The 71,411-nt window shown below is 44.9% G+C and overlaps 2 protein-coding genes and 1 non-coding gene across 53 annotated transcripts in view; all 3 read right to left on the reverse strand.

Moving 5' to 3' along the window:
• Nucleotides 1–2,068: 2,068 nt before the first annotated feature.
• DZIP1L (DAZ interacting zinc finger protein 1 like) lies at nucleotides 2,069–57,586 on the reverse strand. Of its 50 annotated transcripts, none has more exons than XR_014823993.1 (19): nucleotides 57,045–57,586; nucleotides 53,387–53,439; nucleotides 51,538–51,689; nucleotides 42,441–43,024; nucleotides 38,996–39,080; nucleotides 35,534–35,655; nucleotides 34,699–34,860; nucleotides 31,095–31,211; nucleotides 23,547–23,609; nucleotides 22,082–22,408; nucleotides 19,915–19,945; nucleotides 18,732–18,830; nucleotides 14,534–14,667; nucleotides 12,841–13,033; nucleotides 9,350–9,548; nucleotides 8,706–8,896; nucleotides 6,817–6,956; nucleotides 2,905–4,652; nucleotides 2,069–2,261 (listed from the first exon to the last, which is right to left on the reverse strand). XR_014823993.1 is itself a non-coding variant. In XM_084989832.1 (18 exons), the coding sequence occupies exons 4-18, from the start codon at nucleotides 42,939–42,941 to the stop codon at nucleotides 4,494–4,496; spliced, it is 2,472 nt and encodes an 823-aa protein (XP_084845958.1). In that variant the 5' UTR covers nucleotides 42,942–43,024; nucleotides 51,538–51,689; nucleotides 53,387–53,439; nucleotides 57,045–57,586; the 3' UTR covers nucleotides 2,069–4,493. The 50 variants fall into 50 exon arrangements, 15 of the variants coding, with proteins under 15 accessions (XP_084845958.1, XP_084845955.1, XP_020925150.2 ...); XR_014824000.1 differs by lacking the exon at nucleotides 53,387–53,439 and adding an exon at nucleotides 53,489–53,568 and having other exon boundaries at nucleotides 4,439–4,652; nucleotides 22,082–22,357; XR_014823999.1 differs by lacking the exon at nucleotides 53,387–53,439 and adding an exon at nucleotides 53,489–53,568 and having other exon boundaries at nucleotides 22,082–22,357.
• Nucleotides 36,837–36,943, reverse strand: LOC146397471 (U6 spliceosomal RNA). The gene has a single exon (XR_014825396.1). It is a non-coding gene; the product is annotated as a U6 spliceosomal RNA (small nuclear RNA).
• A 4,587-nt stretch (nucleotides 57,587–62,173) lies between the features above and the next one.
• A4GNT (alpha-1,4-N-acetylglucosaminyltransferase) overlaps nucleotides 62,174–71,411 on the reverse strand; it is an 11,327-nt gene continuing 2,089 nt past the window's right edge. For both annotated transcript variants that reach the window (XM_013982052.3, XM_003358568.5), the window contains exons 2-3: nucleotides 69,909–70,343; nucleotides 62,174–67,290 (exon numbers count right to left, since the gene is read on the reverse strand). In XM_013982052.3, coding sequence (XP_013837506.1) covers nucleotides 66,676–67,290; nucleotides 69,909–70,316 — 1,023 coding nt within the window. In that variant the 5' untranslated portion in view covers nucleotides 70,317–70,343 and the 3' untranslated portion in view covers nucleotides 62,174–66,675. The remainder of the gene's footprint in view (nucleotides 67,291–69,908; nucleotides 70,344–71,411) is intronic.

A 71,411-nucleotide genomic window follows, 5' to 3' on the forward strand; every position in this document is an offset into this window, starting at 1 on the left:
ACCCCCTGGTGGCAAGGGAAAGTGAAAATGAGCATCCCAAACATTCGACTCAAGTGGCTTATGTTTTCTGGGCAGCATTTACTTAAAAATCCTGGTGAGGAGGCAGGGATCCAGGGCCAGCCCACCAGGTCGGATCCAGTCATATCACTTACTGGACACAGGGCTCAAAGCAGGTCTCTTAACTGCTTTGGGTCTTGGCTTCTAGTCCTAAAATGACTGTAATAGTGGCACCACCTCAAAGAGTTGCTGTGAGGTTCAATTGTGACTATTCCTAAGAAACTTGGACCAGTGCCTGGCATATAGTGCTGGCTTTCATTATGATGTTGGTCTGGCAACCTCACTTCTAAGTACTTATCCTAAGGAAATCTTAATTAAGTGCACAAAGATGTATATACACATTTGTTTATCATTCCTTGATTTATCAAAGTCCCAAAGTGGAAATGTCTGGTTAAATAAATTTTTGTAATCTTTACCTTGTGATACTATGTGGCCATTAAATATAATTATGTTGATATATGTGCGTTGATGTAAGGACATTTATAATCTATTTTCCAGAAGGAAAATCAAGTTAGAGAAGAATAAATACAGTTGAACTCTAGGAAGGAGACATATGTATTTTTTTAATCAGGGCGGGCGTATCCAGTAGTTGACCCTGGATTTGGGGGTTATTCAAACTTTTCTTTTTTATTATCTGTGTTTTCTAATTTTTCTACATCAATCTTATTGTTTGGATAATTAAAATAATTTAATACATTACATATCGTGATGGTTAGTTTTATGTGTCAACTTGACTGGGCTAAGGGCTGTCCATCAGGTAAAACATTATGTCTGGGTACATCTCTCAGGGTGCTTCCAGAAGAGATTGGAATTTGAATCAGTGGACTGGGGAGTTCCCGTCATGGCGCAGTGGTTAACGAATCCGACTAGGAACCATGAGGTTGCGGGTTCGGTCCCTGCCCTTGCTCAGTGGGTTAACGATCCAGCGTTGCCGTGAGCTGTGGTGTAGGTTGCAGACGCGGCTCGGATCCCGCGTTGCTGTGGCTCTGGCGTAGGCCGGTGGCTACAGCTCCGATTCGACCCCTAGCCTGGGAACCTCCATATGCCGCAGGAACGGCCCAAAGAAATAGCAAAAAGACAAAAAAAAAAAAAAAAAAAGAAAATGAATCAGTGGACTGAGTTGAGAAAATCCACTCTTATCAGCATTGCTGGGCATCATCCAATCCATGGAGGCCTGGATAGAAAAAAATAGATCTACTATATGATCCAGCAATCCCACTCCGAGGCATCTATCCAGAGAAACCTATAATATAAAAAGATACATGCACCCCAATGTTCATTGCAGCACTATTCACAATCGCCAAGACATGGAAGCAACCTAAATGTTCATCAACAGAGGAGCGGATAAAGAAGATGTGGTGTATATATATATATATATATATATATATATATATATATATATATATATATATATGTATGTATGTATGTATATGTATATTCAGCCATAAAAAGAAGGAAATAATGCCATTTGCAGCAACGTGGATGGCCTAGAAATTATCACGCCAGGCGCAGTTTGTCAGACAGTGAAAGACAAACATCATATGCTATCGCTTATACGTGGAATTTTAAGAACGGATGCAAAAGAACTTATTCGCAGAACAGAAGACTCATAGATGTTGAAAATCGTATGGTTACCAAAGGGGACAGTTGTGGGAGAGGGAGGGGTGGGCTAGGGTTTTGGGGTACAATGTTCTAAAATTCGGTTGTGGAGTTCCTGGTGTGATTCAGTGGGTTAAGAACCCAACTAGTATCCATGAGGATACAGGTTCAATCCCTGGCCTCACTCAGCTCAGGAGCAAGGTGCATTAATAAGCTGTAACTGCTGGGTTAAGGATCTGGCATTGCTGTGAGTTGCAGCATAGGACACATATGCAGGCTAGGATTTGGTGTTGCTGTGGCTGTGGTGTAGGCCAGCAGCTGCAGCTCTGAATCAGCCCCAGCCTGCGAACTTCCATATGCCACAGGTACAGCCGTAAAAAAGACCAAAAAAATTAATAAAACTTGGTTGTGATGATGGTTGTACAATTATAATAAAATTTATTAATTTTTTTTAAAAAAGAACACAGAGGAAGGAGGAAGGATGATTTAACTCTCTCTTCTTGAGCTGGGATGTCCATCTTCACCTGCCCTTGGACACGAGAGCTCCCGGGTCCTGGGCCTTGAATCTCCAAGGCTGACACTACTGGCTTTCCTTGTGCTCCAGCCTGAGGACAGCAGATCATGAGACTTCTCAGTCTTCTTAACCGCATGAGCTAATCCCTCTAATAACTTTCCTCTTCTTTGTATCTATATCTACATCTGTATCTATAGCTATACCCCATTGCTTCTGTTTCTCTGGAAAACCCTGATACACCTGTGTTCAAAGTTCTGCTAAGTCTTGCCTCCCACCCAAATTTAATGTATTTGAACGTGGGGAGGGGTAAACAGCATAGAAATTCAAAACTAATACGTTAGTCTCCAGAGTAAATAGAAAAACTCATTTGAAAACGTAGAATTTCATAAGGACATCCAGGAAGAGAGTCATTCTTCACAGGTGATTATCACCAGCATGTGTGACCACGGGCAAAATACACGGGGGCTCACATCTATTCATTTGAGTCCCCTGAAAGCAGAGCCCGAGGCAAGGACTCGGGTACAGGTTCATTTATTTCAGAGATGCCCCCAGGAAGAAGTGAGAGAGTGAGAAAAATAAAATTGAAGGGAGAAAGGCCAATGAAGGGTGACATTGGTAAGGCATAATTGCTGAAGGCGACTGGGATCCACTCCCATTGAGGACTTTGAGAAGCTGAGGAATAAACCTCTCAGTGGTCCCACCAAAGCGCCAGGAATCCTGGAGCAATTACTCACCAACTCCCATTCCATCCCAGGTGAAGGCTGCCCTGGTAAAGTCTCCAACATGTCCAGGTTGTACCTGCAAGTAGCCTGGGCAGCCTCCCACATCAGAGACAACCCAGAGGCCAAAAAGCAGAGATCCCGGCATGCATGGTGTTGTGGGGGCTGGCCTCAGTGGTACCCTCGGAGCTACGGGACACCAGGATGTGCAGGGAGAAACGAGCATGCGGCAAGAGACCCCATGAGCATCTTTTTATACCTCCCTTGCCCAAAGCCTGTGAGGAGGACAGCATGACTTTGTTGGCAGAATCCTGAGAGAGGAACGAACCCCCACCACCACTCCTCTTCCCCGCCTCACACCACCACGCTGGCATACACATTCTCAGCTGCTCCAAGGTGTGAGATCCACAAAGAGAACTGAGCTCCCGCCCAGCCTCCATGAGCACCTTCATAAGCTGTTCTCCGGCTCCCTGAACAGCCTGGTATCATGATAGCCCCAAGCCACCTCCGGGCCCAGATCCCCCCTGCCCTCCGCAATGCTTTTCCTCCTCTCTTCCTCTCATTCCTCCTGCTAGAACTTCAGGGCTTAGTCCAGATATTAGAGCCACCCAAAGGTCAAAAGAAGCCTGGAGGGAGACCTGGGGAGGGGAAGAGACCTGAGGTCGTGGGGAGAGATAGATGAAGCAAGACAAGCCATGAGTGGAGTTGAGGATGGTTAGAGCTGCGTGTTGGGGATGTGGGCTCATCACGCTCTTCCCTCTGCATGTGAGGCCCAGAGGTGCATGGTTGCATTTCCCTTTAGGGAAGAAAATGGCTATTCAACCAGGTCTCACTCTCCTGGGCCATCCCAGCCAATGGCCGAGCAGGGTGGGGGCAGGAGGTCCTGGCCACTCCTGCTGCAGGGCAGGCCAATTAAAAATTTAAGTTGTAGTCCTTTGGGGCTTTGAGGCCCCAGCCAAGTTGCCCCCCCTTCCCTCCCACCCAGGAGCAGGTTCTGCTGGACCTCAGTTCTGGGAAGCCCTCCAGGGTCACCCCAGGCTGCACTGGGAGGCTCCATCTGTGTTCCCATAACTTCCTAATCTCTGTCACTAGACTATGATTACTTTCTGTGCCGCCCCCCCCCTCCACCGCCGCCGCTGCCTGCACCCCATCTCAGCAGTGAGAAGCCAGAGGACCTCAGCCAATGGCTTTGGATCAATCACTGACTCAGGCTATGTCCCTAAAAGAACCCCATAAAAGACCCATCTCTACAGTGCTTCTGCATTTACAAAACACTCCAGAGTAGAGATGGCGTATCTCCTTCCGGTCTGGAGTGAACTTGCAGGTGGAGGAAGGATGCTGCTCCAAGGTCTTGTTACAACCCATTCTCAGCCCTGGATCTGGAGGCACTGCCAGGCACCCCTGGCACTCGGGCAGGGCCCCTCACAGAGGGGCATGAAAAATCATATCTGTCTTTTGCCCTGCTTCTCTCCTGGGAAGGAGACCTCTTGGTCACCTGTGAAGACAAGAAGCCCAGCAGCCCCATCTGTTGGGTGGGGCCAGAGCTCACCCCACCAGGCTGGGCAACAAGGCTGGTCCTCTGGCTCCCAGGCTCCGAGATTTGATCACCAGGCAGACACCCTGGGTTGACTGGGGGTCCAAGAGCTGGCGCCAAACTTCTCTGGGAGCTTTGGGTGCAAGAGCTTGGGTCTGTCTTTCGGACTCAGGTCCTGGAGGAGATCGTCCAAGGATGAGATTTCCAAGTCACTCTCATCTTCAGAAAGCTGCAGGAAGGTAAGGGGGAGAAGAAAATGCATCTGACAAGGGAGGATGGACATGCAGGATGGACATGGGGACAAAATGCTGACTGGAAAGAAGGCAGGAGGGGGACATTACCCTCCTGCCTTCTCGTTTCCCTGTCTTTGAGAATCTGCTTCAGAGACTTGGAGTCAGAGCAATTTCAAACACCCCTGAAATTCCACTGGCCACACCAAGGCAAACTCCTTGGAAAGATCTAGAACAGATCAGGTTGTTCCTGTTGTAATGTAAACTCTGTCTTCCTCCAGTGATGGATCTGGACGCCCAGAGCTGAGCGCACCAGGAACTAAAGCACCCACCCCACCTGCCACAGACTGCCTGTCTAGGGCCTGGGAAGCACTCTGACGATGGCAGTGTGAGGGGAACTCCGAGTACCAGGAATCCTGCACCCCGGAAAGAGTCTGGAATGGAGCTGCCCCCAAACCACGGTCACCCCTGCAGAACTCTCCGTGCCTGGACCATCCTCCTGGAACGTGAGGCCAACCAACCAGAAACCACCAGGGCCTGGGGTGACGAGCAATGCCTCAACCTGCTTAGGGCTGTTGTCACTTCACAATACAGGCAAAGGGGTGAATACTTCTCAAAAAAAAGTAATTGGACCCATTACTTACAAACACACATGAAAGACCTAATAAACCAAACACAGAACAGACTAAAAGGTGTGAGTTGGGGGGGTGGGGGTATGTAGGGAGAATCAAAAAGTGACTGCCCACTATTTTTGAATTTTAGGGCAGGCAACAGCATAGGTCATCTCAGGATGCACCTTTTTGTTTGAGAAAGGAGTGTAAAGTAACAAGAGCTTGAAATGTTTCTGCCTAAGAAAGTAACAGGAGGAAGTTCCCCGTTGCGGCTCAGGCGAAAAGAAACCAATTAGTATCCGTGAAAACGCAGGTTCGATCCCTGGCCTTGCTCAGTGGGTTAAGGATCTGGTGTTGCCACGAGCTGTGGTGTAGGTTGGACTCCTAGCCTGGGAGCTTCCATATGCTGAGGGTGCAGCCCTAAAAAGCAAAAAAAAAAAAAATGAAAAAGGAAGTTGGAGTTCCCGTCGTGGCGCAGTGGCTAACGAATCTGACTAGGAACCATGAGGTTTCAGGTTCAATCCCTGACCTTGCTCAGTGGGTTAAGGATCTGGCGTTGCCGTGAGCTGTGGTGTAGGTGGCAGATGCAGCTTGGATCCCCTCTTGCTGTGGCTCTGGTGTAGGCCGGTGGCTACAGTTCCTATTAGACCCCTAGCCTGGGAACCTCCATATGCCGCGGGAGTGGCCCTAGAAAAGGCAAAGACAAAAAGAAAGAAAGAGAGAGAGAGAGAAAGAGAGAGAGAGAGAGAAAGAGAGAGAGAGAGAGAAAGAAAGAAAGAAAGAAAGAAAGAAAGAAAGAAAGAAAGAAAGAAAGAAAGAAAAGGAAAGAAGAAAAAAAGGAAAAAGGAAAAAAGAAAGTAACAAGAATATGGAAGTTGTTCCCTGACTTGGAGTAGGGGGCACAGCGGTGAGGAGGGCGACCTAATGGTTCAGCGTCTTCAAGGCTGAGCTCTAAATCTGATGGCAGCTGGAGCCTAAGAGAGGCAAGGCCATCAAGACATTCTCAGTGATGAGGAATGACCTTGAATATTTTGTCTAAATACCCGCATTGTGTGTTGTGGCCTACTCTGATGTGCCGTGGGGTGCCACTCCAACACCCCACCCTTGGGGCAGTCTGCTCTGCACACATCCTAGTGCTGGGCTCCTCGGGAGTGAAGGAAGGGGGAGGGGTCCACTGTGGGATGATCTGGAACCAGAAAAGAGTAGCCACTGCAAGAAGCCAGACAGACTGGGTCCGGGTTCCATCAGAGGCAGGAAGTAGCAGCTTGCATGGACAGGAGAAACAATCCACTGAGCAGTTGTTCCTCTAATGAAGCACCAGGCTTCTAAATGTTAACAAGGACACAAAAACAAGCACTGGAAAGTGTCCATCCCTCTACCCGTGCAGGGGTAGAGGAGAAACATCGAGGTCACCTGCAATGTAACAATAGGCCCCAGGCTGACACTGGCTAGACCATCTCTCAGTCCCCTGCCCCCTCCACCCAGGTCTTCCCCCAACCCAAGCTGGCCCTCTAGGGAATTGCAGGGTGGGCTCCAAGGTCCTCCACCCTACCTGAGGCTTCCTTCCTGACACAGCAGTCTGCTGTGGCCCAGCCTTGGGCGTTAAGAACAGGCTGACCCCTCCAGCGGGCTTCTTGGCCGGAGCATCCAGCTGCTTCTCAAGGTTTTTGACTATCGACTGCACCAGTGTTCCTGGAAGGCAATCAGAGGGAAAAGCCCAGAATATAAATGCATCATCTTCACCGGTCACATCTAAGCTCCAAGGTGGATACAGGGAGTGTGGAGAAGCATCAGGAGGAAGAAGGAGGGGAAACCACAAAAAAAGAGGGGCAGGGAAAGAGAAGGCCCAGGCTAATGTATGCCAGGACTAGAGGCTTTGAACATCCTAGAAGTGTGCTGTGCACCTGAGGACATGGCTGCAAACAGAGGCTTAGGAAGCTGCCTTGCCCTCTCAACACAAGGCTGGGGAGAAACACCTGCTTATTTGGTACATGAACTGCAAGACTGACGTGTGGCTCAGCAGGTTAAGAACTCAACACAGTGTCTTTGAGGATGTGGGTTCAATCCCTGACCTTGCTCAGTGGGGTAAGGATCTGGCATTGTCACAAGCTGCAGCAGGGTCACAGATGCAGCTCAGATCTGGCACTGCAGTGGCTGTGGTGTAGGCCGGCAGCTGCTGCTCTGATTTGACCCCTAGTCTGGGAACTTCCATATGCCACAGATGCAACCCTCAAAAAAATTTAATTAATTAATTAATTAATAAGCACAGGAGGGCTGCAGGCCAGATGTGCTTTCTGTGAACTCTGTGCTGGAAGGGGCCTGAGTGGTGACCACATTATCAGTGGACTACAGTGACCTGGTAAACCAAGGTGGATGTCCAGGCCTCAGGACTGGCCAGGGAGAGGCAGGGAGCTAGCCACGGCCTTCCAGCCTTCAGAGATCTGAGGGCCTAAAGCAGAGGTCCAGAGCCACAACAGCCCTTGACTCCTGCATTCACATTTGCTAAGGGCCTACTATGCTAAGGCACTAAGTTCCTCCCCCTCATCAGTCATCTTGTCCAAATACTCCAGACACCTCATTTTACAACAAAGGGACGAAAACCCCTCACCCAACCACATGCCGAGAGCAAGCGACAGAGCCTGAAGGGTGTCCGCAGACTCCTGATCCTGGTTCCTAGATGCACCCTATCATCCCACCTGGCAGGTCGTCAGTACGTCTCTGGAGATCTGGTTCTGGTGGATTGGATGAACAAGCAGGCCCAGAACAAGATGAAGTACTGCAACATCCATGGACACCCTGGACTTGGCAGATGGCACAGACCTGGGCTTGCAGCCCAGAGCTTCCACTTAGTGATTGGGGAAAGACAAAGTCCCACATTCCTTAACCTCTGCCTAGAAATGTGACTGAAGCCAGAAGCTGTGAGTTGCATTTCTAGCCAGAGAAAACTCTCGTTTAAGAGTTTTATAAGGAGTTCCCACTGTGGCTCACAGGGTTAAGAAACCAACTGCAGCAGCTCAGGTCACTACAGAGGCACGGGTTCAATCCCTGGTCAGGTGCAGTTGGTTAAAAGATTCGGCATGGCTGCAGTTGTGGTGTAGGTCACAGCTATGGCTCACATTCAATCCCTGACCCAGAAGCTTTCATATGCCAGAGGTGCAGGCATAAAAATGAAAGAGAGAAAAAGAGAGAAAGAGAGAAAAAGAGAGAAAGAGAGAAAAAGAAAGGAAGAAAAAAGAGAGAGAGAAAGAAAGAAAGAAAGAAAGAAAGAAAGAAAGAAAGAAAGAAAGAAAAGAAAGAAAGAAAGAAAGAAAGAAAGAAAGAAAGAAAGAAAGAAAGAAAGAAAGAAAGAAAGAAAGAAAGAAAGAAAGAAAGAAAGAGAGAAAGAGAGAGGGAGGGCGGGAGGAAGGAAGGAAGGGAGAAAGAAAGGAAAACCCTCCTCACCTGATTCGGAAGACAGACCACCTGAGCCCTTGCCAGAGAGCTGGGCACTGCCCTTGGAGGTCTCAGTGTCACACCAGTCCCAGTCATCCTCCAGCCAGGGCCCTGTCCTCAAAGGAGCTTGTGTGGGCTGGAGAGATGCACGAGACACGGCATCCTTCTCTGGGTCCTCTTCAGAACTGAATGGGGGCGTGCTGCTGAAGAGCAGAAGATGTGAGGGGTGCGCAGGCCAGGAAACGGTAAAAGCCACATGCTCCACCACTTGCAATCTTGTTTGGTTTGCCCAGAGCCAGCCCTGCTCCTAGCCAGTAGTCATCAGCCCCGAATGCCAGCCAGGAGTCATCTGGAGAGCAGCAGCCACACCAGCCCATCATTGGAAGATGAAGACCTAGTCCCTCCAGCCTGGTGACAGGGGCTTGGGGACGAGTGAGAAAGGGGAGGGCAGGTTTGTCCTGACTGGGAGCAAAGGACCTCAGTCTCTTCTTGGGAGCCTGGGGTGGACACCAGTTGAGGCCCCTTCTGTTCACATCTGTCTCTGCACCTCATCTGTCTGATGAAGCCTGCTGAGGGGGTGGCAGGTGGGACAGGGCTGCCTGAGGGGGGGCCCACACCACAGACCCCATGAGAGAGCAAAGCCCAAGGCTCACCTCAGCCCAGGCCCTGGGCAAGCAGGGGTGCCCGAGGGTCTGGGGGCTCTGGAGCGTGGAGCAGGGGTGGGCCTTGGGTTACCACCTCTCTGAAGAGTTGTCATTGGGGGCTCTGCTGGCTTGGATGGCAATGCCACATGCTGGATCCTGGCCTTTGGGTGGGCCTCTTTGATGACCAGAGGGTTCCGTGGATTTTTGACTAGAAACACAGATAAGAATAAGTTTGAGAGCACAGCCATCTGGGCCCTCAAGCTCAGAAAGAGGCTCCAACATGCTGGAAATGGACACGTCATTCTGTGCTGGAACATAATAACCACATCAGGTTTAATAACTTCCCTCACCCCAGGTATCCTGCTGCAGGTCAGACCCTTGGTTTCATCAAAGACCAGAAGAGCAGCTAGTGTTCCAGGATCATGCCATCATTCCAGGAGACCAACAGGAAGCAGCTGGTCTGAACAGGGGCACAGCATGTCTGCAGCTCACCCCTGACCCAGTCCTAGAAGGTGACCTAGCTAAGGACCCCCCCACACACACATCTACCGCACCCACTCCGATGCTGCGGGATTACAGGCAGCCTTGCAGGAAGGCCCTGCTGCCACCAGAGGTCGCTGCAGGACAACCTAGGCCATCAAGTTCCAGAGCCCCTCCTCCAGGATCTTGGCCAAGGCTGGAGTGCTTCAGGCAGGCAGTTAGACACAGCCTCTCCCTTTTCCCAATCATAGCAGAGGGAGAGGGGTGATGAAGGATTGGCAATCTTTTTATGGAAAGAGAAGAGAGGAAAAAAGTGTATCACAGGGAGTAAGGACTGTTTCATGAAACTCTTACACATGTGGAGTGAGTTACAATGTAAAATCCATCTCTTTCTGTAATTCAAAGTCAAAAACACGTTGAAATGCACTGCTCTCAGAGACTGCATTTACACAGAAGTGGGCCTTCTAGGAAAGAGTAAACTGTAGGGCGGGTGAATTTGCTGAGGGAAACATAACAATAGGAGCAGTTGCTGTGCACAGACCCAGCAAAGCACTTTACAAAGGACATCCATTTAGCCCTGGAGATTCAGACACTGGCTCAAGACCCACAATTCCAAGGGAAGATGCAACCCAGGTGATCAATGAGCCCAAATTTAGGGCTCTTGCCACTGCCTTTCCCACAGCTTTTCCCCCAAACAAAAGAGGCACAGTGTCAGCAGAGATGGCAGGTAAGCACTCATACAGCACTCACGGGGCCTAGAGAGCTTGTGCGTGCAGAGCTGGAGAGAGACCCAACAAATGCTGAGAGAATAATGCTCATCTCTCAGGTCAGTGACAGGCCCTGGAGAAGGCAGAACCCAAGGCCAGGGAAGGGGAGACAGATGGTGAGGGACCATCTGTCTTCTCTGGGAAACCAGGACTCAGAGGGGGCTTCCATGCACCTTCCCTTGGGTGCGGAGGAGGGCGTCCCCTCTCCTCTCCTCTGAGCTCCCCCAGCCTCTGCTGGGCCCTGTCACATCACCTAGTCCTGGCTGGTTTCCAGCTGAGGGTGCAGACCCCGACACAGATCGACCTCAGTCAACACCGTACTGAATTAAATGGATAAAGAATGAACGATGGAGTTCCCGTCGTGGCGCAGTGGTTAACGAATCTGACTAGGAACCATGAGGTTGCGGTTGGATCCCTGCCCTTGCTCAGTGGATTAACGATCAGGTGTTGCCATGAGCTGTGGTGTGGGTCGCAGACGCGGCTTGGATCCCACGTTGCTGTGGCTCTGGCGTAGGCTGGCAGCTCAGCTCCAATTCGACCCCTAGCCTGGGAACCTCCATATGCCACAGAAGTGGCCCAAGAAATGGCAAAAAGACCAAAAAAAAAAAAAAGAATGAACGAGCATGTGAGGCAGGGAGCTGCATGAAAGGCAGGGTGGCAACCAGGACAAATGCCTTTTTGTCTGAGATTTCTGTACAAGACTAAAAACTATCCATTCCTTAGAGGTGTTTAAGGCCAGAAGTTTAAGCCAAATACAACAGTTACCCAGATCATTGACATAATTTTTACCATGGTCTCATACCAACTGGCCTGCTCTCTACTTAACATTTGTATATAAAATGGCATCACTGTTAAATACTTTACCCACTTTATACTTATCCCAGTAACAATTTCCATGAAATCTCAGGATTGCTATGTTAGTAATATTTTGCCAATATACATGAATAAAAATAAAAATTTAATCTTAAAATTATATGATTCATGTACCAACTAAAATCGTCCCTCATACCCCCAGAGAAGTGAGGCCCACACTTGGAAAACTTCCCATGTATAAAATTCTCAGGTCGGGTCTGCTGAACATGACAAGATAACACAAGTGACTTCCCTTTGGCCACATACATCCATGATGAAAAAGAGCTGAGGCATCACCCTGCACAAGGATCTAGGAATACTCTAGGGTTGGGGGGGCTCCTTAGCTTCCAAACACAATTCCCTTGGCTCCCTCGGAAGGTCCTCCATATATATTTTTTTTTCATATATATTTTAATCCTATACAAGAACCACAGGGCAGAGTTTCCTGGTGGCTCAGTGGGTTAATGATCCAGTGTTCAGTGCAGCGGCTCGGGTCTGCTGTGGCATGGTCTCGATCCCTGGCCTGCGAACTTCTTTCTGCATGCTGAGGGTGTAGCCAAAAAAAAAAAAAAAAAAAAAAAAGGAGTTCCCATTGTGGCTTAGTGGTAATGAACCCAACTAGCATCCATGAGGATGCTGGTTTGATCCCTGGCCTCATTGAGTGGGTTAAGGATCCAGCGTTGCCATGAGCTGTGGCGTAGGTTGCAGATGCAGCTCAGCTCAGATCTGGCATTGCTGTGGCTGTGGTATAGGCTGGCATGTACAGCTCTAACTCAACACCTTACCTAGGAATTTCCACATGTCTCAGCTGCAGCCCTAAAAAAAAAAGACCACAAGGCTTTTCTTTGTCACAATCCCTTGGGACAAAGCAGCTGCTGGACCTGGCCCAGGGAACAAGTCTGACCTCTGAGGATTTGTCCACCAGCAGAACTGACCCAGCCTCTTGCCCTCCCACTGCTCCAGAGCAAAATGTTCATTTGACTGATCCTTGCCTCAGCCTGCAGCCAGTGCACTGCTCTATGTCTCGTTCATAGAGCCAGAAACAGGATGGGCTGCTCTCTATTGGAGCAAAGTTTAAGTTGTGGTCCAAGCAAGAAAAGCAGTGCAGAACTAAGCTGCTGAGGGAAGCAGTGTATCTGGGCAGGGACAGTTTGGGAATGAGCACAACTCTGGTTCTCCTCCCCTTCCCCAAGGAGGAATACTCTAGGGTTGGGGGGCCCTGGTGCCCACCCACCCCATCCCCAGACTGTTTCCCTAGCAGAGGACTTTTGGACTCAGCCACCTGTGAGGACCCTATCATCCTACTCTTTTAAGCACTGCCCCAGTGAGGGCAGGGATTATGCCCTTCTAGTGTAGAAATGAGCCTGTCCCACCTGGGTCACAGCCCTCCCACCAGCTCACCTGAAGCTTTGCCATCTGGCTGGGACACTGCAGACCCACTCCTCTGTCTCTCCTTCACTTTCCTGGTGACTACCTTGATGAACTTCTTCCTTAGACTCAGAAATTCAGGAAACTTCCGTGCCTTCTGCTCTCGCCCGGTTCGTACCAGAGGCTCCAGGTGTCCGAAGGTCTGAGCAGAGATTCCTTTTGCATCCTGGAAAACACAGATGTTCCCTCTGGAGACAGGCTCCCTCTCTCCCTCCCTAAGCCTCTCAAACCTGCCACTGGCCTGGGAGTCACTGTGATCAGCACAGGTGCTCCTGTGACACAGGATGAGCTGAGCATCAGAGCAAGGCGAGCAGGTTGCTGAAAGTGTGGTGGTCTAGGGCTTAGGAGCCCTAGCAAAGCACTCACAGCAGGATGGTGCAAAGGGGCAATCTACAATTCCATCGACGTCACATGCACAGGCTTAGAAATGGCATGACTTCCCACCACCCAACTGAATCCTGCTGTGGGAGACCACAGCTTACTTCTTTTTGTACCCCAGGCACTGGCTAAGGATGTTTGAAAACACCAGAGGCAAAAAAAAAAAAAAAGACAGGCACCTTTCTAAGACCCACTGGAAGTTGCCTGGGCCTTTGATATCCACTCAGAGCCTATGAGGAATCATTCTAGATTAGACAGCAACTTTTGGAGTTCCCATCATGGCTCAGCAGTTAAAGAATCTGACTAGCATCCATGAGGATGCAAGGCAGGTTTGTTCTCTGGCCTCACTCAGTGAGTTAAGGATCCTGCATTGCTGTGGCTGTGGCAAAGGCCAGCAGGTATAGCTCTAATTTAACCCCTAGCCTGGGAACCTCCACATGCCGAGGGTGTGGCCCTAAAAAGCCAAAAAAAAGAAAGAAAGAAAGAATTTTTTTTTGGCCACACCCATGGTATACGGAAGTTCCCAGGCCAGGATAGACTCCTAGCAAGAGCTGTGGCCTATGCCACAGCTGCAGAAATGCCAGATCCTTAAACCGATGCACCACAGTGGGAACTCCTAGAAAGTAATTTTTTAGTCAAGTTTGAACATAGGACAAAAGTTAGATTGTGCAATAGTTGAAAATAATCAACGATTAGTGAGCATCCTTGTAAATTAAACCTAGGTGTCTGCTTTTTATTTTATTCTACACACATAGTATTCTCAATGATGTGATGCTTGGCTACTTTGATAACCAGATGTGTTTTTTTAATAATAGATTTAATTGATGCTTTTAATGATAATATGTATATTCTGGTGGAACATGAGCAGGAGGGAACAGTGGTGTTCAAATACTAATTTGTACCAGAGCTTAGAGAACGCACTCCACCCACAGCCACCTGCTAAGGGGGCATGGCCAGTGGTGCCACCGATGATGAACATTTCACCCAAGAGATCTCCCAAAAGCCAGATTGAGCCAATTAAACTCCCACTGTCAGAAATGGAGACACAAAAGAAAGTAGCCAATGAGTGGAGAGCATGGAGCGGTGAGGACAGGGTGACACATCAGGAAGCCATTGGAGGAACCAGAGAAGAGACCACACTGCCAGCAGTGTGGGTTTATTTGCTCCATTGGAACAAATAAGATGAATAAGCTTACAATGTAAAGCACAATCGGCCCTTTGTTAGTTTAAGAATGCCCTGTATCTAAACAGTGAGAAACAGCCCTGCCACAGAGGCCCTGGAACTCACTCTCTTTATCCCCATGCTCTGTAGCCTCTCTTCCAGGACTTCCTCCAAGACTGACCGGAACTGGTTCAGCAAGACGCGGTTGTGCTTTAGAACTGCCAGCATCTGCCACTGTGCCCTGAGGTGGTCTTCCAGCTCTGCAGCACAAGACAACCACCAAAGTCAGCCTGGGTGCCCCAAACCTCCACTCCCAAAGCTCCACCATATCTGTCTGGCCCTCCCTCAGCCAGGGATCCTGGTCTCCGGCCTATGTGCCCACTGACCCCACCTGAGTGTCCATCCCTGGGTCGCTCTCCTCCTAGGAACAACTGGAGCAGACCCTCCACTTACCTTCAGGGTTCCTGGCCCCTGCTGGTCTGGACCTCCATGATCTGGCTCAGTCCTGTCCCAGGTTAACTCAGAGCTTTCTGGCTCTAGACTCAAACTTGAGTCCTAACAGCAGCTTGTTCCCTGGGTTCCATTAGCCACTCCCACCCCCACCTCCCAGTTTTATTGAGATATAATTGACATACAGCACTGTAGAAGTTCAAGGTTTACAGCATAATGTGGCTCACACACATGCTATACGTATACACATATACACGGTAGACAGAGAGCTTCCAACCTGCTTCGTGTTTACTGTCTAAATTAGGGGTTCTCCCTCCAGTTGTATTCAGCAGAATTGCCTGGGTTTAAAGTGCACATTCCCTGACCCTACCCTCCAGAGAATCCAATTCCATAGGTCTGGGGAAGGGTCCTGAAATCTGAATTTTAATTTGCCCAGATGACTATGATGGAGGTGAGCCATAGACCACACTGTAAGAAATGTGACCCAGAGGGTAACAAAATAAGCAATTACAATAAAACGTGATGACTACTACAAAGGGGCTGTCCAGGATGAGTCAGGGAAGGCCTCTCGGAAGTGCTCTTCAGGTCCAATGCTAGGGCCCACTGTGGTAACAGATGGACCAGCCTTTTGAGTCTTTTTTTCTTCTTTTTTCTTTTGTCTTTTTAGGGCCGCACTAGTGACATATAGAAATTCCCAGGCTAGGGGTCAAATTGGAGCTATTGTAAGCCACAGCCATAGCCACAGCAACACAGGATCCAAGCCTCATGTGTGACCTACACCACAGCTCCCGACAACATCAGATCCTTAACCTACTGAATGAGGCTAGGGATTGGAACTAGCCTTTTTTTTTTTTTTTTTTTTTTTTTTGTCTTTTTAGGCCCACATCCATGGCATATGGAGGTTCCCAGGCTAGGGGCTGAATTGGAGCTGTAGCCACCAGCCACAGCCACAGCAATGCAAGATCCAAGCCGCGTCTGCGAACTACACACAGCTCACGGCAACGCCTGATCCTTAACCCACTGAACATGGCCAGGGATCAAACCCACATCCTCATGGGTTTGATGGGTTCATTAACCGCTGAGCTATAATGGGAACTCTGGGACCAGCCTTTTGATTCACTCAATGAACATTTACTGAAAAGTAATATGAGTATCAACAGCCCAGCAGTGAGGACACAAAAGAAAATCCTCAAGGAGCTCACAGTCAAGTAGTAATCTCAACCCTGGCTGCATATTTGAATCACCTGGGCCCCAGCCCAAGCCAAGCACATCAGCATCTCTGAGGGTGGGCCTCAGCTCTTAACATCTATTTATAAAACTCTCAAACCTTCTAACAAACAGCCACGCCTGAGAACCAACTGTTCTAGAGCAGCGGTTCTCCAAGTGTGAATCACAGCATTGGCACCGCCCGTGACTTATTAGGAATGCAGATTCTCAGACCCCACACCAACCCGACTGAATCAAAAAATTCTAGCAATGGCGGAGCCTAGCAATCTGTATTCTAACAACTTCCCAGCATTGATTCTCCTCCATAAAGTTTGCACCGGGCATGAGCTCCAACTTGGCTGCACATTGAAGCCACCTATGGAGCGTTAAATACCACTGATGCCTGGAACCTGTGCCCTGCATGCTGTAATTTAGAGAGTGGGGAACCAGTGTGCTCTTCCAGAGAGTTACAAGCAGCCTGGAAGACACTCAGTGTGCAGCCAGTTGGAGAGAGCCACTGGACCAGCAGTGGTTCTCCAATGTGAGCAAGCATCCTCGTGCCCTAGAGGGCAGGTGCAGACATAGACAGTGGCGCCCTGTCCCGGAAGTTCTAGTTCAGTCTGTGTGCCATGGGGCAGAGAATTGGAAAATTTGCATTTCTGGAGTTCCTGCTGCGGCACAACTGAATCAGTGGCATCTTGGAAGCACTGGGACACAGGTTCAATCCCCAGCTCAGCACAGTGGGTTAAGGATCCAGTGTTGCCGAAGCTGTGGCTTAGGTTGCAACTGCGGCTTGGATCCAGACCCTGGCCCAGAAACTCCACATGCCTCGGGGTGGCCAAAAAGGAAAAAGAAAAAGGAAATTTGCATTTCTAACAAGTCCAAAGGGATGCTGCTTCTGCTGGTCTGGGACTGGAAGAGGTAGGAGAGCTTGTGAAGAGGTGCAGCACAGTCTGATGGGTGTGTGTAGGTCCTCTCTGCAAAAGGATGGGGCACCCTGGTGTGGGGAGGGGGGTCTCCCTGACTCACATGTGTCAGCCCCCTTCTCGAACTCCGTGCCCTGACTGGACAATCTGGCTCATCCCCACTTGAACCTTGTGCTGGTTACTCAACAGATACCTCCCCCTAAAGTTACAGAAAGTTAACGATAACTCTCATTTTTGCTACTAGATCCCAAAGTTAAAAGCATAGGCTGGGGATGGAGACAGCAAAGGACTTACTGGGTAAACTTTGGTTCATTCATCCAATGGAACACTTACAAAACCCTGAAAAAATACTGAAGCAGCTCTACATAAAGGGCTAGGAAATGACTTTTCAAATAAGTTGTTAAGAAAATAAATAACCACAGAACAATACATAGAGTGTGCTCCCATTTGGCCTGTGTTTGCACCAAGTATCTCTGAAAAGATACGTGACAAACCGTTAGTAGCGGAATCTCTGGGCGGAAAGTGGATAGCCTGGCAAGAGGGAAACCTACTTCTTATGGTACATCCTTTTGCATTCTTTCTTTCCTTCTTTCTTTTTTGCTCAAAGCATAGATTACTATCTCAATGTTAAAGAAAAATATTATATTACAAAACCAAATAAAATATCCCATGATGAAGTCTTTTTTTTTTTTTTTTTTCTTTTCAGGGCTGCATTTGCAGCAAATGGAAGTTCCCAGGCTAGGGGTTGAATTGGAGCTGCAGCCACTGGCCTACACCACTGCCACAGCAATGCTGGATCCTTAACCCACTGAGTGAGGCCAGGGTTCAAACCTGCATCCTCATGGATACTAGTCAAGTTTGTAACCAGCTGAGCCACAATGGGAATTCCTGAATTCTGGTTTCTCTCTCTTTTTTTTTTTTTTTTTGGTCAAGCCATGCAGAAGTTCCCAGGCCAGGGGTCAAACCCTTGCCATAGTAGTGACAACGCCAGATACTTAACCACTAGGCCATTAGGGAACTCCTCATGATGAAGTCTTTGGTGACACAAATAAAACACTTTCCTGGGTGCATCTGTTGGTTTCCTCTGGAACTGTCACATCACAGCCTAGCTGGATGGGCAGGGTGAGCAGCAGGCTAGCTGTGAGCTCTCTGACCTTTCCTGGGGGCTCCTCCTCCCTGACTCTCCCAGGAGCATCTCTTTTTTTCACTCCTCCTTTGCATCCCTGGAAACATCTGGTTGTGAACTCTGCAAATCTGAGTCAGTCACTGAATGTGGTGAATAAAAGCAGCAGGTACCCAGGGCTCTTCAGAGGATACTAAGGCAGATTCCTGCACATTAGCTGGGCCCTGCATGATCTGTCTGCAGCAGGCTGGCCACACAGAATAAAATGGCAAGGGTTATTTTAAGCCAGTGAAGAAAGGCCACATCCACTGCTCTGGATAGTACCAGGGGAAAAGCAGTAAGACAGGCATGAGGGATAAGCCTTGCACCAGACGCCAAAGATGTTCCAAATCCTGACTCCACCACCTGCTGGCTCTGACTCTGGGCAAGTCACTGGCCATCTCTGAGCCTGGATTTCCCCATCGGTGAAACAGATTGCACATTTGTACCGGTGTATAGTGTGCCTGGCATGCACAAGGTGCTTAGGAAATATTTCCTTCATGTTCCAGTCAGATCCAGTTAAGTAGAGACAACTAAGTAATGAAGGAGGCAGCCCCCAGGGAAGAAAAAGGAGCCCCACCTTTCTCAGAAGAGTCCTCTTCTGTGTCCTCAGTCTTCGGATCCTTGCGGATCTCTGAGGAGTGATTAGTGGCTCCAGGGCTTTGGAACCCATCCCCAGCTTAAGAGAAAAGCACAGAATAGAATGCAAGTCAGAAGGAGCAAGCCCCCCAGGTGGTCCTCTTCCAGAGATAGTCAGGATGGAGCAGTGATCACAACCATGGACCCTCGAGGCAAAAAGCTCAGAGTCCGTATTCCAGCTCACTACATGCACACCAAATGGTAAATCCTGACCCTCTCTAAGCCTCAGGCTCCTCATCTAGAAAATGAGGACAATTAACACCCGCCCAACATTCAATCTCAGGGACAACATACTGAGACCATGGGTTCAAAGTCCATGGCACACAGCTCTTCTTAACAGCACACACCCCAGCCCCAGTGCTCAGGAAATCAGAGGCCATAGGAAGAGCACATCTCTGAACTGGTTGCAAGGCTGGGAAATAAATGTCTAGCCTTGAGGCAGGGGAAGGAGGGAGATATGGGGGTTCATAAAAAAAGGCAGAAGGGAAGCTATAGGCATAGGACAGGGGATGTGGGATGGAGTCAGAAGGGCCAAGTTTCCTAAGGGACTGGCAAGCTCTTCCAAGCAGACACAGTTCCCTGTACATTACTGTCACCTTTTAAAGGCCAGAACCTGCACTCTGTCAGTCACTTACAAGCACACATACCCCAGCATGCCAGAGCACCCAAAACAAGGAGTATGTACACTCCAAACAGATCAAATTCACACAGATTCAGAGATATGGGGTCAGCTTGCCACATGCTGGAAACTAGGTACAATTGGATGGAACTGAATCACAGCCATGGTGAAAGCGAGCCTGTTCATGACCTCTGCCTGCTCCACCCATCACTGCCAAGGTCCTTACCCCACCCCCAACCCATGTCTCCACCCCCCCTACAGGAAAGAGTAGGCTAGGCAAGAAACCCTGCTAGCTGCACAGAACGCCTTCAGCACAAACCTGGGCTGGAGACCGGTCTATCCTAGAAACAAACATCTCACCCTCCCTCACCCAACCAGAAAGCCTGACAGGTCCCATGGGCTGCCACTACCACCCGCATCCTATAAATTGTCTGGTAGGGGACAAGAGACAGGAGAGGTCAAGATGGCAGCCATGAATGTTACAAACTACTCTGCACAGACTTACCCTCCAACTTCTTGAGAGACATGGTCTGGATCTGCAAAGATGTGGAACAGAGTAGGTTACAGCCAGCAGGGAAGTCTGCTGTGAGTGGTGGGTCCCCCTAGCTCACAGCTAGGACAGTGGGTCTTTCAACACTACCCATTAGGAATTGGAGGGAGCTCAGGATACTCTACATCATACTTCCTGCCATGCATATGTGAGGGGGTGGCCCCAAGGTTTACCAGTTGACTGGAAGCAACCAAGATGGCAGCAAGTTCCATTTTCCCCTGGTGGGGAGGCAAACTGCCCCTCTTCAGAGAGGGACTGTGGTTTGGAGGGGAGGAGCCCCATGCAAGCAGAGGGGAGACAGGCACACAGTACTCTCGGTACAACTGGTGGAAATAAGCCAGGGCAAGGAATACTCCCTTCCCACAATGTGGGCATCTGAGCTGAGTGGCCCCTGGAAGGAAGAGGGCACGATGTGGACAGTTACTCTTTTCCAGGGAGTGCCTCTTCCTCCTTCCACATAGTTGCAGACAGGACAGCCCCTTGTGGCAATGTGACCCCACACCACAGCCATAGCTGACTGTCCAGTTTGGGCAGAGAACTCTGGACTGGTGACATGTGAACTCAAGAGCTCTTGGCAGCCAATTGGTTTGGGGTTTGGTTTTCTTTGTTTGTTTGCTTGTTTGTGTTGCCATGTGGGGCAGACATGGAGTAGAGCCGACCTTCAGAGTAAAAGAAAAAAATGGAAGCAGATATAGAGAAAGGAACAGAGACACAGAAGAGAGAAACTCTTACCACAGTCATGTCTCCAATTCCAGTTTATTCCTAAACTTAACTGCTCCCTCACCTTGAGCTCTGTGACACTTAGGCTTGAGTTGTTTTTCGTTACCTACTGATGAATGACTCATGCAATGTCCATTTCTTTTTTTTTTTTTTTTTTTTTTTTTTTTTGCTTTTTTGCTTTTTTAGGACAGCATCTGCAGGATATGGAAGGGGTCAAATCAGAGCTGCAGCTGCTGGCCTACACCACAGATCCACTGAACGAGGCCAGAGATGAAACCCACAACTTCATGAATACTAGTTGGTAACCCACTGAGCCACAATGGGAACTCTTACTGTTCATTTCTAACTATTCTTCTTTGCTTACCTCTATTCTAGGAACTAAAACCAATTATTCCCTTTCTAACCCTCCTTGCAACTATAGTTGCCTGTGTAACACAGCTTTGACCAATAAAATACAAGTCTCAGTAAAGAGCCTTTTCATCAACTGATTCCACTGAATATTGTTGTGATGGTTGGGGTTATGGCAGCCATTTTCCAACTATGCGAGTTGAGCATGAGAACAAAAGTCAACATGCTAAAGGTGGTAATTAAAAAAACAGAATCTGGATTTCCAATGACATACTTTCACAGCTAAACCAAGGCCATCAACTGTCACCTCTTTTGGTGTTACAATAAAAAATAAACTCCTGTTAACCTATTCTGTTATGTTTAGCCAGCCAGTTCCTAACTGAAACATCTGCAAACAAGAGTTCTGAGTTCCTCCAGTAAGGAGGAAACCTCCAAACTGGACCTGAAGTGGTCACAACTGTGAAGAGCTAAGTGTGTTGTATTAGGGAGAAAACAGTAAGAAGAAAAGCAGCAGGGGAGCAGCTTAGATATGTTGGCAGGGCAAAGTATTAGCTGAGAGAACAGAAAGGCACAAACACCAAAGGGATTAGTTATGGAATTATGTCTGAGAACATAATGAAAGGAGCACACGCTTGCATTCCACCTGCCTGGCTAGGGTTGAATCTCACCCCTATCATCTAGAGCGTGTCCTGTGTGGACTCACAGGAGGTGCTAAACTTCTCCAGCCTGTTTCATCATATGTCAAATGAAGATGGGGAAGAAGGGAATGTCTACTTTGAGGGGCAGCAGTGAGGCTTCTATGGAGGAATAAGCAAAGTATCAACCAGGTGCTGGCACTCACACAGTCTCTGGTGGTACCTTGAACCCCCAACATAGCCCCTAAGGACAACAGGCACTTCTTCAGCATCCTTCTGCCCCTCAAGTCAGAAGACTCTTCTCTCTCCTCAAAGGGCCTGACTAATGAGGCTAGATGAGTCCAGAAGAATCTAAGGGGATCCTGGCAAGGAAGAAGCTAAGGGCTCCAAGGCCTGGCTGGGAGGAGGGGCACACCTACCATCTCCTCATTGGCGGCAATCCGCCTCGCTTGTTCCTGGAGCTGGGCATGGAGGGCAGTGATCTGGTGCTGGGTCTGAGCAGCTGCTTTCCTCTGCTTCTGGAGCCTCTTGTTGTTCTGCTCCCAGAGTCTCTGGTTCTGCTTTTCGAGCCTCTCGTTCTGCTCCTGGAGCATCTCATTCTGCTCCAGGAGCGTATGCTTCTGCTCCTGGAGCGTCTGGTTCCGTTCCTGGAGCCTCTGGTCCCGCTCCTGGAGCCTCTTGTCCTGCTCCTGCAGCTGGTGGCACAGAAGGGACCTTTGGGTGTCCAGTGCCCATAGGGCCTGCACCTGTAGGCAAATGCTGGTTGGGTTTCACCTGAAGCAGGTAGAGGGTTTCCAGACCTGGGCAGGTGGCTTTCTAACAAGACTGACTTCCTTCCCACATGTGAGGACATTTTCAAGCGGTGCCTAAGGAGAAGTGAGAATTGAAGGCAAGCCCTTAAGGTCAGGGCAAAAGGTTCTCTGTCAGGTGTGCCATCCATTGAAGGACAGTCAGGTAAGATGAGGTCATTCAAAAATCACCAAATGGATGCTTCTAAGTGAAAACGAAGGGTGAAGGAAATGTGTTCATATGCTACCTCTGATGCAAGAGCAGTGAGAAAGAGACTATTTTTGCATAAAGAAAGTATAGAAGAATATAAGACAGCAAGAAAGTGGTCACTTGTGGAGTGAGTGTCGGGGACAGGCAGGTGGAAACAGAACGGAAGTGAGACTTTACTCCATGTACCTTAATATATTTCCTCTGCTTTTGGAACAAACTTGAATGCATTTCCCATTTTTAAATGTTTCAAATAAGATACACCCATTGGATGAAAATTCCTGGAATGGGAGGCATCCATCACGCACCAGACTCTAATCTAAGCACCTTCACCTTCTGAGTTTTCTGTAGGTAGTACCTGGGGCTCTTATTAATCGGCTTCCTCCCCAGCCTGCCTCTTCCTCACAGGCATTTTTACAGAAGCTGTTTTCTCTGCCCAGAGGCCTGCTGCCCTCTGTCCACAGGTCTCAGGGTCTGAGCCCTTCCATTTAGGCTCCCCCTAAACTACCACTGAGGTCCACAGATACTTGGGTCTCTCCTGGGTGGGGTTTCAAAGGAGGGTCCCAATGCAAAAAGTCCAGGCAATTCTGAGTTTTACAGCCCAGTCCTCCTTGGAGCACCTGAAGGGGGCACTGCAGAGAAAAACCACAGAGAAAGGATGTGCTGGGTTCAGAAGAGAAGGCCTACAGGCCTCCGCTTCTGGCCAGGAAACCTACTGTCAGGGCAGCTGACCTCTCTATGTACTGAGGGGGTCAGTGGCCAGGAACTGTATCAGCAACAAAATATCCGCCAACCAGTTCAAGGTGGGGGGAGCGAAGGATGAAGAGCTGATGGATGAGAGGAGGTCATGGGAAGCAAGGCTTCCCCAGACCATCCAGGGAGACCTACCTCCTTCTTCTGAGCTATATGCTTTTCCTTCAGGGCCTTCATTTTCCTCTTCCATTCTGTTCTCTGAAAGAGATTAAACATTTATTATATGGATCTCTCTAGATATTAAAGTATAGTATAAAGCTATGATAACTAAAAAGTGCTGGCTCACAAGAAGGCAAACAGAGCAGTGAAAAGAACAGAAAGCTCAGATAAAGATGGGGAGGATGGAATCTTAGTCTGGGGGAAGATGGATTATTGAAAAATGGTAGTCAAAGAAGTAGTTAACTTCCTGGAAAAAAAATATGAACTTAGATCCATATTTCATATTTTAAACAAAAACAATTCTAGGTGGCCAAAGATTTCAACTTAAAAAAAATAGAAGTGATGTCAGCAGTATGGTGGACTAGGAGTTTCCAGATCTTAAAACACCCACAGGTGAGAATACCTTTATGGGAGACCAGGAATCCAGCTGAGAGGTCCTAGCACCTCAGTGAAGCAAAAAACCCAAGAAAAGACACACTGAAGAGGGAGAAAAGAATGGTCTCACTTTACCTGCATCAACCCTGGCCCAAGGCAGCACAGCTCAGTGACAAAAGAGACCCTCCCAGCCCACAGTCTCTCCAAGGCAAAGTCAGCAATCAAGCACCCAGAACTGAGGGAATCAGCGTGGCCTGAGGCAACAAAGATCTCAACATCAGCTGCAGATCCTGATGTCTGACTCGTAGACATCAGGAGGCATGAGGAGAAGTTAAAGTGTAGACTATTTGTATAAACACCAAGTTAAGTAGTTTTTGGCTTAAAACAGAGTCCTGTGATTATAAGACGTTTTATGTAAGTCTAATACAAAGAAAAAATCTGTAGCAGTTATACAAAAGAGAAAGAAAAAGGAACCAAAGTATACCATGACAAAAAATCAGAAACTCACAAAGGAAAACAGCAAGAGAGACAAAGGGACAGAGCAACTATGGAAGATCTGAAAGCAATAAACAAAATAACAATAGCTAGTCCTTATGTATCAGTAATTACTTTAAATGGATTGGAGTTCCCATCATGGCTCAGCAGTCAATAAATCTGACTAGCATCCATGAGGACACAGGTTCGATCCCTGGCCTCACTCAGTGGGTTAAGGATCCGGTGTTGCCATGAGCTGGGGCGTGGGTCACAGATGCAGCTCAGATTTGATGTTGCTGTGGCTATGGTGTAAGCCAGCAGCTACACTCCAATTCAACCTCTAGCCTGGGAACCTCCATACGCCGTGGGTGGGGACCTAAAAAGAATAAATAAATAAATAAATAAATAAAGTAAAATAGAATAAATTTAAATGGATTAAATTATCCAACCAAAAGATGAAAAGTGGCTGAATGGATTCTAAAAACAAGATCCAACATATGCTGCCTACAAGAGACTCATGTTAGCTTTAAGGGCACATGCAGGCTGAAACTGAAGGTATGAGAGAAGATATTTCATGCAAATGGTAAACAAAAGAGAACAGTCTGTTTTGTCTTATATCAGACAAAAGATATTTTAAGTCAGAAACTGTTACAAGAAACAAAGAGGGTTACTATATAAAGATAAAAGGATCAATTTATCAAGAGGCTATAACAGCTGCAAATATACAATCAGCTTTCCATATCCATGGGTTCTACATCCTTGCATTCCACAGCCAAGGAGTCAACCAATCATGAATTGAAAATATTTTGGGGGGGAGTTCCCTTCGTGACTCAGTGGTTAATGAACCCAACTAGCATCCATGAGGACATGGGTTCAATCCCTGGACTCACTCAATGGGTTAAGGATCCAGTGTTGCCATGAGCTGTGGTGTAGATCGCCAACTCAGCTAGGATCCTGTGGTTCTTGGCTCTGGTGTAGGCCGGCAGCTACAGCTCCAATTAAACCCCTAGCCTGGGAACCTCCATATGTCACAGCTGTGGTCCTAAAAAGACAAAAAAAAAGTTTTTTTTTTAATTCTAGAAAGTTCCAAAAGCCAAAACTTGAATTTTCCTCATGCTGGCAACTATTTATATAGCATTTACATTGTGTTAGGTATTATAAGTATCAACAGACAATATAGAGTATACTGGAGGATGTGCATAGGATATACACCAATAATAAGGGACTTGAGCATAACAGAGATCCTGGAACCAATAGCATAACAGAGATCCTGGAACCAATCTCCCATGGATACTGAAGGACAACTATATATTCACCCAACATAGGAGCACCTGAATATATAAAGTAAATATTGACAGAAGTGAAGGGAGAAATAGACAGCAATAAAATAATAGTAGGGCATTTCAATACCACTTTTTCAACAACTATATATCATTCAGACAGGAAATCAATAAGTAAACAGTGGACTTGAACAGCACTATAGACCAAGTGGAACAGTCATACCAGAACATTCCATCCAAGTAGCAGAGCACCCATTCTCTTCAAATGCCCAGGGAGCATTCTCCAAGATAGATCATGTATTAGCCCACAAAAGAAGTCTTGCCATTTTAATCTTGAAATCATATCAAGTTAATCTTTTCCAACCATAATGCTATGAAACTAGAAATCAATAACAGGAGAGAAACAGGACAATTCACAATTGTGCAGGTATTAAACAACACACTCCTAAACAAAGAAGAAATCAAAAGAGAAACCAAAAAATAACTTGTGACAAGCAAAAATGGAAACACAACAGAGCAAAACTTCTGGGATGCAACAAAAGCAGTTCTAAGAGGAAGATTATAATCATAAACTTTTACATTAAGAAAAAAAGATCTCAAATAAGCAACCTAACTTTATATCTTTATAGAACCTAGAAAATATTTATATCTTTATAGAATCTAGAACTCTTCTCAAATTCTCCCCAAAAATTGAATAGGAAGAAACACTTCCAAACACATTTTAGGAGGCCAGTATTACTCTTGTCAAAGGCCATACAAGGACACTTCAAGAAAAAATTATAGTCTAATATCCTTAGTGAACGTAGATGCAAAAGTACTCAACAAAATACAAGCAAATTAAACCCAACAGCACACTGAAAGGATCAAACAACATAATCAAGTAGGATTCATCCCTAGGATGCAAGAATGGTTCAACATACACAAATCAATACATGTAATACACTAAATTAACAAAATGCAGGGTAAAATTATATGATCATTTCAATAGATCTAGAAAAAGCATTTGGCAGGAGTTCCCATTGTGGCTCGGTGGGTTAAGAACCCAACTAGTATCCATTAAGATGCAGTTCCATCCCTGGTCTCACTCAGTGGATTAAGGATCTGGCATTGCTGCAAGCTGTGGCATAGGTCACAGATGCAGCTCAGATCTGGTTTTACTGTGGTTGTGCAGTAAGCCTGCAGCTACAGTCCAATTCAATCCCTAGCCTAGGACTTCCACATGCTGCAGGTGCAGCCCTAAAGAGAGGGGGAAAAAAAGCATTTGACAAAATTCAACATTCTTTTATGATTAAAAATTCTCATCAAAGTGGGTATAGAAGAACTATATCTCAGCATAATAAAAGCCATGTATGGCAAGCCCAGAGGTAACAATATACTCAACAGCAAAATGCTGAACACATTTCCTCCAAGATCAAGAACGATACAAGAATGCTCACTCTCTGACAGAACATTATAAATCAACTATACTTTAAGAAAAAAAAATTAAAGAGAGATACTCACTCTCATCATTCTTATTCAACAAACAAACAAAACCTGTTAGGATAAACAAATTCAATAAAGTTGCAGGAAAAAAAATCAGCATGCAAAAATCAGTTGCATTTCTCTACACCAACAACAAACTATCCAAAAAGCAAATTAAGAAAACTACACCATTTACAATAGCATTGAAAATAACTAGGACATTCCCTTGTGGTGCATTGGGTTAAGGATCCAAAGTTGCCACAGCTGTGGCACAGGCTGCAATTTCAGTATGGGTTCAGTCCCTGACCCGGGAATTTCCACATGCTGTGGGCATAGCCAAAAAATAAATAAATACTGAGGAAATAAATTCATCCAAGGAGGTGAAAGATCTGTACACTGAAAACTATAAAAGATAAAATGAAATAAATTGTAGAAGACATAAATAAATAGGTACTCTATACTCATGGATTGGAAGAATAATGTTAAAATATCCATATTACCCAAAACAATTAGTGGATTCAATGACCTATCAAAATTTTAATGTCATTTTTCATAGAAATAGAAAAAAAAATCCTAAAATTCATGTGAAACCACAAAATACCCCAAATAGCCAAAGCAATCTTGAGCAAGAAGACAAAACTGAAGGCATTACACCCTTATTTCAAATTATATTACAAAGCCACAGTAATTAAAGCAGTATGGTACTGGCATAAAAACAGATATATAGATCAATGTAAAAGAATACAAAACCCCAAATTAAACCCACACATACATGGTCAAAAATCTTTGACAGGAGTTCCCATTGTGGCACAGTGGAAACGAATCCGACTAGGAACCATGAGGTTGCGGGTTCTATCCCCGGCTTTGCTCAGTGGGTTAAGGATCCGGTGTTGCTGTGAGCTGTTGTGTAGGTCACAGACATGGCTCAGATCTGGCGTTGCTGTGGCTCTGGCATAGGCTCTGATTAGACCTCTAGTCTGGGAACCTCCATATGCCATGGATGCAGCCCTAAAAAGGACAAAAGACAAAAAACAAAAAAAAAAAAAAAAAAACAACTTTGACAAGGGCACCCAGAATACAAAATAGTAAAAGAATAGTCTCTTCAGTAAAAAGTGTTGGGAAAAATGGATATCCACATGCAAAAGAATGAAACTGAACTAATAGCTTACACCATATACAAAAACCAACTTAAAACAAATTAAAGATTTAAATGTAAGAAGAGAAACCCTAAAATTCCTAAAAGAAAACAGAGACATTGATCTCAGCAATTGATTTTTTTGGATGTGATACCAAAAGCCCAGGCAATGAAAGCAACAATAAACAAGCAGGACTCCATCAAGCTAAAGCCGCTGCACAGCAAAGGAAACAATCAACAGATGAAAAGACAATATGACATGTAAGGATAACCTGACCCCCTTGCTGTACAGTGGGAAAATAAAAAAAAAAAAGACAACATGGAGTGGGAGAAAATATTTGCAAACCATGTATCTGATAAGGAGTTAATAGCCAAAATATAAGGAACTCATACAACTCAACGGCAAAAAAAAAAAAACCTAATTTAAAAAATTGACAAAGAACCTGAATAGATATTTCTCCAAAACACAGCTACAAATAGTCAACAGGTATATGAAAAGGTGTCCCAACATCATTAATCAGCAGAGGAAAGCAAATCAAACCATGTGAGGTGCCACCTCATTCTTGTTGAGATGGTTGTTATTTTTTAAAAGGATAACAAGTGTTGGCAAGGATATGGAGAAAAAGAGCCCTTGAATACTGTAGGTGAGAACATGAATTGGTATAGTCATTATGGAAAAACAGGATGGAGGCTCCTCACAATGTTAAAAACCAGGAGTTACTCATTTTTCCCCAGGGGAATTTCCCCTGTATCTATGAAGTATACACGTTATAAACTTGCTTTTTTTTCTTTTGTTAAAATCCAACCAAAAATAGAACTACCATATAATCCAACAATCCCACTTCTTGGTACTGATCCAAAGGAATTGAAATCAGGGCTTCAAAGAGATAGCCACACACCCATGTTCATTGCAGCATTAGTCACAATAGCCAAAATATGGCTACACTTACCCCCCCAAACTCAATGAGTTATATACACTAAATATGCAGAGCTTTTTATGTGTGAATAATACCTCAATAAAGTGACATGTATGAATGAATGAATGGATGAATAGATAAGCAAGTAAAATAACTAACAAAAGAAAACACAAGAAAATTTTCTTTTTAAATCAGAGTGGCCAAAAACAAAAGATTAACTTGATCATTTTGACCATAAAAACATCATTAATTTTTTATGATCAAAACCATGATAGGAGTTCCCATCGTGGCTCAGCGATTAATGAACCCAACTAGTATCCATGAGCATGTGGGTTTGATCCCTGGCCTCACTCAGTGGGTTAAAGATCCAGCATTGCCATGAGCTGTGGTATAGGTCACAGACGTAGCTCAGATCTGGCGTTGCTATAGCCGTGGCATAGGCTGGCAGCTACAGCTCCGAATGGACCCCTAGCCCAGGAAGCTCCATATGCCATGGGTGCAGCCCTAAAAAGACAAAAAAAAAAAAACATGATTAACAGGAGTTTCCGGGTGGCCTGGAGTTAAGGATCCAGCGTTGTTGTCATTGCTGTGGCTCTAGTCACTACTGTGGTGTGGGTTCGATCCCTAGCCTGGGAACTTCCACATGCCGTGGGTGTGGCCAAAAAAAAAAAATTAATAAACAAGGATGAAGGACAAATTGAAAACTGGGGAATAGAGCCACAACAAGAGCAACAAAGGGTTGGGTTAATTCCCATACATTATACAAACTCACAAATTGATAAGGAAATAGAAAAATAGGGAAAGTTTGTGAACAGAGTTTGTAGAAAAACAATGGCTTTTTTAAATGTGAAACTTTTGAACCTTCGAGCAGTGGAAACACTTTCCTATTAACTGTTAGCTAAACATTAACAGTCTTGGAGAGCAGAAGCAGAAGCACAACATGATTTAATGACTGTGCCAATTGTCCTTCCTCACTGTGTATCAGAGATACACATCATATACAACTGGACTAATGTAAGGTTCACCCAGTGGAGGCCAGGCCACCTCCTCCCAGGAAGTGACAGTGGGTTATGCATACATCTTCCCAGTTCTGTCCAGTGACTTCACATTGGCAGCATGAAATCGACCATTCTGGGAATACTTACTTACACCATGAAAAATGGCAAATGCTACAAATAAAAGCTTTTGTAGTTCCAGACAACTGGCTGTCAAATATTTACTATCATACTATTAGATCCATTCCAAATATTATCAAAGCCAGGAGATTTTCACACTTTCTAAAAACTGTTTTCAAGAGTTCCTGTTGTTGCTCAGTGTTAAGGTTAAGAACCCGATTAGAATCCATGAGGATGAGGTCCCATCCCTGGCCTCGCTCAGTGAGTTAAGGATCCGGCATTGCTGCAAGCTGTGGCATGGGCTACAGATGTGGCTCAGATCCAGCCTTGCTGTGGCTGTGGTGTAGGCCAGCAGCTGCAGCTCCAATTCTACCCCTAGCCTGGGAACTTCCAAAAGTTGCAGGTGCAGCCATAAAAAGCAAAGAACTACTCTTTAATATAATAAAATACAATAACAAAAACTGTTTTCAGCTGGGTTGGGGTCAAAATGAGAGCAGAGATGTCCCATAAAATACACAACCATATGTATTTTGAAAAACATCCCAGGCAAATCTGATGCTGCACACATGTATGTCACCAGTCTCACCTAAGCACCCTAAGAACTCTAGTCTACACTTTCACGTATTGGCAGAAGGTCTGAAAATATAGAACTTTGATGTCTTTCAACTTCCTGAAAACCATAGAGCCAAAATGATGAGGTCTGCTGAAAGACAGCAGGGTTCATGCCCGGCTCTAGGAAGAAAGGCATGGGGCATGCATCAGCTCACCTTCTCCTTTAAGGCCTGCAGCTCCTGAGCCTGAATGAGTTGCTCCTTGGGCTCCTCATCCTGCAGGGACCCGAGGTTGGACTTCATCACACCATAGGACTGCAGTGCCTGCAGCTTCTGAAAAAGCCAGAGCACAGCTTCATTTAGATAAAGATCTAGTCATGATGTTATCTTTCTTATCTGGAGCAGTGCAAGAAGGGCATACCCTACCCCCACCACAAAGCCCCAATTTGAACTCACTAGGTATTCTGCAAGCCTGCAGTCACACAAGTCCAAACTTCCCTTCACAAGGGTTCTGAGAGCTCAGCCCTTTCCCAGGAGAAGCAAGTCCCCGTGGAAGAACAGACTTTAAGAGTGTCATTTCAATTGCACTGCAGTTCTGCTGTCCTCAAAACCCAGAGATCACCTGACCTGCCTCATTTCTACCTCAGTCTTGAATAAACTAAAGAGAATCAGGATCTTAGAGACTCGAGGAGGGTCTCAGGCACTCCAGACCACTCCCTGGCTCCTGACCTTCTTCCCACAAAAAGAAAGACTGGCTGTCACGAAGAAGGTCTGGCTTTTCACAGCTTGGAGTCATGTCACCAATCCCTAATGCTTCCTGACCCAAAGAGAAGGTTGCCTTTTCACCCACTTATGGTTATATTTTTAACCACATCACTACAGCAATAACTAAATATCTTCATCTCTATTACTATATAAAACTCATAAGCCCTATTAAAGCTTTAGAGAAATGTTAAATCTCTGGGTTTAATATATTAACATATTTTTGCTAATCTTTAACTCTTCTCAATTACTGCTAAAGCAATATTGGGTCCAAATGTTAACCATTTCTAAACCCCATGAATATTTTTATAGACTCAAGTGCCTTATCAGATGTACGCACATCTTTGATAGGTCACTTTCTGTCTTCACACCACTGCTTATTACACACCAGAGAGCTGGCTTTCTTGGTTCTACCAACTTCATGGTATTTTCCCTCCAATTAGACACTCCTTTGGGCAGCTGGATTTACCCCTCATCTAATCTAAAGTTCTCTCTTCAGTCAGATGATTTAGCAAAAGTAAGCTCTCAGATTTCCATATCAAGGGGAAAATTTCGAGGAGAAATATTTTCAAAATGTATTTATCTCTCATTGGCCCTCCTAATATCACGGAGAGTCTTGTGTTTTGAAAGTAGACTCACAGTGTTTTCTCAGTTACTCTAAACAGAATCTTATCTGCTTTTCCCCTCCAGAATTAAAAAAAAAAATAAGTCAACAAAATAATTATCCAGCTACATTGAGAGTTTTGTATCCAGTTTGGTTCCTACACTTTAATAAAAGAAAAATAATAATGGGAGTTCCCTGGTGGCTCAGTAGGTTAAGGATCTGGCTTGGGTCACTGCTGTAGTGCGGGTTCAATCCCTAGCTCTGGAACTTTCACATGCCATGGGCACAGTCCTCCAAAAAGGAAAATAATAAAATGTCATGTGAGAGGAGACAGGGAGAGACACACAAATACAAAAATATAAGTCATCCCATAGGGAAAGGACAAAAAAACAGGATATTCCAGTTTAGGACAATGAGGTCCAAGCTAAAAGGAAACCATGGATGGTAGTGAGAATTATGTCCTCATTTACCAAAACTCAGAATTTCCTAACCCAAAGTAAACTTTCAATTATTGAGGATGTGGTCTCTGAACCACAACTCCAAATTCAACTCAATACCTATTTATTGATTGTCTAGTGAGTGAGTACCATGGCAGGATGTGTGAGAGTCAGGAGAGGTTCAGATGAGCTCAGGGATGATGGCTGTGGAGCTGGGGGTCGGGAGCATGATGTCCACATGGTGGAGCATCATCCTGTCTTCCACAAAGCATTCCTGACCACCCTGGGGCAACATTTAGGATGGGAGGGCTCAGGTCACTATAAATACACACACACACATACATACACTTACACCCACACACACCCACATACACAGAGCTCTCATTTCAACCCCACCACCCTCCATCCTTGTCCTCTCACCTCAGATTGAGATGATGGACCACGAAGGCTCCACACATATCCTATGACAATCCCCTTCTGGAAAAGTTGTCCAAGTGTTTGGTTTGGTTTGGTTTGGTCTTATTTGTCTTTTAGGGCCGCACCAGCGTTATATGGAGGTTCCCAGGCTAGGGATCCAATCAGAACTGTAGTCGTTGGCCTATACCACAGCCACATCAATATCAGATCCTTAATCCACTGAGCAAGGTCAGGGATCAAACCCAAGTCCTCATGGATGCTAGTCAGGTTCTCTAACCACTGAGCCATGACGGGAACTTCCCCAAGTGTTTTTTAAGGCAAATCATGGAATGATCATGAGAAATACTATTAGACAATTAAAAAATACACAACAAGATTTCCTTGATGTTCAGAGGACCAGTAAGAGCTGAATACATCCTGGAAATATTTCTCCTCAAACCTTTTTCTTGACACAGTTCTAGTTATACAGGTTTATATGAGAAGATACAGACCGGGGATAACATTAAAAGTTTTTCTTGAATAAACTTGATAACAATCTGGTAAAAAGGGCAAGGGCTTTGAAGATTATAGAGCTGAGTTCACTATCTACAGAAAAGAAACAAACTCAGGGACATGGAGAATAGACTTGTAGTTGCCAAGAGGGAGGGGGAGGGACAGGGAGCTTGGGGTTAGTAGATGCAAACTATTGGATCTGGAGTGGATAAGCAGTGAGATCTTGCTGCACAGCATGGGGAACTACATTTAATCACTTGTGATGGACATATGGAGGATAATACAAAAACAAAGAATGTATATAAATGTATAACTGGGTCACTTTGCTGTACAGCAGAAATTGACAGAACATTGTAACTCAACTATAATAAAAAATCAAAACAAATAAAAATAAAGAGCTGGGTTCAAATCCCAGCTCTACCTCTTAATAGCTGTGTGACTTTGGGCAAGTTATGTGGCCTCAGTGTCTTCGCCTGTAAAGAAGGAATGACAATAGCTTTTTTAAAAAAAAAAAATTAATAAACTAATGATGTACCTGCTTTGAGAATGTTGTAGTTGTTTGGTTGTTATAAGGATTAAAAGTTAGTATATATAAAGTGCTTTGCACAGGGGCTAGAAAAGAATAAATATAGCCAGTAAATGTTAGCTGTTATATGTGACTTCTACAGACCCCAACAAAATGCCTGGCTTTTAGCCAGCACACAGCAAGTACTTGTTCGAAGAAAAATGCATTCATTTAAATTTTGCCTCATTTCTTATCCAGTGATGAAAGTCCTTTGCAAAAATAGGGATAATATCTAGGGAGCTCTTACTATATACCAGAAAATGTTAAGTGCTGTCTACATTGCAATTTAACCCTTTCAGAAACTTATCTTACAGAAAAGAAACTTAGGCACAGAAAGGTTAAGTAATCTACCTAAGATCACACAGCCAGTATGTGATGAAGCAGATTCAATGCTAGCCACTGGCCTCTGGTATCTGGCCTCACAGTATTTTTAGCCCCCAGTGGCAGATGAGATAGAACTGGTACAAGCAAAGAAATGGTTTGGGGGAATAAGTAAACCAGTTATCAACTCAAGAACTTTGAGAAGTCTTTTAGGTAAATTACCTCTTCTAGTGCAGAGTTTTGGTTGCTAATGCTTTTAAATTCATCCCAAAGCAATTTTTTGAACTTGTCTATTTCCTCATATAATTTGGCCTGCTCTTTTTCTTTCCATTCATCAAATTCTTTCTTAATTTCCATTTCCCTCTGACGCATGATCTCTGCTTCCTACAAAGAAAAGCAAGAACAAGAGAATCGTTAATTCCACATTAGAATAAATACTAAGAAACTGCCAGGGCCCTTGTCCATGCAAGTCACTATGGAGACTCAAAGGACATTCATTCCCACTGCCCCTGTCGTTTGGACTGGGAGTGGGATTAGTCTTATCTGAACTATAAAGGCCTTGGAGGATGGGAATGACATCTTTTTCTCGATTTATATTCCGCACAATTCCTGGCATAGTTGGTGCTCAATAAATGCATGTTGAAAGGAGTGATGAATGAATAAAAAACAGAATGAATGCGGCCAAGTTAACATATTTTCACTCTGCAAATGTTTACTGAGTACCTCATCTGGGCAGCTTCCTGGAGCTTTTCCAGTCTTCGTCCCCAAAAAACTAACAACATATCATAAGGAGTTAAAATTCAGGTGCCAGTGCCCTCAGAGAGAGCTAATGCAGGAAACTGGGCTCTCTTTTCACCATACAGGTCTGGCCAAGTAACTGAGTTTTCCTTTCCAGATTATCTAAAATCATTTGGCACATCCAGGACGATGCCATCCTAGCTCTGACCCCTGGCTCTTGGGAAGCAGCCAGAATTTTGGCCCTACAGGATGTGAGTGCATCATGGGTCTCCTGGCCAGTCCATGACTGAGCCCCCTGACGACTCCTCTCCACACCCACCTGGACCTGCCGCTGCCTCTCTGCCTCCCTCTGGGCTTCCAGTTCCCCTTGGGTCCACTTTAGCTTGGCCCGCAGCTCTTCTAACACCTCCTCTATGGGCTGCTCCTGATTCTTCTGTTTTCCTGTGGGGTCATCACAAAGAGATGGCAACCAGCATAAGTCAAAGTTGGTGCAGTGTATAGTTCCTTGCGTACAAACAGTCACGCCTCAGTCTGAGACCAGTTTTGCCATTTACATTGTACCCTGACCCTGGGCAAATAACATAACCTCCCTGACCCTCTGTTTCTCCAAGCTGGAAAATGGAGATAACAGCACCCAAGCCAGAGGGTCATTGTGAGGATGATATGTGATAATGCAAAGTGCTTAGCATAGGGCCTGGCAGGACAGCTCCATTACTATGAACTATTATTGGCATTTAAAATAACCATTTTGGGAGTTCCTGCTGTGGCACAGTGGATTCAGAATCTGACTATAGTGGCTCAGCTCACTGTGCAGGTGCAGGTTCAACCCCTGGGCCCATGCAGTGGGTTAAAAGGGTCTGGTGTTGCCACAGCTGCAGCATAGGTTACAGGTGCATCACGGATTCAATTTCTGGCCCAGGAACTTCCACATGCCACAGGCGCAGCCATAAAAAAATAATTAAAATAAAATAAAATAACTATTTTGGAGTTCCCTTGTGATGCAACAGGTTACGGATCCTGGGATTGTCACTGTAGCAGCCTCAATCACTGCTGTGGCACAAGTTCAATTCCTGGCCTGGGAACTTCCACATGCCACAGGTGCAGCCAAAAATTAAACTAAATTAAATTAAATCAAAATAACTATTTTAACAGTATTGACCCATGGAAATTTGAATGCAAAACTAGTAGAGTAACAGAAGCAGAAACCAAATAGCTTGTATGTACTGATGATTAACACAAAGAACTTATCTATATATCCTGTCAGCGATCAGAGGGGAATTAAAGTAATGAAAATAATTGTAGTTTTAGGTTCACTTTTTCCAGCAATATAAGTATAGTTTATATGTGTAGTTTTAAATTTCAAATAAAAAGGCAATATGCATTATAAATAAACTTTGAATTATAGGAGAATATTCTAACTAAACCACAAACAATACTGACAAACTGAGAGTTAAGGGTTAATGAAAAAAGACACCAATTGCACTTGAACATTTGAAACTTTATAAGCACATTTAGGGATTATTAGATGGTACTGTTATTAAAACTTTAAGCTTTTCTTTGAAAAGAGATATATGGCTTTTCTCAAATGGGATTTTTCAATAACAAGCAAATTTTTTTTTTTTTTTAATATGGAACGCTTCACAAATTTGCGTGTCATCCTTGCGCAGGGGCCATGCTAACCTTCTCTGTATCGTTCCAATTTTAGTATATGTGCTGCTGAAGCGAGCACAACAAGCAAATTTTAGATGCAGTGGAAATTAATTTGGGTTAATTAAGAGATCTGAGGTGAGTATGGAATGGGAGAGCTGGGGTATCTGAGAAGCCAGCTGCCTGACAAGAAATTAATGAACATTAATGTAGCCAAAGATGCCTTACAAAAATATTTTTCCTCTCCTTACAGCATTTTACATTAAGGAAATAATAAGGAATATGCACAAAGATTTATGTACAAAAATGTCATCACCATGCGATTTATAACAGGGTAATTTTTAATAACCTATGTAAATTATGAAATAATTCAATTGTGAAATAAATTATGATTGCCACATGATGAACTACTATGCAGCCATTAAAAATCATATTTTCAGAGATGATTTAATGACATTGGAAAATATGATATACTCTTAATGAAAAATAAGCAGTAGTCAAAACTGCATCCTTTGACTATATACGTATACAGAAAATAATAACCAAAAATACACCAGCGTACTAACTGCAGGTGATACTGTTTATGGTTTTTATTTTCTCTTTTCTACCTTTCTGTATTTAAATTTTCTATATCAAAGGCATGTTATTTTTCCAATTTTTTTTATTGTGGTCAAATACACATGACATGAAATTTACTATCTTACTTTTTTTTTTTTTTTTTGCCACACCAACAGCATGCAGAAGTTCCAGGCTCAGGGACCAAACCCACACCACTGCAATAATCAGAGCCACAGCAGTGACAATGCCAGATCCTTTAACCTGTTGAGCCACAAGGGAACTCCCATCTTAGCCATTTTTAAACGTATAGTTTGGTGGTATTAAATATATTCATAATGTTGTGCCACTATCACCATCATCCATCTGCAGTATGCTTTCCATCTTATAAAACAGTACTCACTAAACAATAACTCCTCATTCCCTCTTCCTCAGCCCTTGGCAACCACCATTCTACTTTCTGTTGCTATGAATTTGACTATTTAGGTACCTCATATCAGTGAAATCATAAATATATTTGTCCATTTGTGACTGGTTTAGTTCACTTAGCATAACATCCTATTGCAGCATACTGCAGAATTACCTTTCTTTTTAAGGCTGAATATTTATATATATGTATTTATAAATATACATTATATATTTATATATGTATCTTTTACATCTTAGCTACTATGAATAGTGCTGCTATGACCATGAGTGTACAAATACCTCTTCAAAGACATAAATCTTTATCAGAAAAAATATATTTAATAAGCATAAAATCTGTTTTTCTTTAACTGCCTCTAACACAGAACCAAGAATTAAATATATCATAAATGCATAGTAACTAGGTATGTTGCTGTTTTAAAATTCTGTTCTTTGAAAAGAAAATTAAAATAAAGAGAAAAAAGTTTTATTCAATGGGATTTTATATTTAATCTATATTACATTTTATCATATTATATTTTCATAATGTTATAATAATTTTAATAAAAATATTATAAAATATTCTGTATTTTATGTTTTAACAGCTAGTTCTTGTTGAACCTCAAGAAAACAGATATCAAGTATACAAATCTCTTAATGCAGAAAACATAACAGCCTTGCCCCTCGTTTTAGAATTTGAAAAGGTAAAATTACAGTGATTAAGTCATAATAAGCTCATGTATATAAGAAAGACATAGAGCTGGTCTGACTGCCCATTAACCCCCATCAAGCTTATTCATAGTCAGCATCAGAGAACAGCAGATTCACAGAAGGGTGGGAGGTAAGGGCCCTTCAAAGCCGCACGGTCTGCCTACCCCATACACAGTGAAGGACACTGAGACTCAGAGGGAAATACTGATCACGGTCACATAAGAGAAAGGGGCAAAGCTAAGACCAACAACCTACCTGGCAGACTCTCAGCCCTTTTTCTCTAAACACATGGTCAGAAACCCTCCCGCCCCATGTGAGATCCCCCTGTGGTGGATGGTGGGGTCACCCCATCCTCAAGCAGATGATGAGATTATGAGGGCAGCTTTGGTGCTGGGTGTGTCCCCCACTGACTGAACCCCAGCCCAGGCCCTTCCACAGTCCCAGGAGGGCCCCCTGGACTTACCGCATTCCACCATGCCCGCATGCCTGCGCTGCATGTGGCCCTGGAGAAAGGTGGCATTCATGAACGTCTTGTCACACAAGTGGCACTACACAGAGGGAAATGGTGGGAAGTGCAGGGTTAGCACACCTGAGTCAGTCTGGGGTTCTCCCCTCATCAAAACACCCATGCTTGGGACCCCTGAGCTGCTTCAGAAAAGAAGAGTTTGATTTACTGTGTAAGGCAGTGATGTGAACCCAAAACACATATGTGTACATATATATTTTATACCACTCCTCCACATAAATATTTTTTTCTGAGCTTTAAAACCTTACCAGTGCTGTGGGGAGCTCTGAACAATGACTAGGTATTTGATGACACTAAGGAATTTTTTTGTTGGTTTTCCAGGGCATGATGATGGTATTACGTTTATGTTTAAAAGTGGGAATCCTTGACTTTTAGAGGTACATAGTGAAATATTTGCAGGTAAAATCATATGACAGTACACTTCAAAATAATCCAGGGGTGGGCGAACAAATGCAAGAACATTGGCCATGAGTTGATAACCATTGGGCTGGGAAGTGTGCAGATGAAGGTTCATTACATTATTCTCTCTACTCTTTTTTCTTTTTTTTTGCCTTTTTATTTTATTTTTTTAATTGTTATTTCCCCAATACAAATTTTTTTTCTACTGTACAGCATGGTGAACCAGTGACACATCCATGTGTACATTCTATTTCTGCACATTATCATGCTCCATCATAAGTGACTAGACATAGTTCCCAGGGCTACACAGCAGGACATTCTCTCTACTCTTGTATACATTTGAAATTTTCCGCCATAAAAAGTTTTCTCAAAACACATTAATGTCCAAGTTCCACCCAGAGTTGAGAACCACCAGAGAAAAGGATAGTAAATATAGCATCTGAAATTCCACTTCACGCTCCTCAAGCATTCTAGACACTGCCAATCTATCGTATCATCTTTTCACTGTAAAACTTAAGTTCTTCCAACACAGCTTTGCAGGATGCCATTACTAGTCAATCAGAATAAGAGGGCAGATTATTTGCTGTCTTTATTTAACAGAAATTTTCACTTGTTCTCCTAATACCCACTTTCCCTTCTACCTTAGCAATAAAACCTTGATTTCAAGCTGGTCATGAGGCTCTTAAGAACAAACACTGTATGTCCCAGTGTCCCTTACAACAAGATGTGGCCATGTGACTAAATTGTAGCCAATGGCATGTAAACAGAAGTAGTGTATGCAACCACTTTTTTTTTTTTTTTTTTTTTTTGCTTTTTAGGGCCGCACTTGCAGCATATGGAGCTTCCCAGGCTAGGGGTCAAATCAGAGCTGTAGCCGCTGGTCTATGCCACAGCCACAGCAATGTGGGATCTGAGCCACATCTGTTACCTACACCACAGCTCATGGCAATGCCGGCTCCTTAACCCACTGGGCAAGGCCAGGGATCAAACCTGCATCCCCATGGATGCTAGTCAGATTCGTTAACCGCTGAGCCACTACAGGAACTCCTGCAACCACTTCTTGAGGACGTTATTAAAGATGCATGACATTCCTCATCCTCCCTCCTCCTGCTGAATAGAATGTGGACCTGAGAGGTGGAACTCAGGCAGCCATCCTGGGCCAGGAGGCAGAAGCCACGTGACATGGCTGGCTGGCAAAAAACACATCCAGGACTGGGCTCACGATGGTTTGTGGCATTACATACCACAATTTAGGTTCATTTTTATTTTTTTAGGGCTGCAGGTATGGCATATGGAAACTCCCAGGCTAGGGGTCAAATCAGAGCTACAGCCGCTGGCCTACACCACAGCCACAGCAACATGGGATCTGAGCTGCATCTGCAACCTACACCACAGCTGATAGCAACACCAGATCCTTAACCTACTGAGCAAGGCCAGGGATCGAACCCACATCCTCACAGACACTATGTCAGGTTATTAACCCACTGAGCCACAGTGAGAACGCCCACAATTTAGGTTTAGATTGTTTACCTCTAACCTTTATTCATGATAGAGAGAAATAAGCTTCTGTTTCAAACTACTATGATTTAAGGTTTCCTGTCACTCACAGCTAAACCTAATCTACGTGGATACAGCCTGGGTTGAGGGACTTTGCCCACTCTAGAGTTCTAAAGTGTCATATGAATTTCTAGATGTCTGAAGGAATTATCAGTTGAGTGGGGCAGGGAATGTTTCATAAGGCATCTTATTCCAAATGATAGGCCCTTCCCCTCACTCCACCCTTCCCTGCTTTCCCATTCCCACCCCAAGCAGCATACTCACAGCCAGACACCAAAACAGGCCCTCTGCCATGCCAGCCTTGAATCTGGGGAAATGAGATGCTGACATTGCAGTGGCCCAACTTGCTACCACACGGACAGAGCCTGTCTAAGAAAGGAATCCACAATGACAAAGAATTGTCAAGAGCTGCAGAGAAAGAAACTAGATTCTGGTGCCATCACGTGAGTCCCACCATAACCCTGGATCTTCAGTTAAACAATATATTCCTTACTGGCCTAAGCCAGGTTAGATTGCTGTGTTGGCATTTACTGATGAAAAGGTTCTGACCCTTTTGTCATAGTCAATACTATATTAATTATATAAATTGACATTCAATGCATTAACATCATATCCTAATGGTTCCTTCTGTCCCACCCACCCCCAAACTATAAGTTTCGGGAAAACCTTACCCAACATGATTTGTGCCTTCATCCTCAGAGCCTGGCAGAGAGCTTGGCCAGTTTGCAATTTATTGAAGGGCAACTGTCCCCAATCTACACTTTCCAAAGAGATGCAGATGCTCAAATGCCACTTGGTCACTTGGTTGAATAATGGAGTCACTTTTCCAGAACAGGCCTGGCTCTACCAGTCCCTTGTCACGTACTGATTCCACACATACACTCAGACACCTCTTACACACACCTTTACACATCACATATGAAGCCTTTATGCATACCTATGCCCTCCGTGAGTACGCACACCCTTATACGCATACACACCCTTCATTCATTCACACACACCATAAATAAACTTTACGTGCACATTTCACATACAAGCACATGTAACATGCCACACACTCTACACACATACAGGCACAAATCATTCATAGATGTACCCTCCAAGCAATCACATATACATCTTAGACACATTTACATGTCATTCGTAAACACACGCACCCCTTGCATACATTCACACTTGAACACACTGAGACATGCACCCTCTTCATAAACACATCCACATTCTTCACTCATATACACACCTGCCGCACATCTACAATCACCCACCCCACAGCTGTAGACCCGATGAAACACCCTCAGGCTCTATGGTGGGGGTGGCATGTCCAAAATCTGCTCCCAGTCCCTGTGGCCCAGTGGTGGTGCCGTGCAGGTGGTGGAGGCTAGGCACACAGCCCTCCCAGCATGCCTACCCTGCAGAAGTGGCTCACCGTGTGGTAGCTCTGGGCACCTGTCTGCAGGAGCAGCTGCTGCAGGGTGTTGATCATCTTGCGCCGCCGGCGGCTCTCCTCCCGCACACCCTTGAGCTCGTCAGCCTGGCGGCCCAGCTCCTGGCGGCCATGCTCCTGTTGGCCCAGGCTGGCCTGCAGCCGTGCCTCTAGCTGGACCACACTGGTGCTCAGGCAATCCTGACAGTGCAGCAGGTACTCGATGCTGAGCTGTGCCAGCCGCACCACCTTGAGCAGCGCCGGGTCCACCGGCTGCCTACAGCGGCTGCACACCTCCCCATCCAAGTTGCAGAAGGTGACACTGGCAATGTTCTCTTGCAGAGTGGCCACATCCAGCTCCCATGCCACGCGGTCCACGTCCAGGGCGCTAATGCGCCTCCAGTCTACACTTTCTCTTCGAGGCTGGAATTTGAAGGCGGGACGAGAGTAGGCCGCCAAAAGGGGGCCACTGAGTCCCTCACTGGTGGGAGTGAGGGACTGCATGGGTGGGGAGAGCCCTGGACTGACCCCGGAGGGAGGGTGCCTGCCACCAAGGCCACGGCAGTAGGCACAGAAGCTGAGAGGACCTGGAAAATGAGAAGAGAGTCCGAGTTAGGCCTGGTGTATGTGGCTATGTGTACTATACACTGGCCAGCACGAGCCTGTAACGTATGGCTGGCACTACTCAGCAAGAACTTGGAAAGGAAATGTGTGGGCTTTACAACCACACAGATAGAGAATCAGAGCCTCAGCCTTTGGCAAGCTCCTCCACATCTTTAAGTCTCTGTGTGTACTGGGGATCATGGGCCTCCTCTGCAGGTTTGTGGTTAGGAATAAAGCAGGTATAATAGCCAGCCCAGTGCCTGGCACATGGAAGGTCCTCAGTGAACACTTTGCCATGCCCAAGTCCACTGCAAGAGTGTCAACCAGAGGACTTGGTCAGGAGTGAGCAATGAAATACATACGCAGGTCCTTCTGCAACCCTACACTGATCTCAGGATAAAGCCCAATAACTTGCCCAATAACAGAGCCATTTAACGTCAACTACATCCTACCCTCTCCTTCTATACTTTCAAGATTTGGTGGAACAGGGGTGGGCTACAGTTCCCAGTTTCCCAGCTATAATGTGTGATACCTATGACTATGAACATCGTAGGATGTGGGTGAAATGATGTCCGCCCCTGCCCAGGGGGTGGCGCTCAAGAGAGCAGCTGTGTCTGCACAGAGACTGTCTCCACCCATGAGAGTCTTTTCTTTTAAACCTCATGGTTTAGCAAACGCTTCGGTTTGTTGTCAAAAGACTCAAATTCTATCTACTCTCCTCTCTCTTGGTAAAGAAAGAAATTTTTCTCTTTGGAGAGTAACTTGTCAATAGCAACCAGAATATAAAATGAATATTCCAGGAGTTCCCTTTGTGGCTCAGAGGCTTAAGAACCCGACTAGTATCTAAGAGGATGTGGGTTCCATCCCTGGCCTCACTCAGTGGGGTAAGGATCTGGCTTTGCCACAAGCTGCCATGTAGGTTGCTCTGGCTGTGGTGTAGGCTGGCAGCTGCAGCTCTGATTTGACCCCTAGCCCAGGAACTTCCGTATGCTGCAGGTGCAACCCTAAATTTAAAAATAAAAAAATAAAAGAAAGTAAAATTAACATTCCACTACAAGAATTACAATTTGTTCTACAGATAAATTCATACAAGTGTGCAAAGGTGCTTGTGCAAAAATCGTCATTGTAGCATTATTTGTAACAGCAAAGTATAAGAAGATGTACAAAGTACAATAGGGGATACAAATGTCATCTCTACACAGTGAAATACTATACAGCTACTGATAAGAATAAGGCAGTTTTTTATGTACCAATATGGAACTACATATACACACATATATATCCATTTATGTTTAAATGATGTATTAGCATAATTACATTTAATAATAGTTTGCAAAAGTAAAGATGTATATATCTCACATATATATGTGTGTGTATATAGATCTCACATTAAAATGACTGCCTATAAGGGAGAAGGGAAATGGGAATGTAAAATGGTGATAAATAAATGAATAAAATAATAAACAAAATAGATGGTGCATAGGTAGAAGATGGATAGATAAATAGGCCTTACATAGACCAATGATGATAATAATACACGTGTATAACATATGTATATATATGTGTATATATAAATGTTTCATTTGTTTTTCATATATAATTATAATTAAATATACTAATGTATTATTCCTACATATGATTCATTACCTGTATTATTTCATATGCATACACTATTTCTAGAAAAATAAACAAACTGCTAGCAATGGTTACACGTGGGAAGTAGGAATGGTAGTTAGAGGACTTTATTTTCCACTCTCCACCTTCTATACTATTCAGTTCTTTACATTGTCACCCATTACTTTTATAATTTTTTAAGGGCACAATTTCTGTCCTTAAGGAATTTAGAATCTGACCGAACAAGAATTACATGTGACCCTGTTTAATCACGTTCTTAGATTATGTGATTCACATGTTCAAGTATGGCAGAAAGTCAGAAAAGAGAAAGGTCATTGACCTGATGAAGCAGAAAGGCCTTGAAGAAACAGTGGGACTGGGTTTATAAAGAGAGGAAGGCCTCCTGGAAAGACCCTGAGCTGTCTTCATCTGAGAAAGGCAACAATAGGAGGTGACAGGCCTGTGCCACCACCCCAGGGCCCTGCAAAGACTGGAAGAGAGGCAAGGGGAGGGCCCTCAGTAAGAAAACCGGCCTCTGTGCCAGACTCAAACTCTAAATGCAAACCTACAAACACATATAACTATTCTCACTTTACAAACAAGGAAACCGATGCCTGGAAAGGTTAAGTAATCTTCTCCAGGAAGGGAGGCGAGCACTGAAGTACGATTGGAGGTGAATCTGATTCCCAAAGTTTGAGGACTTTGAACCAACCAACATTGATTCTGGGGGCTATTTGACCTAAACCTAAAACTTTGATCACATCATCATCTGTTATCCACCAAATTCATTCATTGATTCATTCACTCACCACTGTCCCGTTTATAGCATGCCTACCTTGGCCAGACTAGCTATTAGCCCTGGGGCCATGGAGATGCATTAACCACACACCTGCCCCCCACTCCCACCTCTAGGAGTGTACCTTGGCTCGTTGTTGCCACAGAACCAAGTCCAAACCCCTCAGCCTGGTCTTGAAGCTGCCACAGGACACCACTGACCCACCTTTCCCACTTCAGTTCCCATGCTTCCCTTTCTCAGATACTCCTTCCCAGCACATACTCCAAAAAACAAAACCTTCCAGCCACAAGCAGCCCCACCATGGCCATGAGGAAAAGACCAGCACATTTTCCTTAACATGTCACATTATTTTTTAAAAAAAAAAAAAAAAGGCAAGTGACATGATGCTTACCATGCTCAGCTGCAACCATGTCACTGGAGCCTCAGAGACAACTGCCACAACAAACCATGCCATGGAGCAACAGCTGGTTACCAGGCGTGCTGTGGGCAAGGGTAATGGGACACCTGCTTCCTGCCTGCCCACAGACCTGGAGCTCACCTGAGAACGTACTGTTTAACTATTTAAGCTTTGGCCTCAGATGTTTGCCCACAGTTCTCTCTCTAATAATAAGGCTAAGAATGTTCCATCAGCCACCCTCTTGGCTCTCTACTCACCTCTTTGAATCTCTGTCCAGCCTCCTCCTTGAAAAGATACTATCTTTGCTCCCCTCCTTAAAGGCAGGGTGTGCCCCTTCCCCCATGATAGTCTGCTGTTAACCCACCACCCATCCTCCCTGCACCCTTTCCCTGGGGATGAGCTCACACATACCCACAGCTTCAACTCCCACAGGCCTGCTATAGGCTAAGCCTCAGCCACTCCCAAATCTCTTCCTTACAGGCCCATCTGTCTCTTTTAGACCTAGCCTTCCAATAACTATACTAGAAGTTGCAAATCTAGACTCCACCAGGGCCAGAAAGGTAGCATTAAATGTGGGAAACATGCCAGGTATAAAAGAAACCAAAGGAATTCCCTTGTGGCTCAATGGGTTAAGGATCTGGTGGTGTCACTGCTGTAGCTCTGATTAGAGCTGTGGTGTGGGGTCAATCCCCACCCTAGGAACTTCCACATGCTGAGGCCATGGTAGAAAAGAAAAAAAAAAAAAAGGAAAGGAGAAGAGAGGAAAGGAAAGGAAAAATGAAAGAAAGGAGAAAAGTAACCACAGTATAAGCTTGAGGATAAGTGGCAAGTGATTCCCCATCTTAGTCTCCCAGACACAATTAGGCAATTCTCAAAGTGCAATCACTGAGCAGCAGCAGCATCAACTGGAAAGTCACCAGAAATGCAGATCTCCAGAGTAATTGATTCAGAACCATTGCAATAGCAAGGGCTAGGGTAGGGAGAGTTAGGGACTGGGGCAAAATGGGGAGCGCAGGACCTGATTACAAGGGGCAGCCACCACTGAGCTGCAGCCATAAGGGAAGGGATGTTATGTGTTCCTCCTGGGCTAATTCCAAATTCAAGTAGGAGTGACCAACATAGTAGGGTAGGAAGACACTAGCTCACTTCCTCCCAAGACACATCAAAATTACAACTGTTTACAGACCAATTATTTATGAGAATGAGGACTGGCAAAAAAGATTTTCCACAACTGAAAGATGTAAAGAAGGACCCATAATGAGGTGGGTAAGGGGGTAGGGATAAAGATTAATCAAGACTCACACCCCGGAGTTCCCATCATAGAGCAGAGGAAAAAAATCCAAGTAGGAACCATGAGGTTGTGGGTTCAATCCCTGGCCTCGATTGGTGAGTTAAGGATCTGGCATTGTGATGAGTTGTGGTGTAGGTCACAGACACAGCTTGGACCCCGCATTGCTGTGGCTGTGGTGTAGGCTGGCAGCTGTAGCTCTGATTCAACCCCTGGCCTGGGAACCTCCTCCATATGCCACAGGTACAGCCCTAAAAAGCAAATATATAAGTTAATTAAATATAAATAAATAAATTTTTTAAAAAGACCCACACCCCTGGGTGAGAGACCCATAAACAAGAGGATTATTACAATTGCAGAGGTTCTCCCCCAGGAGCAAGTGGTCTGAGCCCCAGCTTATGGCTTCCCAACCCAGGGGTCCTACACTGAGAGGATAAGTTCCTAGAACATCTGGCTTTGAAGGCCAGCAAGGCTTGTGAATAACAGAGGGGGCACCAGCCCTGGGGCCCTCTGGACCCCACAGCTAGCTGCTCCAAGAAAAAGCTCTGCCTCCCCAGTTGGCCGGGGAGGGGCAATGGGGGGCTGGCTGGCAGCCACCACAGAGTCAGCCACACTCACCAGCAGGCTCCCAGTAGCCAGCCCAGCCACACAGAAGGGCCCACATAGCCCCTAGAGCTAGCACCCGGAGAGCATGTAGCTCTGATGACTAAAGGGGAGTGTGGTGCTGAGCCCCATAGGACACCTCCTACATAAGGCCATTTCTCCAAGAACAGGAAATGAAACTGACTTAATACATAGAAATAAACACAAAGAATTGGGCAAAATGAGAAGACAGAGAACTATGTTTTAAACGAAGGAACAAGACAAAATCCCAAAAGAACTAAGTGGAGATAGCCGATAACAAGTTCAAGGTCATGATCATAAAAATGCTCCACAAACTCAGTAGAAGGATGGATGAACACAGGGAGAAGTTAAACAAAAAGTAAAAAAAATACTAAGAACCAAACAGATCTGGAGTAGAATAACTGAAATAAAAAATACACTAGAAAAAATCAACAGTAGATTAGATGGAATCAGAAGACAGAGTGGTAGAAATTACTTAAGGTGAAAAGGAAAGCAAACTTTTTTTCTTTTTTTTTTTTTTTTTTTTTTTTGTCTTTTTTGGGGCCACACCTGTAGCATATGGAGGCTCCCAGGCTAGGGGCCAAGTCGGAGCTGTAGCTGCTGGCCTATGCCAGAGCCACAACAACTCAGGATCCTAGCCACATCTGCGACCTACACCACAGCTCACGGCAACGCCAGATTCTTAACCCACCGAGTGAGGCCAGGGATCAAACCTGCATCCTCATGGATACGAGTCAGATTTGTTTCCACTGAGCCACAACGAGAACTCCAAAAGCAAACTTTTTAAAGATGAGGACAGTTTAGGAGTTCCCATGGTGGTGCAGCAGAAACGAATCCAACTAGGAACCATGAGGTTCAATCCCTGGCCTTGCTCAGTGGGTTAAGGATCCAGCATTGCAGTGAGCTGTGGTGTTGGTCACAGATGCAGCTCGAATCTGGCGTTGCTGTGGCTGTGGCGTAGGCTGGCAGCTATAGCTCCGATTAGACCCCTAGCCTGGCAACCCTCATATGCCACAGATGCTGCCCTAAAAAGGACCAAAAAAGCAAAAAAAAAAAAAAAAAAAGAAGAAGATGATCAGGACAGTTTAAAGGACCTCTGGGACAACATCAAGTGTACCAACATCCACATTATAGGGGGCTCCCAGAAGGAGAAAAGAGAGAGAAAGGGGAAGAGAATTTATTTGAAGAAATAGTAGCTAAAAACATCTCTAGCCTGGGAAAGAAAATCCAGGTCCAGCAAGGACAAAGAGTCCCCAACAATATGAACCCAAAGAGGTCCACACGAAGACATAGTGTAATTTAAATGGCAAGTTTCAAGATAAGGAGAGACTATGGAAAGCAGCAAGAGAAAAGCAACTAGTTACATACAAGGAAACAACTAGTTACATACAAGCAACTAGTTACATACATAGTCCCCTAAGACTATGAGCTGACTTTTTAGCAAAACTTTGCAGGCCAGGAGGGAAAAGATTCTCAACATCACTCATCATCAGATAAATGCAAATCAAACCACAATGAGATATCACCTCACACTTGGCAGAATAGCTATTATCAAAAAGAAATAACAATTGTTAGAGAGGATATAGTGAACTGTTGGTAGGATCGTAAATTAATATAGCTCTATGGAAAACAGTATGAAGGTTCCTCAAAACATTAAAAGTAGAACTGCTAGAGTTTCCACTGTGGCTCAGTGGAAATGAACCCAACTAGTATCCATGAGGATGCAGGTTTGCTCCCTGGCCTCATTTAGTGGGTTAAAGTTTTCGCTGATGCAATGAGCTGTGATGTAAGTCACAGATGCAACATGGATCTGGTGCTGCTGTGGCTGTAGCACAGGGCTGGTGACTACAGCTCTGATTCGAGCCCTAGCCTGGTAACTTCCATATGCCGAGGGTGCAGCCCTAAAAGACAAAAAAAAAAAAAAAAAACAGAACTTCCAATTCTGGGTATTTTTCTCAAGAGAACAAAGGCACTAATTCAAAAAGGTATATGCACCCCTATGTTCATTGCAACATTACCTTCAATAGCCAAGATATGGAAGCAACCTAAGCGTCCAGCAATAGATGAATGGATAAAGAAGATACACATACACACGTATAACTCAGCCCTAAAAAATAATGACATCTTGCCATTTGCAACAACACTGATGAAAATAGAGGATATTATGGTGAGTGAAATAAATCAGAGAAATACAAATACTATATGATTTCACTTATACATAGAATCTAAAAAACAAATGAACAATAACAAAACAGAAACAGACTCATAGATACTGAGAATTGCTGACTGCCGAGTGGTGGGGAGCAACAAGTGTAATAGGTGAGGGAGATTAAGAGGTGTAAATTTTCAGTTATAAAATGACTAAGTCACTGAGATGTCATGTACAGCATTGGGAATACAGTCAATAATATTGTAATAACTTGTATGGTAACTAGACTTATTGTGATTGTTCTCTAATATATAAAAACATTGAATCACTGCATTGTACACCTGTAACTAATATAATATTGTAAATTAAATAAACATCAATACAAATAAGATATTCAAAGGCCTCTACGAACTGTTTCCAAACTACCATTCTAGCTGCACCTCCCACCTACTACATTACTTGCTGTCCACACTTTCATATTGCTGGGCTATTTATTTTTATGCACTGTTTTTAAGTACTTTAAAAGAATAATTCAGAGTTCCTGTTGTGGCTCAGCGGGTTAAGAACCCAGCATAGTGTCCATGAGGATTCGGGTTAGACCCCCAGCCTCACTCAGTGGGTTAAAGAACTGGCATTGCTGCAGGCTGCAGCATAGGTTATAGATCCAGCTTGGATCCAGCTTTGCTGTGGCTGTGGCGTAGGCTGCAGTCCAATTCGACCCCTAGCTCAGGAACTTCTGTATGCCGCAGAAAAAAATAATAAAGAACAACTCAGGTAGGGAGTTCCCATCATGGCTCATCAGAAACGAATCCGGGAGTTCCCGTCGTGGCGCAGTGGTTAACGAATCCGACTAGGAACCATGAGGTTGCGGGTTCGGTCCCTGCCCTTGCTCAGTGGGTTAACGATCCGGCATTGCCGTGAGCTGTGGTGTAGGTTGCAGACGCAGCTCGGATCCCGAGTTGCTGTGGCTCTGGTGTAGGCCAGCGGCTACAACTCCGATTAGACCCCTAGCCTGGGAACCTCCATATGCCGCGGAAGTGGCCCAAAGAAATAGCAAAAAGACAAAAAAAAAAAAAAAAAGAAACAAATCCGACTAGTATATAGGAGGATGCAGGTTCAATCCCTGGCCTCACTCAGTGGGTTAAGGATCCAGCATTGCTGTGAGCTGTGGTGTAGGTCACAGACACAGCTTGGATCCCGTGCTGCTGTGGCTGTGGTGGAGGCCAACAGCTATAGTTCTGATTCAACCCCTAGCCTGGGAACTTCCATATGCCCTGGGTACGGCCCTGGAAAAAAAAAAAAAAAAAAGGATAACTCTCATGTAATCCTCACCACAACCCTTTGAAGAGGTGCTATTACTATCTAAGCCACAAAGAAATGAAGAAGCTTGCCCCAAGTACAGGAAGCGGGATCCAACCTGTACAGTCTGTTTACAGAGTCTGAGCTCTGAGCCACTGTATCATGCTGCCTCTTGGGATATATGGCCCCTCTACCATATATCTCTGCTCCTACTGAAGCTAAGTTCATGGTCAAGGTCTTGCTCATACATGATTGCCACTGTAAATCCCTCCCAGGTTGCCAGTCAGAATTCCCAGCCCCTCCCCTGGGCTCCCAGAGCACAAAGCCTACCTGTTTTGGTTGTCCTCACTGCATTCTGGGCTGTGCTGGGAGGCTGTGCAAAATTCGCTCACCCATCTCATCAGCAAAAGAGTCCCGAGTCCCTACTAAGGGCCAGGCCCTGTGACTGGCCCTTGAGATGGATGGTAACCAGGCAACGGTCCCTGACATCATAAATAAAAGCAGTTAACACTTCTGGAGCTGTGTGCTCCACACAGTTATATGTCTTTACATGTACGAGCCCATTTGATTCTCACAACAACCCAGTGGACAGACAAAGAAACTTCAAGGTGAACAAAGATGGCAAATTACTTTCCCACAGTCATACCTGTAGTAAGTGACATGATCTGGCTCCAGAGTTTCTTCTCCAGAAAGAAAAATACACAGAATTACCACCCACCAGAGCATTAAGTGCCAGGGTAGAAACTAGGGCAGAGAGCACCAAGAAGGGGCTACACAGGACATTTCTGTCTCCTTCCTGCATCACATCCCTACCAGAACCCAGGCTATGAGCTCCACAAGAGCTGAGATCATGGCTTAGTTACATCCATTGGATTGCAGCCCCTAGCATATTACCTGCAGCCTAGATTACTACTGCAAATGGAATTGTCAAAATCTTAGAATATCTGCATCAAAATTCTTTATTATTGGGGCCTTGGAGAACTGAGGCCATGAACAAGCAAGAATTAGGATAAAGAGTAAGAATGGAGTTAGGTGCACTTAATTTGGACTCCTTAGAAAGAAATACCATTCAGACTTAATAAAATGCTTCATTTGTTGTCCATCTGTGTCCATAGCCTAATCCCCAGGCTGCTAATGAAAGCTTAGAGCATGGGTTCTCACCCCTGTCTGCCACTAGGACCCCAAGGCTCCAATTCTCAGAAGTCCCAGGGAGGGACTGGAAGTCTGTCAGGAAGTCTGTCAGGGAGTCTGACATCAAAAGGTGAGCAGCTGGGAGTTTAGGGTTAGTAGATGCTAACTATTACATCTAGAAAGGATAAACAACCAGGTCCTACTGTATAGCACAGGGAACTATATCCAATCTCCTGGGATAGACCATGATGAAAAAGAATATAAAAAAAGAAAATATATATATATATATATATAACTGAGTCACTTTGCTGTATAGCAGGAATTTGGCACAACATTGTAAGTCAATTATACTTTTTTAAAAAAAAAGTGAGTAGAACTGTGGAACTTTGAAGATGACAGCAGCCATCATTTATTAAGTATCCATGTGCCAAGCACTGTGCCAACCTTTTTTTTTTTTTTTTTTTTTGCTTTTTAGGGGTGCACCTTTGGCATATGGAAGTTCCCAGGCTAGGGGTCCAATCAGAGCTGCAGCTGCCAGCCACAGCTACAGCCACAGCAATGTGGGATCCAAGCCTCATCTTCGACCTACACCACAACTCACAGCAATGCCAGATCCTTAACCACTGATCGAGGCCAGGGATCAAATCTTCATCCTCATGGAAACTAGTCACATTTGTTTCCACTGCACCACAACAGGGACTCCTGTGTCAGCATTTAATAGAACTATTTCTAGTCAGCAAACAGCTTTGTATGTAGTTATGATTCATCTCAACTGATTGATGCAGAAAGTGAGGCTCAGAGAAACTAAGGGACCTGCCCCAAGTCCCCAGGTTGCTCAATTACTAAGTAAGGAAGCCAAGATTCAAATTAAATTCTGACTCCAAAGCTTTTAAATTATGGCAAACCACCTCCCAATGATGATGATGATACATCAATCATTTCCCATTTTGTAAATTATAATACCTGAGATTTCTTAAACAAACTGCAAGGATAGAAAGAGTTTAGTGCAAATCACAACAGGGTCAGTGTCAGAGACCCTAAATTCTACCTGTATCCTGGCAGAATTTAGCCAAACACGGTTCAGCTCCACAGCTTTGGGTCCTGGATGGGATGGGCAAAGACAAAGCCAAGTAAGAATACTGCTGGTTACCTGGAAACCACACACCCCAGAGAGCAGGAACGAAGTGCTTTCTTCAGACTGATTTATCAGCAGACTGCTTTTATTCACCTCTGGGAATAGAAACACAAGGCAAAAATGACACTGGCTAGCCAGCATTACGAAATGTGTAGCTATTAACCATCTCTAGATGTCTTGATGGGGTTCCAAGAACTTCCCAATCCAAAAGAATGATATCTATGCTAGCATTCTAAACTCACTTCATTGTTTGTTTTTTGGGGTTTTTGTTTGTTTGTTTGTTTTTTGCTTTTTAGGGCCGCACCCATGGCATACGGAGGTGCCCAGGCTAGGGGTCTAATCAGAGCTATAGCTGCTGGCCTACACCTACACCATAGCTCATGGCAATGCCAGATCCTTAAGCCACTGAGCAAGGCCAGGGAACGAACCTGCAACCTCATGGTTCCTAGTCAGATTCATCTCAACTGCGCCACAACAGGAACTCCTAAACTCACTTCATTGTTGAAGACCTGGAGCAATCCCACAGTCAAGAAAGTAGGCCTATCTACCAACCCAGTGGTGGGATGTTTACTACCTCACAAGGCAGCCACCCCACAGCGAAACCCTGGAAATTTTACCATTCTTCTGAAATCTGCCCACCTATAATCTGTCAAAGACAACTTCCACAAAAATGAACAAACAGCTGATTTTTTTTAACAAAATTCTGATCAACTTTTAATCTAAATTGACAGCTAGAGTATAGCAGTGTCGCTGCCTCCTTGCTGCTTCCTCAGAAATGCTGCCAAGCCACGAGGAGGAACTTGGAGGAACGAAGCTTCCAAGGCAACTGCCAAACAATCATCTACAAGCCTGCCCTGACTCCCAGCTAACTTCAGTGGTGCTGCTCTGGAAGCTTAGGCGTGTCATTAATGCTAATTGTTCTGGTTGCCAAGGAAACCCTCACACAGTTTGCAAATAGGACTTGCACACACCTTAGCCAAGGGAGTGCTAGAAACCCCAACAGAGACAAAAGAGACCCAGGAGCTCTTCTGGAGCACTACCGTTACAGACCTCGCTCTCCTTGTCCTCTGATTCTGCTTTGCTAAAGAAAGGAATCCCCCTTTCCACTCTTTCTTGCCCTTAAAGTAGCAAAAGAGCGAGAAATCCACTCTGCCAAGCACACACCGCCCCCATCCTTTACAATAGGTCTCCAATTCCTAGAAACTTTAAGGCGATATTTTTATTTTTTATTTTTTGTCTTTTTAGGGCCACACCTTCGGCATATGGAGGTTCCTGGGCTAGGGGCTATAGCTGCCACAGCAGTGCACACAGCCACAGCAGTGCAGGATCCCATCCTCATCTGCAACCTATACCACAGCTCACAGCAAGGCGGGATCCTTAACCCACTGAGCAAGGCCAGGGATGGAACCCGAGTCGTCCTGGATACGACTCGGGTTCGTTAACCACCGAGCCACCATGGGAAATGAGAGGAAATATTTTTAAAAGACAATGCCAGAGTTCTCATCATGGCTCAGCAGGTTAAGAACTCAACTAGCATCCACAAGGATGAGGGTCTCGCTCAGTGGGCTAAGGATCCAACGTTGCTGGGAGCTGCGGTGTAAGTTGCAGACATGGCTCAGATCTGGCATTGCTATGGCTGTGGTATAGGCCCCTAGCCCGGGAACTTCCATATGCCACAGGTGAGGCCCTAAAAAGAAGAAAGAAAGAAATAGATAAAAAGACAACGTCCTTGTTCGGTCGAAAGCCTATTTTAAGTTTTTGCCACAGAAGAATTATCTTTAAAAATCAAAGATGGGGATTTGACTGACATGTCTTCAAAGTATTTTAGAGGGAAAGGACTTCATACTGATAAGATCAATCTTCCCAGATCAAAACTGTCAAAAACAAACACTAATTTTCACATCTAAAAGAACAGCATTTGAGGAGTTCCCATTGTGGCTCTGCGATTAATGAACCCAACTAGGATCCATGAGAATGCAGATTCGATCCCTGGCCTCTATAAGTGGGTTAAGGATCCAGTGTTGTCATGAGCTGCAGTGTGGGTCGCAGACACAGCTCAGATCCCTCTTTGCTGTGGCTGTAGCGTAGGCCGACAGCTACAACTCAAATTTGACCCTTAGCCTGGGAATCTCCATATGCTGCAGGCGTGGCCCCAAAAAGACCAAAAAAAAAAAAAAAAAAAAAAAAAAAAAAAGGCAAAAATAAAAGAATGACAGGAGTTCCCGTCGAGGCTCAGTGGTTAACAAATCCGACTAGAAACCTTGAGGTTGCGGGTTTGATCCCTGGCCTTGCTTGGTGGGTTAAGGATCCAGCGTTGTCATGAGCTGTGGTATAGGTCACAGATGCGGCTCGGATCCCGTGTTGCTGTGGCTCTGGCATAGGCCAGCAGCTACAGCTCCAATTCGACCCCTAGCCTGGGAACCTCCATATGCCGAGGGAGTGGCCCTAGAAAAGGTAAAAAGACAAAAAATAAAATAAAAAATAAAATAAAGTAAGATAAAACAAAATAAAATAAAATAAAGCAAAACAAAACAAAAATAAAAGAATGACAACTGAAAACATACTATTGTTTTCTTTCCCATAGAGAAGTCATTGCTTCTTGGCAGAGCTTCTCCAACTTCAGAGCCTGGGCCATCAGACCCTCAAAATCCTCCCTAGAGGTATAAGGCCCAGTGACAGGTGGTATTGCAGGTGGATAACCCTGCTGACCAGGGCTGGCCCTCCCTGCAAGGGGCCCACAAGGAGGTCCAGAACAGTGCACCAAGTTGTCCCCTTCCCTGCTCCTGTCAGTTTCAGCTGAGCGACAAGCCTTTTGACCAAATAAGTTCCAGCTTCCTGGCAGAACCCACTTATGCTGTGCAAATGAATTCAGGTTTCTGTTCCCAACCCGAGGCATATAACTTCACAAGACCATTCTATCAAGTTGGATGGCATCCACAAAGATTTCTACCACAGACAGAGGTCTCCAGAGCATTGATGCTGACAGAGACAGAAGATGGCTCATCAGCCACTTGACTGGAGAATCTGCCTTCTCTAAGTGAGGCTGTTCTCACTGGCCAGTCCTCTGCTCCAGGGTGAGATGTGAGGGACTGTGACAAAGGAGAGGAACCACCCACCCTATCTGCAGGCCACAGTCTGAGCACCTCACACTCACAAAGCCTCCCTTCAAAGTCCTGTTAGAAACCACATTTCAAGAAACTGCTGGGACGGGCAAGCCCTGGGCCCTAAGTAGTGCTGGGTGAACGGTGGCCCCTGCCCAGGCCTCCTCGACCCCTCTTCTGACCTCTCTTCTGGACCCTAGTCCTGTACTAAATAAGTGTCCCATGGACTTTATCTGCAGCCACCTCAAAATAAAAATATGATCGCTGCCTCCTGCTAAACCCCAGCCTCGGAGTGCAAGGCAGAGGAACCAGAGGTGCTAAACTGTTTTTAAATGAACTCGTTAGTCAAAGGTCTCCCTTTACCTACAGAACGCAAAGCAGCAAACCTCTAACCCCACCCCAATCATTTTACTTTTTTCAAAAAGTGAAAATCCAAGGTCATCCTCCCAGCGAAGCCCTGCCCTGCTCACCTCCGGGTACCTCTGTCCCTATCAGGCCAAGCAGCCAGGGTGGGGACGCCAGGCTCAAGAGGCGAAGCTGAGGCGTAGAGTCCGAAGCTCCCGCACCTCACCCCGCAGGACTAGGGAGCCGCGGCTGTTTAACGTCCTGAGGCCCGCGGGTCGGGTCACTCGGACTGCACCACGCTCCCCACCCCTGCCGGTTCCGGGCCGAATTCCTGGCATAGTTTCCCTACGCGGCCCAGCTCAGCTGGGGGGGTCCTCTGAGCCGAGGGAGCGAGCAATGGTCCCGAGCGCGTGACTCCGCTCCTCCGCCCGGCTTAGCCTCCGGGCTCGCTCCACCGCCTCCGACCGACGTGCTTCCAGGAATCAGCGCCGCCGCGCGGGCCTGGGATGCTTCCTAAGCCCCGGCTAGCCCGGCCTCTCCCGGGCGCGGGACAGAGCCGCCTCGCCACCCAGTGCTGCTGACCTGCGGGGCTGGGGGCACAGAAAACCTCTGGGCGCCGGCCCAAGAAGGCTTGGGGTCTCTGATGCCTCCAGCTCCCGCGACAGCTGCTGGAGGGGCGGAGCTTCTCCGCAACCCCCCCCCCCCCCCCCCCCGGGGACAAGCTATTTTTAGGTCCGTTAGGGAAGCGGGAAGGAGAGAATGCCACGTTTAATCTGTCAGGAAAATCCAGGAACCTAATGAGTGGCTCCCAGACCTTGATGAAAGGCCGGGACGTCCTCCGTCCCCCACCCCAGACACTACGCACACAGCCCCCCACCCATTCACCCAGTACAGCCGCTGGCCTGCTGAGAGCCCCTGGGCAGCTTTAACCACCCACCCCCTCCCCCCGGGCCGACAGGCCTGCCAATCTAAACTAAACTGAACTGAACTGAATTAAGCAACTAAAGTAAACTAAAGGGACCTTCTTGGTGTCTGACCCAGACCCATGCTCCTCCTTTAAGAGAGTCCCAGATCTGGTCAGATGGCAACCACCTTCCCCCCAACCCCCAACCTCCTGTGGATACAGCTGGGAAACCCAGAACTAAAGAATTATTTCTCTCTTGAAAACAGTCTCTGACCTCTTCCCATAGCCATCTGTTGCTTTACTGAAACTCGGATTTCTAACTCCATTTTTTTATTTTTTTGAGCCTTCCTCCCACTCCGGCCTCAGTCTGCCAAGTTGTGTCGTTAGGCATTCCAAGCAAAATTGCATGGGAGCAAATGTTGGCAAGAATGTGGAGAAACTGGATTACCTATGCACTACTGTGAGAATGTAAAATGGTACAACCACCATGGGAAAAGAGAATGGTGGTTCCTCAAAAAATTAAACATGGAATTACTGTATGATCCAGCACTTGCACTTCTGAGTATACACACAAAAGGATTACACGCAGAAACTCAAACAGATATCTGTACACCCATGTTTATAGCAGCATTATTCACAATAGCCAGAAGGTGGGAATAACCCAATGTCCATCAACAGATGAATGGACAAAAAAATGTTATATGTATGTGTGCGTGTGTGTGTATAGACATACACAACATTATATATATATATATATGTGTGTGTGTGTGTGTGTGTATATATGTATATGTATATATATCAGCCTTAAAAGGAATGAAATCTGATACATGCTTCAACATGAATGAACCTTGAAAACATTCTTCTAAGTGAAATTAGTCAGACACAAAGAGACACATATAATTCTACTTACACAAGGTACCTAGAATAGTCAAGCTCATAGAGACTGAAAGTAGAATGATGGCTGCCAGGGATGGAGGGAGGAGGGAATAGGAAGTTATTGCCTAATGGGTACAGAGTTTCAGTTTGGGATGATATAAAATTTCTAAAGATGGATAGCACTGCTTGTTGCACAGCAGTGTGAATGTCCTTAATACCACTGAGCAATACACTTGAAAATGGTTAAAAGTGTAAATGTATGGTATGTATATATTACCAAAAAAAAATTTTTTTTTGAGGGCTGCACCTGCGGCATATGTAGGTTCCCAGGCCAGGGATTGAATCGGAGCTTCAGCTGTGGGCCTACACCACAGCCACAGAAACGCAGGATCTGAGCCATGTCTTCCACCTACACCACAGCTCATGGCAATGCCGGATCCTTAACCCACTGATTGAAGCCAGGGATCGAACCTACATCCTCATGGATACTAGCCGGGTTCGTTAACTGCTGAGACACGACGGGAACTCCTTGCCAAAAAATTTGAAGTGTTAGGAAAGGGGGGTGGACAGGGATCAGACCTAAGTAGGGATGTCAGTGAACCACCAGCTCTGATGGGGAGTCTTGTTCCTCTGCTCTCCTGGTAGGGGTGCCCTTTTCCCTCCAGAACTTCCTACAGGATGGCAAGTAGGAGTCCAAGCTGTGGAGTTAAAGATGCATTTATATTCCACCTTCCCAGGCTGTGTAATCCTAGGAAGTCACTTACCCTCTCAGTAAAATGGGGGAAATAAACTCTACCTAGCAGGTCATTATGAGAATCAAGTTAGTTAAAACATCTCCGAGTTTCTGTCCTGGTGCAGCAGAAAGAATCCGACTAGGAACTATGAGGTTGTGGGTTCAATCCCTGGCCTTGCTCAGTGGGTTAAGGATCCAGCACTGCCGTGAGCTCTGGTGTAGGCCAAAGACTCCGATCGGATCCTGCGTTGCTATGGCTGTGGCGTAGGCCAGCAGCTGTAGCTTTGATTCAACCCATAGCCTGGTAACCTCCATGTGCCAAGAGTGCAGCCCTAAAAAAGAAAAAGAGAAAATCTCCAGGCTCAGCCCGGGGCCTGGCAATCACTGGTTTGTCCTCCCAAGTTCAGTCAAGTGTGAAATCTGTGGAGGCTAGGGGCCTTTGTTTCCCAACTCGCTTCCCTGAAGGGTGCAAAAAGTAACTCTGAGTCTGTGGGAGTGTGATTTACACCAGCCTCAATTTCCCCATGTGGAAATAGAGTGTCATCTTTTGCGGAGCTGTTGTGAGAAAGTAGACTTGACATGTACCCGGATCCAAGTTCTTACAATGCCAAAAGCTAAAGTCTCCATCTTTAGCTGATCAAGACCTTGCATGCATGGAACCAGCACTCCCTCAATTTGTTGGGCCACAGTTCAATAGTCAATACAGCAGGAGTTGCCAAGTGCATACTATGTGCCAGGTTCTGTTCTAAGACCAGAGAAAACCAAGAGTTTATCACTTAGGGTTAGGAAGTTGTCACCTTCTGCTATGACACCTCTACCACAACACACACAAGATTTGGTGGTAAGAGTGGGAACAAGTGCCTAGTCCAAGACACAGGAATAGGCCAAAGGAGCCTGGCCCTAGAAAGCCAAGTCCAGGGGACATTCCTGCCACCCCAAGCAGCTGGGCCATAACTATTGGAGGGAGGATAGAAGGGTGAGTTCTTGATATCTGTGGCTTCCATTTTGCCTGGTAGCCCCTCCCTTCCTTGGACCAGTGCCAGACACCTGCTCTCTGACCAGTGTAGACACCATCACAGCTGGTCTCCTTCCTAAACTTAAGGATGTGTCAAGAAATGGACAGGTCTGTTGAAACGACAAGTCTAGGGAGCCTACAATAGGAGTGCCCTCTGCTGTCAACTGCTGGAATTACAACTTGGAAGCCTACTCCAGTGCCAGATACCACTTTCCTGAAGGACATCTGAGGTGTATGAAACAGGCCTCCCACTGCTGGGAGGTTGGCACTAATGGTCCCAGAGGTGATTTTAGATCAAAGGTATATTGCTGAATTTTCATAGTATTGATGTATATATAGACAGGCAGGCATGGAGTCAGAAGGGCATGTTACATAAAAATCTGGTTTGCTGGTTTCCTTTCAGAAAATCTGAAGATCTAGCAAAAAAAGGCCTGCACTCTCACGTGCCAAGAATTGGCTGAGGAGTTTCCTCAGCAGTAATAAACCCAACTAGTATCCATGAGTATGCAGGTTCAATCCCTGGCCTCACTCAGTGGGTTAAGGATCTGGCGCTGTCATGACCTGTGGTGTAGGTTGCAGACACAGCTCAGATCCTACATTGCTGTGGCTGTGGATGGCAGCTGCAGCTCTGATTCAATGCCTAACATGGAAACTTCCATATGCTGCAGATGCAGCCCTAAAAAGCAAAAAAAAAGCTGAAACTGAAGGCTAACTCTTTCCTCGGCAGAAACTATACCCAAAACTATTTCCTGGAAAAGATCTCTTTGAAGGACATCTGTGCACTTATAAAAAGACCTATTTTTTCAAGAAAATGTTCTCCTCTTTTGCAAAATGAAAATGCAGGGTCAGTCTGACCAAGACCCACTCTCTTTGTCTAGAAATAAACAGTAGGCAGGGCCAGCTCAGACAGACTGAAAAAAATTGCAACAACATAACAAAATGTTTGTGTCCTTTATATACAAAGAGTGATTACAAATCAATAAGAAATAGAAAAGCAAACCAACAGAAAAGCAGACAAAAGATTAGACAAGTCACAGAATAAGAAATATATATTGCCAATTAAACAAGTGAAACACTCAATCTCACCAAAAGTAATATAACAATTAGATACATCTTGAAACAATCATATTGGCCACAATTAAATAGATTTTTGGCACTGGTAATGGGGAAATGGGCAATTTCAAACTGCCTTTTTGAAAACAATTTGGCAGCACATGTCAAAATTTAAAGTCCTCCAAATGTGGTAATCAGGACTTTCACTACATTATTACTTGTATAATTAAGATAATATTAACATAAATGTTCACCAATTGGGTTTTGAATAAATAGATTGTGATATATTCTATGATGAAACATTCTGCAGCTCCTATGAAGAATATATCTTGGTATGATAATGGAAAAGATTCTCCAAGGCATATTTATTGTTAAACTTGAAAACAACTGACATAATAATATGTATCAGAGTGGAAGGCTTATGGCCAAAACTGCTTATAAATAACATGGGTAGGCATTCCTGTCATGGCTCAGCGTAAATGAATCCAACGAGGAACCATGAGGTTGAAGTTTCTATCCCTGGCCTCGATCAGTGAGTTAAGGATCTGGCGTTGCCATGAGTTGTGATGTAGGCAGCACTAAAAAGCAATAAATAAATAAATAAATAGCATGGGTGTATATGCAGAGAAAAGTGAGAGGCACATTCAAAATTTGACAGTGATACAAGAAACACTTTCACTTTTTGCTCCATATAATTTTATTGTTTGAATTTCTAAGAATGACTGTGGGATTTGAAAAAAATAACATAGGGGAAAACACCAGATGGCCTGTTTTCGAAATGTATCATGACATAAACAAGTAGCATAGACTCATCAAAGGTCAGAAAGAATCCAGGGTCATTTGGAATCCCAGGAATCCCATACTTTTTACTACTCACTACTCTCTTACTTTACCCAATATCCCTCTTACCACTATGGTTTCTTCCCAGCTTTATTGAGAAATAACTGTCATACATCATTGTCTAAGTTTAAGGGATACATCATGATGATTTGTTTTACATATATTGTGAAATGATAAACCACAGTAGGTTCAGCTAACTTCCATCTTCTCATACAGATACAGTAAAAAGAAAGAAAAAAGAAAAAAAATCTCCTGGTCATGAGAACTCATAGAATTTACCCTCTTAACAACATTCTTTATATCACATAGCAGTGTTAGCTATACGCATCATGTTGTACATTACATCCCTAGTACTTTTTAAAAAGCATGTATTTTTTAGTCTATGTAATTTTTTCCATCACCACTGAGTTTTGAAATATTCCTTTCCACTAAACAAACTGCATTTATTAAATAATACATTATTAGCTTATTCTCTACATTTTATTAATAAAAAAATTTTACTGCCATGTAAAACTCCCTCTAAACTTCAGATTATCAGTATTGCTACAGTGAGTTCATATAATTACAGCCCAACATAAAGAAATGTAACTTCAGGTTGACCTCTGCGGTCCCATCATAAAACAGTTCATATATTTTTTTGAAGTACTGGAAATATCCTTCAAAACCCCAGTGATTGGAACTGTTAGTTGGAGAACCATTTGTCATGCATTCTCCAGCTATGGAAATGAGATTTATTGGGTGTGACTCTGCTTCCCCTCAGAAGTCTTGCCCTAGGAATCCTCATCTGTGGAGACACTCAGGTGAGCCGAAAACCATCAGGGGTTTGGGGACACAGGTCAGCGGGCAGCCATAGGGAATAGCAGCAGCCCTAAAGTCTCACTCTGGTGTCAGACTGGACCTAAGAATAAAGAGCAAGTAGCTGGGAATAAATAAAGCTGGGGCAGGAGGCATGACTTGGGCAGGAGACATGACTTGTGAGTAGTTTTTAAATGTTAGAAATCAAATTTTATTATTTTTATTTATTTATTTACTTCTAGTCACTGCGCCTTGATGTGGGATCTCAGTTCCCAGACCAGGGACTGAACCCCGGCCACAGCAGGGAAAGCGCTGAGTTCTAATCACCAAACTACCGGGAACTCCCAATTTGTGAGTATTTTTTTAATAAAAAAGTCAGAGCAGGGTTCTCAAACTAGGAAATATCAGAATGAAAGGGGATAGGTGGATGGAGTCTGAAAAGGCATCATAATTTTATACTTGGAGAAAGAAACAAAATACATTTCCCATAAAGCAACAACCAAAAGGAAAGTCCTAGAAAATCTTGGCTGATGGATATTTGTAGAAGAAATATTAATTCTCATACTTCCTAGAAAGAAGAGGTAAAATTTTATGTGACAGTAGAAAGGGAAACAGTTTTTTTTTTCTTTCTTTCTTTCTTTTTTAGTGCCCCACCCTTGGCATATGAAAGTTCCCAGGCTAGGGGTCAAATTGGAGCTGCAGCCACCAGCGTATGCCACAGCCACAGCAACATTTCAGATACAAGCTGTGTCTGTGACCTACACCACAGCTCACGGCAACGCTGGATCCCTTAACCCACTGAGCAAGGCCAGGGATCGAAACCATCCATGTCCTCATGGATACTAGTCAGGTTCATTACTGCTGAGCCACAATGGGAACTCTGAACTCTAATTATAAGTTTTTAAAATTAAATTTGTAATTTGCTTTTATAAGCCAACTGGGGTAGAGTAGGAAATAGCAGACCCCCTGGGGAGGGGAGGAGGGTATAGTGTGGGAGGACGTGACCAGTCATTAGGATGCTGAGTACTAGGGACCTGCAGTGGACTGAATGATTGTATCCCCCCAAAAATCATATGTTGAAATCCTACCCCTCAAAGTGATGGCATCAGGAAGTGGGGCTTTTGGGGAGGTAATTAGGTCATGAGGGTGGAAGCCTCTTGGATGGGATTAGTTCCCCTACAAAAGCGACCCCAGAGAGCTCCCTTGGCCTTTTCCACTACATGAGGATTCAACAAGAAGGGTGTCATCTGCCACTCAGAATAGAATCCTCACTAGAACCCAACCATGCTGGCACCCTGATCTTGGACTTCCAGCCTCCAGAATTGTGACAAACAAATTCTTGTTGTTTATAAGCCACTCAGTGCATAGTATTTGTTATTGAAGCCCAGCTGACTTAAGACAGGACCTCGTCTGCTGATTCAGCTTTGTTCAGCATCTAAATCAGTGCTTGGCACACAGAAGGGGCTCAATTAATATTATTGACTGTGTTAATGAATATCAAATTCAGGATTAGAAATCAAGTCTCTTTATTCCCCAGTCAGTTCTCTAACAGGTCTTGTAATTAATCTCACAGAAGTAAATTTAACATGTAGCAAAACTGTTAGCTCCCTATCCTAACATTTATTTTCTCTTCTTTAAATGTTCCAGCCTCTCTTGCAGGTGAATTTTGGTCAATGAGATGTAAGGGGAATAGGTGTATGGTACTGGCAGGAAGTTTTCATAAAATAAAACTTCATCCTGCTCCTGAAATACAGAAGTGATGGGCTGGAGATCAAGGCGCCATATGGACCATGGCTGCAGCTACTAAAGATGACAAGCATACAAGAAAGATACAAGAAGCTGAGGTCCCTGATGACCGCAGTGACCATAGCACCCTGAGTTGCCTGCCTTCAGGTTACTTTTACGGGATGAGGAAATAGATGTCTATATTTTATACACCAATGGTCTGTGGGATTTTTCTATTGCACATAGAAAGCCTGTCCTGACAGGCGCAGTCTGCACTTCCCCCACTGCCTGCAGGGGGCGCTGAGCCCTCCTCTATGACCCCGGGCTCGAGAGAAGTTTCAGCCCCGTGCCCTTGCCAGAAGCTCCGCCTCCTTGGGCTCTACTGGGGTCTCGGCTTCCGGACACTGAAGGGCGACGTCAGTGATGTCAGTGCTCGGTCTCCTTAGGACCTGCTGCGGTTTCAGCTTCAGGACAACACGGGTCTGCGACCATGTGGACAGGAGTGCAGTTTCTTCAGGACCCTCTGAGGGGGGCCAGTCGGGAGAGAAAAAGGTGAGGGAGAGGTGAAGAGAAGTGAGGAAAAGTGGGGAGAAACTACCTGTGTCCTATTGACTTGGGCGGGAGGGTGGTCTGTCAGCAGACAACCCAGGAGAGGAAGGGCTTGATGTGGGAAACTGGAGTTTTGGTCCGTGCTGTGGGCCACGTAGCCGAAGTCCAGTGTCATTCTTTGGTGTGTGGTATCCAGTTTTCCCTGCACCCTTTATTGCAGGGACTGTCCTTTCCCCGTTGTATGTTCTTGGCCATTTTATCGTAAATTTACTGACCACATCGGTGTGAGTTTATTTCTGGGCTCTCTGTTCTGCTCCTCTGGTCCGTGTGTCTGTTTTTGTGCCAGGACCACCCATTGTTTGATTATGGTAGCTTCCTAATATAATTTGAAGTCAAGGAGGGAGATCCTCCAGCCTATTCTCTTTTCTGAGGATTGCTTTGGCTATTCCTGGTCCTTTGTTGTTCCACACAAATATTAGGATGCTTTGCTCTTTCTCTGAAAAATGTCATTGGAATTTTGGTAAGGATTGCTTTCAATGTGGACATTGTTTTGGGTAGAGTGGACATTTTTACCATATATCCTCCCAGTCCATGAGCATGTGATACTTTTCTATTGTATCTTCAGTTTCTTCATCAACATCCTAAGGTTTTCAATGCAGGTTTGCAGGTTTTCTTTTCCTTTTTTTTTTTTTTTTTTTTTTTGTGTGTGTCTTTTTAGGGCCACACCCGAGGCATGTGGAGGTTCCCAGGCTAGGGGTCAAATTGGACTACTGCAGCTGTAGCAGCAACTTGGGATCTGAGCGGAGTCTACTACCTACACCACAGCTCATGGCAACACCGGATTCTTAACCCACTGAGCAAGGCCAGGGATCGAACCTGTGTCCTCTTGGATGCTAGTCAGATTCCTTTCTGCTGAGCCATGACGGGAACTCACAATGTGCAGGTTTTCTTTCATACCCTTGGTTAAATTAATTACCAGGTGTTCTGTTCTTTTTGATGCAGTTGTCAATAAGAATGTTTTCTTTCTGATAGTTCCAGGATTAGTTGTTAGAAATGCAGCTGATTTTTATGTATTGATTCTGTAACTTTACTGAATGCATTTCTTAGTTCTAATAGTTTTTCCATAAAATGATGTGGAAACTTGTAACTGTGACTGATACGTGGGTAAGCCTCCACACCCATGGGGAAAGTGGAGATCAGGCGAAAGTCTGGCACTCCAGGAAGTGGCCAGTTCCACAATATAGCAGCAGCAACCCAGTGTTGCCTCTATTTGTTACCTGGATCCCACTCCCAAGTCACCGACTCCTCTGGACCTTGAAGCAGGTCCCTGTAAGTCCTGGGACAGTACTTACGGTAGAGGTTTTCCACTAGTGTATTGCTTCCTCTAATCACAGCCCTCCCTTCGCGGTTCATGTGGTTCCACAGATGCAGGGCGTAGGAGTCATTGAAGCTCGGCTCTGTGTCCCAGACTTCGTAGTAGCGCTTCCACGCTGGGTATGAGATGGGATAAAATCTTTGGGGGTGTAGGAAAGACAGGTTCATACACCTGAGGTCGCTCACCTCCTGGAAGTCTCTGAGTTTACACCATACTCTCAAAATCCTTGTCATCAAGTAGGGACCCTGGTGACCCCAAATATCCGAATTGTAATTTTCCACAAAGTTTTCCATGCACTGCCACAGGAAAGGGTGGTGGGGAAGGAATCCAAACACCCCGTTACTAGAGAACTGAGACTCCTGTGCAGCTAGAAAGTTCTCTTCAGGGATGGGTCTGATGGAGATGACATCGCTGTCCATGTAGACACCGCCATACTTCCAGATGATGGCCAGGCGGGATGCATCTGAGCTGACGTAGAGCCAGTTTCTCTCTGCACTGCTGTTGATCTGCAGGAGCAGATGCAAATCAGCCCCCAAGTAGGGGAAGAGGGAGGGGGGTCACAATGGGAGGCCAGGCCCCCGGTAGCTCTAGAGGAAGCAAGCCAACTTCCCAAAAATCTGTCTGCCAAAAGCCCAATTTTGCAAATTTACTAAAATTACCTCCAACCAAAAATGTTGCCTTTAAGTAAAAAGTTTGTGGCAGTCAGTATCAGTGGGAAAGGTTTAGCAGCTTTTAAAGATTTCATGAAATTGTTTTTTAAAAAAAATTAAAGCAGGGAGTTCCCCTCGTGGCTCAGTGGTTAACGAATGTGACTAGCATCCATGAGGATGCAGGTTCTATCCTTGGCCTCGCTCAGTGGGTTAAGGATCTGGTGTTGCCATGAGCTGTGGTGTAGGTCACAGACATGGCTCAGAATCTACATTGCTGTGACTGTGGTATAGGCCAGCAGCTGCAGCTCCGACTCAACCCCTAGCCTGGGAACCTCCATATGATGAGGGTGTGGCCCTAAAAAGCTAAAAAAAAAAAAATTAAAGCAGGCAAAGATAAAAAAGAAACCCAGGAGGAATTTCACAGTGAACTGTATGAGTCACTTTCAGCGGGATGGAACTTAACCACAACTATGAAACCGTGAAGAAAAAAAATTTTTAAGTCCTAAAAATGCTGAGAACTGATAAAGGAAAAAATAAACTAGGAAACTGTAGAACAGATTAATATCTATGCTCTTTGAGAAATTAGCAAAAGACTCTTAAAATGCATCCTTGCCTTCATCCACTAATTAATTCCTTTAATAATATTCATTGAAAGCTTACTTACTAGTCACCCAGCTCTGACTTTTTGTTTGTTTGTTTTTGAGTTTTGGTTTTTGGTTTTTGTTTTGGTCTTTTTAGGGCCAACCCACAGCAAATGGAAGTTCCCAGGCTCAGGGGTGAATCAGAGCTGCAGCTGATGGCCTAGCCACAGCCACAGCAATGAAGGATCCAAGCCACACCTGCAACCTACACCACAGTTCACGGCAACACCAGATCCTTAACCCGCTGGGCAAGACCAGGGATCAAACCCACATCCTCATGGATACCACTGAGCCACGATAAGAACTCCCTCAACCAGCTCTGTTACAGCTGTTGAGGATGTAGCAGTAAACAGACAAAAATCTTTACTGGCAGGAGATAGACAATAAACAAATAAATATATCATATGTTGAATATTTATAAGGACTATGAAGGAAAAAAGCCAGTCAAGGGGGCTCTGAAGGGGGCGGGTTGGAGCACTATCTTATCTTGGGTTTGAGCAGAACCTTGGATGAAGTGGGTGGGTGAACGATGCTGGTTCTCAGAAAAGGGTTCTAGGTAGAGGGAACAGCAAGTACAAGAGCCCTGGGGCAGGAGGGCACTCACTATGTGCAGGAACAGGACAACAGCAGTGCAGAGTAGTGGAGGGAGAGGGGTAGGAAATGTGATGGGGGTAGGGGTCACACTGGCTGTGCTGTGGAAAACAGTTTAGGGCAGGGGGAAGAGCAGAAGCAAAGAGGCAAGTTCAGAAGCAGTCAGAATAATCCAGGCAGGAGATGATGGTGGCTTGGACCTGGGTTATAGCAGAGAAGATAAGAGAAGTGGTCAGATTCTGGGCACATGGTAAAGATAAAGCTGGTCAGGATTTGCTGATGGATTGGATATGGAGCAGGAGACAGAGGAGTCGAAGATGACTGAAAATGCTGAAATGTGAGCAAAAACAGAAAATGACTTTGAAATGAATAAAAGTAAACCATTATAAATGCCAGTGCTCCCAAATGGAACACTAATTTTTTTTTTTTTTTTGGCTTTTTAGGGCCACATCCACGGCACCTGGAGGATCTCAGGCTAGGGGTTGAATCAGAGCTACAGCTGCCAGCCACAGCCACGGCAACATAGAATCTGAGCCATGTCCTTTAGTGTGAGAGATAGAAAGAGATTTCACATGAAATTGCAAATTTCCTAAAAGCCCCAGGAGTTTCTTGATCATATCTCAATGTAAACCAGTCTCCTGTAGCAGCACTCCACCTGATCCTTCATGAATTTTCTTTTTTTTTTTTTTGAATAAATGTAGCTTATTTATTTATTTATTTGTGGCTGCATGCAGAAGTTACCCGGCCAGGAATCAGACCCGCACCACAGCAGTGACAACGAGCTCCTTAACCACCAGGCCACCAGGGAACTCCCTCTTCATGAATTTTCTATTTACATCATTTTCAAGTTAAGTATTTCCTAATTTCCCCCCTCAGGTGCAAAACAAAAACAAAAAACAAAAGTTTAACATAGATGGAGTTAAACTGTCAGTGAAAAAGGAACGGTCTATATACCTAGAAAAGATATAGGAACATTCGATTAAGAATAGTCTCAAGAAATCCTAAGAAATAAACTGAAAGCAAAAGGCACCAGGGTAAAGATAAGCCTAAATTCTCTCCTGTTTCCTTGAGTCAGGACTCAGCACTGTAGAAAGAAGGCCATGCAAGAGGCAAAGGATCTGGGTTCTAGTCCCATTTCTGACACTCAGTCTTTACCCTCAGTGTACCCATCTGTAAAATGACTAGATTGGGCCCATTTTCTGTGGTCCCACACTGACATTCTAAGTTTCTCTGAATACTTACTCGAGTGTACCAGGAAAACAACGGTGTGTCTTCAAACAAGCTTTTCATATCCAAAGGGAAGAGGAAAACATTGTCTATGGCTGAGAGGAGGGAAAGGGCTGGGGACGTGGAGTTTGAGAGCAGCTGCGTGGAATTGGTGAGACCCTTCAAAAGCAACAGCACAGGCTGCTCAGGGTAAACCTTGGCCGCAGACTCTACAGCACAGGAGACCAGCGGTGATGGCTCTGTTCTCTCAGAGGTCTCTAGGAACACGATGCTGCGCCCATGGCCCAGGAGGGCTTCCAGCCCCTGCTGGGACTTGTAGGGAAGCAGGAAGGGAAAGAGGCAGCTGGACTTCAGGGTGAACTGGTAGAGGAAGCCACAGGCAAGAAGGACGATCAACAGGGAGAGCTGGAGCTTCATCAGCATGTCTACTACTCTCTCCTGGACTGCTCCCTAAAATCAACACTGTTAATTAAAACTCATATTCATAAAACCTTATAAAGATAGCATGCAAGAAGCTGATACATGAATATCACTTCCAAGCTTAAATTTTTTTTTAATTCAAGTATAGTTGTGTTTTTGTTTTTGTTTTTTTTTTTGCTTTTTTTAGGGCTGCACTCACGGCATATGGAGGTTCCCAGGCTAGGGGTTGAATCCGAGCTACAGCTGCCAACCTATACCACAGCCACAGCAATGCCAGATCTGAGCCATGTCTGTGACCTGCACCACAGCTCATGGCAATGCCGGATCCTTAACCCATTGAGCGAGGCCAGGGATCGAACCTGCATCCTTATGGATACTAGTCAGATTCATTTCTGCTGAGCCACAATGGGAACTCCTATTTGATTTTTAATATTAGATTAGTTTCAGGTGTACGACATGGTGATTCATTATTTTTATAGACTACATCCATTAAAAGTTATTACAGAATAATGGCTATAATTCCCTTGCTATATAATACATCCTTGTTGCTTATCAGTTTTATACTTAGTAGACTTAATACCCTATCTTTGGCACCCACCAGTTTGTTTTCTATATTTGTGAGTCTGGTTCAGTTTTGCATATGCATTCACTTGTACTATTTTCTACATTCTCCATCTAAGTGACATCATACAGTATTTGTGCCTCTCTGACATCTCACTAAGCATAATATTCTCTAGGTCCATCCACCTTGCTGCAGATGGCAAAATTTCATTATTTTTATGGCTGAGTAATAATTCCATAATATATATATACATATTTTTTATACACCACATCTTCTTTATCCGTTCATCTGTTGACAGACACTTGTGTTGCTTTCATATCTTGCCTATTATAAATAGTGCTGCTATGTACATTGGGGTGCATGTGTCTTTTCAAGTCAGTGTTTATGTTTTCTTTGGGTATATGTACTAAAGAATAGAGTTGCTGAATCATATGGTAATTCTATTTTTAGTTTTTTGAGGGACTTCTGTGCTGTTTTCCACAGTGGCTGCACCTATTTACGTTCCCACTAACAGTGTATGAGGGAGGCTACCCTAT

The sequence above is a fragment of the Sus scrofa genome, chromosome 13 (genome assembly GCF_054392235.1).
Source record: "Sus scrofa isolate SSC_HxYL_T2T_F1_AM1 chromosome 13, Sscrofa_HxYL_maternal_Yorkshire_Landrace_v2.0, whole genome shotgun sequence".
Lineage (NCBI taxonomy): Eukaryota > Metazoa > Chordata > Mammalia > Artiodactyla > Suidae > Sus > Sus scrofa.

Excerpts from the sequence above, each read along its gene's own strand:
- DZIP1L (XM_021069491.2), bottom strand. The coding sequence starts at position 42,941 with ATGCAGTCCCTCACTCCCACCAGTGAGGGACTCAGTGGCCCCCTTTTG. Across the intron at positions 19,946-22,081 it reads TTGCCGCCAATGAGGAGATG|ATCCAGACCATGTCTCTCAA; the intron begins GTAGGTGTGCCC and ends ACATCTTTGCAG. Across the intron at positions 14,668-18,731 it reads AGAGGACTCTTCTGAGAAAG|AGCTGGAAGACCACCTCAGG; the intron begins GTGGGGCTCCTT and ends CTTGTGCTGCAG.